The sequence below is a fragment of the Sebastes fasciatus genome, chromosome 21 (genome assembly GCF_043250625.1).
Source record: "Sebastes fasciatus isolate fSebFas1 chromosome 21, fSebFas1.pri, whole genome shotgun sequence".
NCBI lineage: Eukaryota > Metazoa > Chordata > Actinopteri > Perciformes > Sebastidae > Sebastes > Sebastes fasciatus.
In genome coordinates this window covers 14,443,371-14,504,990 of record NC_133815.1, presented here as the reverse complement: position 1 = coordinate 14,504,990, position 61,620 = coordinate 14,443,371, and the positions used below count along the sequence as shown (strand labels likewise).

The 61,620-nt window shown below is 38.3% G+C and overlaps 2 protein-coding genes across 2 annotated transcripts; both read right to left on the bottom strand.

Annotated features, from left to right (window-relative positions):
• Positions 1-2,103: 2,103 nt before the first annotated feature.
• spag6 (sperm associated antigen 6) lies at positions 2,104-10,573 on the bottom strand. Its single transcript, XM_074621869.1, has 11 exons — positions 10,412-10,573; positions 10,232-10,327; positions 9,653-9,819; positions 8,437-8,620; positions 8,051-8,256; positions 5,461-5,634; positions 5,231-5,383; positions 4,913-5,104; positions 3,422-3,538; positions 3,048-3,193; positions 2,104-2,256 (listed from the first exon to the last, which is right to left on the bottom strand). Exons 1-11 carry the CDS (start codon positions 10,434-10,436, stop codon positions 2,193-2,195), a joined length of 1,524 nt encoding a protein of 507 aa, XP_074477970.1. The 5' UTR covers positions 10,437-10,573; the 3' UTR covers positions 2,104-2,192.
• Positions 10,574-13,578: 3,005 nt separating this feature from the next.
• Positions 13,579-34,638, bottom strand: bmi1a (bmi1 polycomb ring finger oncogene 1a). The gene is made up of 18 exons (XM_074622726.1): positions 34,405-34,638; positions 33,139-33,250; positions 31,997-32,060; positions 31,852-31,886; positions 30,823-30,883; positions 30,687-30,743; positions 30,536-30,589; positions 29,816-29,872; positions 27,110-27,147; positions 21,759-21,895; positions 21,389-21,485; positions 20,725-20,780; positions 20,088-20,135; positions 19,775-19,883; positions 18,745-18,790; positions 18,350-18,448; positions 18,097-18,177; positions 13,579-14,901 (listed from the first exon to the last, which is right to left on the bottom strand). Exons 1-18 carry the CDS (start codon positions 34,544-34,546, stop codon positions 14,566-14,568), a joined length of 1,629 nt encoding a protein of 542 aa, XP_074478827.1. The 5' UTR covers positions 34,547-34,638; the 3' UTR covers positions 13,579-14,565.
• Between the last annotated feature and the right edge of the window lie 26,982 nt (positions 34,639-61,620).

Below are 61,620 nucleotides of genomic sequence, written 5' to 3'. Positions count from 1 at the left end.
GTCCCAGTTTGTGTAACTATGATGTCATTTTTGCAAAGAAAACTAGAGGCATTGATTTTTTGTGATTAGCCATTAACCTCGTGCATCTGTCCCATCCCCTGTTAATAATTATAATAGAATACATTTTAACATTTGAAGTAACAATGTAATTAAATTAAATAATGGACTAAAAAAGCTGAAAGATGAACGATAACGAAAAAAAATGCTTATTACTTTAAAAAAAAAAAAAATGTTTTACTTTTTGTTTTTTGGATTTATAAAAAAGCGCAAACGAGATCTGTTTTACTAAATTGGCAGTTATGTCCAGAGGAAGTCCCGCTTTGGAAATGTCCACGCAACAAGGGAAACCTTTACTTCTAGTTTTTAGTGGCATAGAAAGTAGCAAAACGTCGCAATCGCTAAAATCGTTGCATCATTTTACACACTTGAATTTAGCAACAACAACAAATACCTAAACTTACTTTAACCCGCCTCATGCATCATTTAGTCTAGTCTGGTTGCAGAGGTGACCATAATGGGAGCAGGATGGGAGGATTACCCATAAATATGATATATGAATCCGTTAATGGAAAAACGTTCAACGTCAAAATATTTTTTTTTTCTGCACGAAAAAATATGAATTGTCACAAATAAAAAAAAATTTACCGGAGTAGATGAAAATTAATCATTACATTTGGACATCACCGACCGCATTTGTAGCCTACATAGAAATATTTATTTTGAGTGTTTTATTTGCTTTTCTTATTTACAAAAGGTTTATTAGGCTACCGCAAAAAAAAAAATGTGCGCAGAAGATGTGCGCTTTTATTAGTTTTTGATTATTTAAATTTAGTTAAAACTAGGCTATACATGAGGAATGGAGCAGTCTTTTAATATTTCATTAGTGACCATCCTTTCTTATCGCCGCACGCAGCACCAAGGAGTCACATTTCCATCATTTTCATAACTATATAATAAATGCTGTCATTTCGTCGTATGTTGATTTTAAAGACGGGTTCACAGGTTTTCATTCAACATCAACAAATTAGAATAAAAAAATGATTGCATTAATAAAAGCAAAACGCAGTCTTGTTTTGCAACACGCCTTGCACAATAGTTAATGTCCAGGCTATCCTATATAGGGTTATAGGCTATACTAAGGAACAAATGTTGTGTTTTCGATCCTGTTTTTGTTGTTCATCCGCTGAATATGAAATATATACATTTGTATTATTAGCCTGAATAAACTCGATAGCTATAGGTTTATTCGTTTATAATCAACCTGCAGGTCTGGATTTATTCATTTATGTTGAAATCAAAACCGCCCTGCTTTTTCTATAACTGAATCATTTCATTTAGAAAGACATTTACATTTGCAGACCTGAAAAAATACATGAAGCGATAAGAGTCGTATAGATGGAGGCGGATGTAAAGTCTGGTTTTTAAAGAGAGAAGAGAAGAAGGAGGAGACAGGCAGCTGCAGCCAGGAGCCCGATCACATCTCTGCGGCGGTCAGAGGCGGAGGCTCATTTGCACCGTCAGTACAATGTGGAGAACAAGCAGAGAGACACAGAGACAAACCAGCAGACAATAAACAAAGAGCGGCTCGCCATGTGCGCTGCAGCTGCTGCACACACACACACACACACACACACACGGCTGAGCTGAGCTGCAGTGAGGAGTCACACGGCCGCCAGGGGGCAGTGTGACAACCTGCAACCACAGCACAGACAGATTCATAATCTTATTCGTGTGCAATAAAAAAATTACAACGCATATGAGCTAGACATGACTCTCTGCTCTTAAAAAAGGGTTCAAATCCAGGTGTCAGCAACCATCCAGCCTCCCGAAAGTGTCTTTGAGCAACACACTAATTCTCCACCACCTCCATTGTAGCTGCTCTGCTGAACCTGACCTTTGACCTCTCTATAGGGGGGCATAAAATAGTTTTAATGAAGCTCCATGAAATGTCCTTTATTTATTTCTATCTTTAGAGTACCTTACACAACATATAGTGACAATATTACGAGCATATACTCTCATATCCGTCCTACAAGCTGCAGTTATACTGCCAACATGCATTTAAAGCTTAACCCAGACGATATAAAAGAAGGAAAACTACTCTTTAAAACTGCTTGAATTTTACTGTAAAGGCATACACAGCGTACATGTTCATGTCAACATTTCAACAGGATGTGTAGTGTGAACGGAGGTCAGGACGGCTGGTAGTTCTCTAACCGCTCCAGCAAGACATCTGAGTAGCCAGGTGAGTAGTACCTGAAACAACACACACACACACACACACACACACACACACACACACACACACACTGTAAATACCCTACACTGTGTTTTATACTGAAGGATATTTTGTCTGTTTTACCATTATCATACAGCTAAATTCTGCTTTTTAAGTTAACTTATTCAATTGTATTTGTTTACTCTTATGTAACCTTAATTCTAAATATACAGTGTTTTTCTTCATTTAGTTGAAATTTATTTAGGCAATTTTTTTTTTGTTAAAGCATTTTGTTACTCTGAATAAATGCTAAAAAAAACAAAAACAGATTATGATGTTATGATTGTTACAGGACGGATGATGCTGAGTCTGTACACAGCTCTGAAGTTACCGCTGTGATGTGATCAGTCACTCCTAGGCTGCGGTCAAAATTACATCCTAATGTCTCTTCCTAACCACTTTTCCTTTGACCTCAATGGAAAACGTCATGAGGTCAAGGAAAGGGGAGAAAGAGAGTTCATAAGGACTTTAGCTGGGCATACACTGTGCGATTTTAGCCCGTTTCTGTTCCAATTTTTGAGCCGCACGACTCATTTTAGAGGACCGAAATTCGTAAAGGATAGTCCAGTGTATCCTATGCTAAAGGAAATAATAAAGGAAGCATTGAAGCACCTTTCCTTAGCATTTAGAGATTTCAACCAGCTCTTATCATTCCACCGCAGCCCCATATTGCTGTTTACAGCTCTCTCTCCACGCACAGGGTTTCGATGTCGACAAAGTATGTGTTTCAGCATGTGTGTGTGTGTTAGTACTGGGGAGAGACACACACCTGACAATCTCTTCAGGAAAACAGCTGTTGATGGTGTTGATGTGCTCCTGTAGAGGGGAGCCAGGCTCTGCCTCGATCTCCTGCACTTTCTTCAGCCCTCCGCTGGTCACAAACAGACGGCGAGCCTTACTGTCATGAGGCAGCACCTTTGAGGGGAGGGGAGGGAAGGCAGAGTGGATAATACAGCTATAAAATCTTAACCATCAAAACTTGAAAAATGCAGATTACTGATTCAGATTGCGATACTCATCATAGCCTGCGGTCGAATAGTCTTTTTTGCTTAGGAAGGTTCTCGAGGAAAAGTGGTTAGGAAAAGACATTAGGTTGTGATTTCTTTTTTTTTACTTTTCTACCGCAGCCATAGACTCACTCACCTTGCTGAACTGGAAGACAACATGTTTAAGGATGTTGCTTGGAGCATCGTAGAGGAGGGGCTCCAGACCTGGCAGGTAGGTGCACTTCTGCAGAATGCTCTTTAGGGCCTTCTTACTCTGAAAAGACAAGAGGAAGGAAAAATAATACATATCCAGTCATATTAACCTTTTTCCCTGGCTCTCATCTTTTTACCAAGTGACTCAAAATACTTCCTGGTTTGCCTGGTCCTTGTTTAGTAATCGGTAAGAATGCACTAAAGGCTCATTTCCATTACAGATACCAGTTATTTGTGCCCCACAGCTGAAAATTTTACGACCCTTTCCATACATTTTAAGACCTAATCGCCACTTTGAATTCTAACTTTAACTTAAATTCACTATACATTGATTGTAACAATTAAACAGTCTTAGTTTTTGCTTGGTTCTTCCGTCTTGCTATGGTTGTAGATCGCTGACTGTGGTTTCTTTAGCTATGTTAGTACTATATATAGAATCTCTTATTGTTTTGTGTTGCTTAATTGTTTGTTTTTGCAGTAGGAACCATTTCATCTCCAGCACTCCAAATACACTGAAACTACCCAACTGTGTCCACTTGTTACTTGATTGAGAGGCCCGACCCATCACCACTACCCTCTGGTGGCGTGGCATACTAATACCCACAAAATGTAAACTAGTCTTTCAAAAAGAAACCCAAAAACACCAATATTGGCTCCAACATTCCTACACATACACACACACACTTGACCTCTTTGTTATTAAACTATTATATTTTGATTCTTTAAGTAATTGTCTTTTATGTGTTAGTTATGGCACAATTAAAGGAATTGGAGGTCAAGAATCATGTGCTTGTAAAACCAGTATTTTATTATTTGACCAATAGACTTTGAACTGATAAAAGCTAATATATGGAAGTCACAAAAAACCCATAGTACAGTAAAAAGACATACATCAGCACGTCAAAAAAATGTCATAGTATAGTATGCCATAAAAAGGTAAATCACCATTTGCATTGGCAGGCAAATAAGAACAGCAGATGCAATAATATCTGAATCATTCGATCACAATGTTAAAATAAACCAAAAAAACAACTACATTTGAGCTCATTTTTCAACAGCACTGATGGACAGCAGACTTAAATAATTTTCTAAACCAAAAAAACATGCCAACAACAAGCATGTCCCAACTGTGTGCATCCCTTTTTAGGGCGTTTTCAACAAACAGAAGTGTAGAACCAGCATATTTTCACATCAAACTTGGTGAAATAGGAGTTTATTTCAACTAAACCAGGGTTGGTGATTGTTGGAAACACTAACGACTAGGTCTTGGTGAGTTTTATTTAGTTTCTGTCAAGTTTGAATTAAGTTTTACAGCTGAGAAGAACAGAACAGCTGAGCTCAACATAAACAAATACACGTGAATGATGACGCAAGTGTACTCAGGTACAGAGCAACATTACTAATGTGAAAAACACTGCAGAGCTGCAGCACTTACTTTGGCCTGCAGGTCCTCTGAGCTTCTGGCGTCCATGTAGAGTTCCAGCAGTTTGGTCAGGAGGTTAGCGTTGGCCACTGCCTTGGCATGCTCAGGGGTGTGATAACCTATCTGACCGATGGACCAGGCTGTGGCTGCCTTGATATGATGTTCATGCTCCTCAGACAGACACAGGCCCAGCTGGGGCACCCCCTGCAGGACAAAAAAGGACACACAGCACAAAAGGACAGTCAATATGACCTACATACTGGACCTGAATGGAATGTCTCTGGTTGTAGAGGTGGATTTAGCTGTCACATGGCGTGTCGAGGGGAACACCTTGGAGAGAATGACAGCCATGGCGAGGTTCTCGCTGTGAGCTGCCACATATCCCAGCATCATGATCCCCGGCAACCGCAGGTTTCCACGGCAATCGCCCAGATAGTCGATCACAGCTGCCATGCCACCACAATTCACAATCACCTGGGACAGCTGGAAACAAAGACACAGATTACATTGTGTCCCTCCGTGCATATTTGTGCCCACACAAGTGTGAAAGTGTGACGTACCTCCGGTGTGTGTTTCGCAACCTCCCTCATCAGAGTGGCGACGTTCTTCCTGACATACTCATCTGGATCTTTGAGGCAGGCCACTGCTGCAGGGAAGATCTCAGCCTCTATCACCATCTCTGCCAGGCAGATGGAGTGTTTACTGATCTGACTGAGGGCTGAGAACACCTGCCTCTGGATTGGAGACAAAAACATGAATTATTTCCAGAGTTCATTCACATTTTTTGCAAATTCAATTACAGCTTCATGTTGTACATTTCTAAAGCCAGCATCTATGTTGAAATGTTCTTTATTAAATATCTGGTTCTTTTGCTAGCTACACTTGGATGGCACATTTATTCAATTTTATTTTATTTACTATCAATGTAGTTGTTTCTAAAGTAGAACTACCTGCAGTTAATGTTAATATTGTTGTAGGTTTGAAAAAAAGTTTTTTTTTCAAGGATAGGTGCCTACTCTTAGCTCAAATTTCACCACTATTCCGATTTCTGTATGATTGTGTTGCTCTTTTGTTTACTCAAAAATGATGAGTTACTACAATGGTCATTTGTACTCAATGTAAAAAATACAAAAGAATATTTTAACATTTTAACTTGACATGACAAAGAATATTTTCATCTCTGTATTTTCAACAAAAAATCTTTTGAAAGGACATTTTCTAAATCATAATTCATTCACAATAAATCACAACTGATTACTTTTGATGAATTTAAAACATTAATGCAAGACGTAGAAGCAGAGTCAATCGGGAGCTGTCTGTGTTTTTGAATATTTTCACTTTAACGTTGGCTTCAAACACTTGATTTTAATGTGTTTTGTATGATATTATGCTATGTATTTATTTTGCATTTTGTTTATGTTGTGGCGTCTGAAACTTTAATGTATGTTTAAATGCTGCTGTCTTGGCCAGGTCTGTCTTGCAAAAGAGATTCTTAATCTCAATGAGTACTACCTGGTTAAATAAAGGTTAAATTAAAAAATAAAATAAACAATGTATCACATGAAATTCTGACAGGGCAAGATGTTTGTTAAAAAGGTGAATGAAGGGGCAAGAGAGGACAAATAGATGGAGAAAGAACAATTATATATGTAGACAGTATCTCTATATCTTGAGTACATTTTTTAAATAGAAATATTTTCAGAAGAGAAGAAAGACAAACATTTATATTATAGCTAACGTTACCTCTTCAGACGTGGGGTAGTTAAAGATATTGGTCTCATATGAAACTAAAAAGTCTAAGGAATCCATTGGTACCAAACATGTCATGTTAGCATGTCGGAAAGGAGGATAAATAACGCTCTGAAATTACACTACATTTGGGCGTGGAGACAACTGTCATGACGACTTTCAAAGGCGTCACCTGACCTCTGACCTCAAGATATGGTTCTTTGGGTACCCATCATGAGTCTCATCTTCAGACATGCCCACTTCATCCTAATCACATGCAGTTTTGGGCAAACACAATGCCTTTTTTTTGCATGCACTATACATGTGTTATTTTTGCCTATTCTAAAAAATGATGTGTTTGAATATGTCTGTCCCTAAACAGCCTTAGAATTACATAAATTGGGTGTCACTGTAAAGCTGAGACTCTTGTGGATCCAATGAGTCCAATTGTATTCATGTGTGATGATGTTAGTCCCCATAGTAGATATTTTGTTGTAGTGAGACCGTTTTTAGAAACTTCACCTCACTGTATAAAATGTAATAAATAATAAAATCACCTGTTGTGACCTCTAGGATAATCACAGCCTTGTGAAACTTTACAACCACAAACTAGAGACCTATAGGACATTCAGGGGATTGGGGTATTCCTAGTTATATTGACTATAGCGGGGTTTCTGAGCAGTTTCCAGAACAGAAATGCTCTCAATCTAATTGCCGAAAAATTCAATTCATCTAATTCTTCTTCAAAAGAAAGAAAAATATCAAAATATCAAAAGTTTTTCAATTCCAAATCACAGAATGACTTTTTATATGGTGTTCCCCAAGGTCTTGGTGTTTTGGTCTTGTAAAAATAGGTTAAATTTAGCACCAAATCTGTGTAACAAATGGTATCAACCCAAAAATTGCTGCAACAACTTATGAGACATAATAGAGCATGGGAATGGCCATCATACTGTATACATCTATCATAATGTTCTTAACCATTACACACTTAATTAATTAATTTTTTTCTGATTTATGACTAGAATAACTTGACGCACTGCTGAGCTGCATCTCAAATGAATTTTAGGTTCCCAGCTTTCAGATGATTTACACCGCTTCTATGTGTCATCTACTGTTGACCTGCTATCTCTCCTAAAGACCCTCTGTCCCCCCTAAAAAAGACAAAAATGGGTCTATGGTAAAGAGGAGTAGACTGAAGCTTCAATAATCAAAACAATAGAGGGCACACATGAATTTTGAGCATGCATGTCTCAGGTGTTGTTTATTTTTACCATACTTGGCAAGCATTGTTATAAGGAAAGAAAATCCCAATGAGGTATTATTTAAAGACTTGTTTTTTGTTCATTCATGCCATTATACATCATCAACCGAGTTAAACCAGCGGCTGTTTAGGTAAGACTGTTCTCTGAGCTGGCCTACCTTTAGTTTGGCGTCTGGGTTGAGGATCATCTGTGCCAGATGTGCGATGGCACCATTGTCCACCACAGTCTGGGCCAGCTCTGGTGTGTGCTTGGCGATGTCGCTGAGTGTGGAAGCTGAGATGCGTTTGAGGGCCAACTCAGGCTCCAGAAGACACAACACCAGCAGGGGGATGGCACCCGCATCCACAACAGACTGAGACAAAACTACACAGCAATGGAGAGAGGATCGAAACATGAAAACAAACACATATTTAAAGGATGTAGTGCAAAGAATGATATTTAAAACATCTTACCATGGGCTAAAATGTCTCTTCAAACCAAGAAAGTGAGAAAAAGGTAGAGAGAAATCATAGAAATCTAAGCATGTTAGTGTGTTTTCCTTACATGCATTGTGTCGTGCGATGTAGCCTAAAGCCCAGGCTGCAGCCTCCTTCACCCCGGGGTCAAACTCCTCCAGGCAGAGAACCAGGGCATCAACTCCCCCACTGGCCACCACAGCCTGGGCCAGCTCCGGGGAGTGTTTAGCAACTGCACGCAGCACGAACGCTGCTGACTTCTTATAAAACCTCTGCATGCAAACACACACAGAGATACACACATTCATTGTCATGGCCCAAATTGAGGATTAAACTAACATTAGACTTTAATTAGGACTAGCCAGTTATATTGTTCCATGATTTGATGACAAATCTCCATGTAAAGCCTGGAATGATATTTTATTTTTCTCCCTGTGTTTTAAAAATAAGATTTTTTAACTTATTAATAATTTAAACATCTCATGTATCCTAGAGTTTTCCCTGTACTGTTTAACCCTCATGTTTTATTGACACTGGCTTTAATTCCTCATTGTTTGGGATCACATAATACCCAATGCTGTATGTGTAAAAAATTAAAATAATTGCAAAGACCAGCTATTTGTTTTACCTTCAAATATTCTTTTCTTTTCCAGTGAACAGAAAAGTATTGAAGTTGTAACATAGGGTTTTTCATATTTCAAAGACAATATATTTAAATGACCATAAATCATTGTTTTCACACCAAAAAAAGGACATGTTTTTTAATATGTTTTATACACTATTTCCCTAGAAACTCTTCAAATAAAACATGTATTAATTTTTCCAATAATATAATCCATAGACATCTGCAAAGCCACCTCAAACATTGTGATTTTTTCTAAAGGTTTCAATGGAGATTTTTCACTAATAAAGTGAGAAATAATTCTGCAGAAAACACTGAATTCTTGTCACATTTGACATAAAATGTTTAAAAATGTATCAGATTTTAAACGTATGAGACTGCAATGTCTCATTAATAACAAGAAACTGCAGTCTGTCTTCTCTGAGAGGCCTGAGAGAGAAAGAGAGGGAAAACAAAGGCCTGGTTGCTCTCATGGTAAAGGGCTCTTAGGTTTTGAAGTAGCCCCCAGGCGAGCTGCCAAGTTAGTCCAAAACACACTCTCACATACAAGGGAGCATGACCCTGAAGTCCTGCAGGGTCTCTTTTTCCTCTCTCTCGCTCACACACTAGCCTCTAAACGGCAGTGACAGAGTATTGGACAACCTGTGTGTATGAAACTGGCACTTAAGGATGAGATACTGACATTCTGCGATTGGAGCGATTGGACCAGCTGGGACAGGATGTCTTCCCTCACCACGGCCTCAGCCAGGTCATCACTGTGGTCTGCCAGGCGGCCCAGAGCCATAGCTGCCGTCTGCTGGATGCCGGGGACCACGTCCAACATGAGGGGACGCAGCATGGACATCACACCTGCAGGAGTTGTTTGTTGTTTGAATAAGTCTTTATAGATATTTAAATCAATATCCTCCTCACAAACACTAGCCATACACTTCCATGCAACACACACACACACATGTCTTTTTTTTATATATTTACTGTATTGTTATTATATATATATCTTGTCCTAATTGTTTTGTTATCACTGTTATATAGTCATATTATTTCTTTATATTAATCTTGTCTCTAGGTGGAGGCTTCAGATAAACCCAGTGTTTTTTTTTGCCTCTTCCTGCACTGTATATTATTCATTTATTTTTTTGTTATGTTGTATAGTCTTAAATTGTGCAAAACAAATAAACAAACAAATAAACAGGAGAGGAGAAACCCTGCAAATAGCAAACTATAAAGCTACAACATAGTCTCAGTGGTTATAATCTCTTACCAGCATTTTGAAGGAAGTCTATGTTTTGTGGTCTGGCTGCCAGATCAGAAACAGCTTGCACAAACTGCATCCTTGATTTCTGATACTGCTCAAAAACTGCAAAACACAAGCAGACAGATAGTTTGACTTTTATAGCTACACCTTTCCTTTTTATGAATTAAAAACAGCTCAGGTTCTCACCTTGAATTATCTGTCGTTGACTCATTGTTACCCTGATTGGAAAATGCCTCCTCCTAAAGACTTATTATAGGATTATCTACACAGAAAACACGTTGAATTGATCACAATAATCCGTGTTTCTCCTGCAGGTCTGCAGGTTTGGGGCTATGGTGATGTTGTTAGGTGTTGCTGTGGCAACGCACAGGAAGCAGAATGACTCCTGCCAGAGATCGTCTATTGCCAAGATGAATCACCCCCTGGCAGGAATCCGTTCGCACCTCGCAGAAATATGTTCAGTGTGAGAGCTCTGTGCTGCTTTCCTCGTCTCTGCTGCAGCTAAAAGAGAGAACCGAGGACGTGTCGCACGACACTTTGCACAACATCATTATTCACCACCAGAGGAGAGAAACATGCAGGATTGGCTGATAAAAACGCTAACTATACAGTTGAACGTGTTGCGCTGATTTTAGACAGACTTTCATCATGAAAGACTTTTCTTCTTTTTTTTTTTTTCAACTTTTGCATGCCTTGCCTGCTTTGAGAGTGTGTCCTCAGATGACCTGCCTGGGTGAGTTGTTCTTGTTGCACTTTGTAGGCTAAACCTGGTTTAAAAGAAGTGATAGGCCAAAATAACCCATATCATTATTATTAGGCTATTAGCCTATAAATAAAATAGATGAAATGTGATCAGTCCAAACATTATTCTATCTTTCTCGGAATAGGCATGTTAGATAGATAGATAGATAGATAGATAGATAGATAGATAGATAGATAGATAGATAGATAGATAGTAACTTTATTGATCCCGAGGGAAATTCAAGTTTCCAGCATCACAGTTCCATAGTGCAAAACATGTTAGTAAACAGGCAGTAAAAAAGTTAGTAGTGCAAAAGTACAAAGTACAAAAAAATATACCAGATATAAAAATACAAGGAGTTGAAGAAAACTGTTAAAAGTGAATATAGTGCAGGGAAACAGCTGTGATACAGGACTATTAAAAAAGTGAATATAGTGCAGAAGAGACTGTTAAAAATTAGTATAGTGCAGGGTAACTCTAGTAGCTTAGTCTAAAGTGCACTGTGTGCATTATTATGTGTCCTGTTAGTGTTGTAACAGCAAACAAAGAATAAAATAATGGCAATGATAACAATATGTATAGAAATGGCCATTTAAAAAAACGTATAAATAGAAATGGGTCCAATCGGGCACACAGACTCAACACTGCATAATATCAGTCATGTTACTGTGAAATATAGCCTATTTTAGATGCACCGACTCAGATGGCAGAGTGCCGATTTATTTTTTATTATTTTATTATTTTATTATTTATAAAGATTTATAAGATAATTAGACATCTTAATGATGTCTAATTATCTTTTGATAGGTTTAGATATATTTTCTTTTCTTCAGTGCTGATTTTTGTATGTATTTCATTGTTTTAACTGGATTGTTTTCCACTGTTTGGTTAGGGTTTTTTCTGCACATGTTGTATACTTCGTGTTGTTGTTTAACTTTCGTTGTATTTTTAAAATTATGTTAGTTTAGATCTTTCTTTCTTTTTTGTTATTGGTTTTTTTTTTTTTTCTCTCCTGGGGTTGGTGGGAGGTCCTTTGTGTATAAGCCTGTGGCTTCTTGACCTCTCCTGACACTTTTTTTTTTTTTTTTTTCATTGACTGGATTTTGTGCAGTTTTATATATGCAAATAAATAAATAAAAAATATTGCCTGGTGTAACTAGGTATAGGCCTATTTTTAATTAATGTTTTTTTTTTTTTTTTTTGCAAATTTTATTTTTTATTTTATTTAACCTTTATTTAACCAGGCAAGTCAATTCAGATGAAATTCTTATTTACAATGGCGACCTGGCAAAAGGCAAAGCCTCTTGAGGGAAGGGTGTAAAAAGAAGTATCAAAAGTTATAAAAGGACAGCACTGGCATACATGACAAGCATTACATAAAAGAAAATGCAGACAGTTTTGTTTTTAATTATTATGTTTTTTTAACACTAGATGTAAATGCGTATTATTGTCGTTCCGTTTGAGCTCAGTATGTTTTTACCGGAGGGATAATTATCACATTAAATTAAATTAGCCTTATAATCACTCAGTTAAGCCTCAAAGAACTGATTATTCTATTAAATTCGACCTGACTCCATGTTTATGTTTATGAAGCTGTTCTGTGAAACACTGGTTATAGAATATATATAGGCTAAAATATAAACACATTGGCCATATCTGTCCTATATCAGCGTGATATGGTCCCTTCTTCCATCTGTCCATCTGTTTGATAGGCCTATTCTTAAACCTGCCTTATTTACTTATCTAGGTTAGCTACATTTTTATTTATTTAGTCTATATTTAAGTTTTATTGGAAAGCTAGATTTCTAACACATATTTTTGAGTCGTTTTAATATCAACTCACAACTGTATATATACATATATATATATATACATATATATATATATATATGTATATATATATATATATATATATGTATATATGTATATATACAGTATATATATATATATATATATAGTTTATATATATATATATATATATATAGTTTATATATATTCGATATACGAGTTTTATTATTTTATTTCAAAATATTCTTTCAAAATTGAATTAATTATATATATTTATAATTAATTAAATTTTGAAAAAATATTTTGAAATAAAATACTAAAACTCGTTGGTTAGGTAGCGTCCCATATATAGGCCTAATCATAATATGCCTAAAATAGGATAGAGAGCATTATAGGCAGCGTTACTTGACAACGAAAAATCACACTGAAATTTAATACTGGACTATTAAAAATAATAAATTGCTGTCACATAAATTAGAATGTTCTTAATCTTCTTAATTAATTAATTTTCCAATTAAAACCGCTGCATGTCAGTGCAGTAAATGCAATTAATTCATGTGATAAATCATCAATACAAAGCAAAAAATCAAAAAGGCTTCGATCTTCATTGAATGTAATGGACCTCCAGATCTCCTGACTGCTCAGAGCCTCCTTATAACCGAGTTATCTACATCTGATTCACACAGACATCTGGCGCTTTGCACCGTCTGTCTGCCCATTTGCATTATTATTCCTTTATTTGGTTGTTAATGCAAAAAACACCAGACCTGGCTGATTGGTCCTCCATCACAAAAAGGGGAAATCGAACTGACTTCTTCTATAAGTGTAAAATGTTTTATTTAGATGTTTTATACTGTGCAACAGTAACAATACAATAAGTTGTCCATACAATCGAGCGATACAAATACGGAAAACACGAGGAGAGACATCAAAAACATCATTGAGCATGAAATGGAGCTGAAACAAGGAGCCCAAGTCATTCCCTCAACAACAAAAGGGGAATAAGAGAATAACATCATCGCTGATTAAATATGCATTTTGTTTATATTTACACGTGGATTCTCGCTTATAACGTGTTAAAGACGTGGAGGACAATAAGCAATCCGATTCCACTGCAGCTACAAGTTTTTTTTCCAGTAAAAGGCAATTTAAAGTTGTTGTTTTTTCTCCTCCATATAGGCATGTTTTCCATGAAGCCAACAGCATACAAAGTTATGTTCCTTTAAGTGGAACAAAGATCTCAAACACTTCCAAAAAACTAGACTTGTGGGGGCAAACACACAGAATCCTCTTTCATAAAATAAAAAAAAAAAAGTGTTATCATGAGCATGCATGTTTTTTAAACTGACAAAATATCCCATAACACACATGATAATAATCATGATTTTTATACACGTTTTTTAATCTGAAAAAAAGTAAAAGAAAATATAAAATCTTCTTCGGTCACTTCTGTAAAATAAAGATGTAGCTTTTAAAAAAAAAAAAAAAAAAATGTGGATAAATGCTTGTCCATCTCCTTTTTCCAACTTTCTTTTTTTTTTTTAAAGTCAACATCAAAAAATCTGCTTTCATATTATAAAAAAAACATTCCCACCCAACTTTCCTCTGTTCCTTTTATTATTATTATTGAAATGTCTCTGATTCCACTATAAACTTACATATGATGCCATAATATTCAGAACAACAGATGATGGAGAGAAGAAGAAGAAGAGTTGTCTACACAATGGAGCTACGTTGGCATGGAAACAGGAGGCCTATATTAGCTGAGCGGTTGTCTGGCGTTGGCTGGTTTCCGGTCCGGAGCTCAGCGTCATCCGGAGGAGGTCGACGAGCCGTTCAGAGACACCTTCCTCGGCTTGCTGCTGCTGCCGCACTGAGTGAAGGACCGGCTGGGGTTCGGAGGAGCCACAGCCGGAGTTCCGTTAACGGGATGCTGCTGCGGAGACTGAGCTGCAGGTGTACCGGGGCTCGGTAGAGACGAGGACGTGGACGGAGCCCCGGTGGGACTCCCTGCTTTGTCGCTGGCTGAGTCGCTCTCTGGACCGGATGCTCTGCTCACGCTGTTCTGGCCTTCCTGCTGTGCGTGGCTCACCTTCATCTTCTTACAGTTGGGTCGGACTCGGTACTTCAGAGGCAACGGGCCGTTCTGGAGAGGAAAGGGTTAGAATAAAGGTAGAATAAGATAAGATAAGATATTCCTTTATTAGTGCCGCAGTGGGGAAATCTGTATATGTATGTATTTTTTATTATAGGCAAGGGAGAAGTCATATTTTGGACGTTTAAAAGAGCTTGGTTACATGCAGTTTTCATTTGGAATAATTACCAAGTTTATATTTGGTCATGGATGCATGGATGCAATTAGCTTGGACAAATGCATTTGGAGTTAATTTTGTTGTATAGGTCCATTATGGCTGGTTCAAAATATCTTTAAACATAGTGTGAAGAATAATATGTATAGGCTAAGATAAGATATTCCTTTATTAGTCCCGCAGTGGGGACATTTGCAGTGTACAGCAGCAAAGGGGATAGTGCAAAAAACAAGATGCATCAGCTAACACAGTAAAAAAAAAAAAAGAGCTAAATGAAGTGTAACAAAATATGAAACATTTAAATAGAAGGAAGTATAAGTATATATATATATATATATATATATATATAAACAAGATATAATAAAATATTAGAACTGTTGAATTAATTGCATAAAATAAATAAAAAATAAAACAAGTTTAACATAGCCTATTCTTCACACTAAAGATGTTTTGAACTAGCCATAATGGACCTATACAACAAAATTAACTCCAAATGCATTTGTTCAACCTAATTCAAGGTTTGCATAAAGATATAATAAAAATACTGTTGAATTAAATCCAAATGCATGAAATAAATAAAAAAATAAAACAAGTTCAACATACATACTATTCTCCACACTACACTGTAAACAATTGCTGTTAATTTACAGCAGGATTTCAACAGTATTAACCTGTTATTGCTAAAAACAGTGCTTTACTGTTAATACAAAAGAAAACCTGTTAAATTACGCTCATAGGCCGTTTTTTAACTGAACTATAATGCATTCTTAAAAAACAGCACTTTACTGCTGATCAACTGTCTTAAGTATCATCAGTAACAGTTTCATGAAGTATTGTTTTAATTCTGGGACCTGATCTGCACATGTGAGGCTTGTACATTGTACATGATTGTAAAATCAGTGAATTAGCTCTGTTCTTCACTCACATGTTGTTCTGGTTTGCATTCTGTGCTTGTAGCCAGCTATAGACAGACATGTTGGGAAAAGTGTCAACAAGTCCATTATAGCCTTTTTCCTAACAAGTGCCTTTAATTGTATTTAGTGTGACTATTCCTATGTCTGTAACCTGCTAAGTCTATTCATCTAGGCAAAAAATAATGTTTATTAAAATGTATGTAAAAAATACAACCTAAATAGTGCATTGAAACAAATCAGTAAGATAATGTAAAAGAAAGGTGAAAAACAGCTATATAATGTATCTTTAAACAGTAAATGAACTGTAAAATACTGTGAAATTAATAAAAAAAAAACAGTTCAAACTGTATTTTTCATTAACAGTACAAAGCTGTAAATTTCAGCAACAGTATAATAATGTTAATTTTACAGTAACATTAAGGCAACCCTACTGCCAGTTCTTTACTGTTATTTTACTGGGAAATTCTTCACAGTGTATGTTTAAAGATGTGTTGAACCAGCCATAATGGACCTATACAACAAAATTAACTCCAAATGCATTTGTCCAACCTAATTCAAGGGTTGAATAAATATAGAATAAAATACTACAACTGTTGAATTAAATCCAAATGCATAAAATAAATAAAAAATAAAACAATAACCTGATATTTTCAGGTGGAATTTCATTCATTCATTAATTTCATTCTCACTGTGCAATATCATTTTCCACTTGTGCAATTTTGTTAATAGTCTGTTTATTGTCAATACTGCTCCTATTTTATACTTCCTTCTATTTAAATGCTTCATATTTGGTTTACACTTTGTTTAGCTCTTTTTTTACTGTGTTAGCTGATGCATCTTGTTGGTTTTTTTGCACTATCCCCTTTGCTGCTGTACACTGCAAATTTCCCCACTGCGGGACTAATAAAGGAATATCTTATCTTATCTTATCCTATACATACTATTCTTCATAAGCCATAATGGACCTATACAACAAAATGAACTCCAAATGCATTTGTCCAACCTAATTCAAAATCTAGTCACATTATGGAGATCACCTGCATCCATGACCAAATATAAACTTGGTAATTATTCAAAATGAAAATAGCATGTAACCAAGCTCTTTTAATCGTCCAAAATATGACTTCTCCCTTGCCTATAATCAAATTAATTTTTAGGTGAGATGTATTTTTCCATTCCTCAGAGAATAACTGACTCTCCCCCTCTTTCATACACTCTCAATACCACACCCCTACTGTATCCCTCTCTCCCTCTCTCTCTCTTTTTATATCATGTTTATAGCTTATATTGTATATTGGTAGAATTAAACAAATTTTATTCTTATTTTATTCTAACATTTTGATCTATTCTTTTGTTATTATACTGCACCAACAAAACCAAAGCAAATTCCTAGTGTATACCTCTTACACATGGCAATAAACACGATTCTGATTCTGATTCTGAATAACCTCTATGCGGGCCTACAAGCCAAATAAAAACAAAATTGAAAATTTGAAATATATATACAATTGTCTGACCAAGAACCTTCCCCATCCAACAACCTCCTGTCAGTGTATTTTATGTTTAACAAATAAAAATATTTTTAAAATGTATATAAAATTGTCTGAGCAAGAACCTTCCCCATCCAACAGCCTCCTGTCATTCTGTATTTTATGTTTAACAAATGAAAATATTTTTAAATGGTCCACATCATAGTGTCTGCACCACCAACAGAGTCGTGGAAACCCATATATAACAAACATACAATTATTTTCTGTGTAGTGCCTTATAGCCTATTTGATGCAACTAAAATCAAAATGTGTGATCTGAATTTATTTGTTAGTAAAATAAAATCTAAATACACTCATTTGAAGATCATTGGTTGTCTTTGCTAAAAAAAATTAAAAATTGCTAAAAACTGCATTTTTAAAAACAATAAATCACAAAGTGTTTAAATGAAGGCTCCAGCTGATAAGACGGACATGATAATAGCTAAATGTATTCGATAATATAGAAGACTTAAAATGATCAATACAACATCATACATAAATGGACAAAATAAGAACATTTGATTTATGACTAGACATGTGGATAAACCAACTGAAATCAAGTGTATTTTGTCCGAAAAAGATTTCTTACCCTTCTCCAAGTGTAGATATATGCTATATCCATTAACGTGTAGTAATCTTTCAGCGGTTCGTCTTCATACATGACTTCAACCTAGAGAGAGAAAAACCATATTTTAACTTGAATAGAGCAGTAAATATATCTGCATTTAAATACAATTTTTGAAATAAAAATCATAATATCACAATTCCCTTGTACCGACAGTTATATTCAAGTTAGTCAAAAATTATATAAATAAATAAATGATCAGTAAATCAATTAAGACCTGGTAGGCATTTGGGATGTCCATTTTGCTTCGCAGAAACTTCCTCAGATGCATGACTGTCATGGCTGCTGGACACTGCAGGTACCTCTTGTTAGCCACCTGCAGATTATGTAAATATTCCAAAATTATACACACGACAAGCCATTTGTATATAAATATACTGATACAGAGCAGGAAAATGATTTGCTATAAGAAAACAATGTAGCCCTTTCGCAAGAGGAAACCATGTTTGGTTAACATGTGTCAGATTTCACAACAGGAAAAGTGAACAATTAAATGTAGCTGCTTCCTTAAAAAGGAGTCTGCAGGACGTTTCATTCTTATTCTGCTCTAAAGGATGTTAACAAGAAAAATAATGCTGGCAGAGAACACAACGTGGCTGAAAATCTACTCACAATATTTTGATCTTTAGACGGCTTGTCTTCCACTGCACCTCCCAGTCTGCACAGAATAAAATAAAGAGGAAATATTAATACTTTACAGCTCTGTGATACTTGTGTTTTTCCAGGTGCCAACAGCATACCTACATGCAATAACACAATTTGATTATTAGGAATAAATAACATGATATTTTAAAATAGTTAAAAAAACAACATATATTTTGTGGACAGCCAATGATCTACCACTTGAATGAAGAGAACAATTTTTTTTTTTTTTCTTGAAACCATATTTGACACATACTGGTACAGTACTTGGCTTATTACTCATGTCAACAGCCCTTAAAATGTTAAAAAAAAGTGTTAAAATTGCAAAACATAAAATGAAATATAATAATAAATAAATATTTTGAAATAATTTCATTAAGGCTGAAACAGTGAGGGGCAATCCGTTACACATCTATCAGTCGCTTCCTTAAAAAAAGGAGCCTACATAAGTGACATCCAGAAATGATAACTGGAGGCCAATTTTTTAAACCTTACCCAAATATTACAATCCTAACTCATCTCTGCTTTAATAAACCCCCTACAAACATCTCAGTTTCAACCTAAATTTTTCTCATTTCTTTATGTTTGTATGGAAATACAAGAAAACAGGCACACTTTCCAGTGGGGTTTTGCACTTCATCACAGCTTAAGCTGAAGAAAATAGGTGTTCAGGACCTAGCTTAGCAGTATATGACTCATTTGGCAGTGTTCCACCCTGGATATCTATTATTCTGGACAGTAGGAAAACTAAGTTTGGAAGACAAAACGACAGTATGCTTTCTGATGCGAGTTATTGATGGGTCCAGAAAACACTTGGGTTGGATCTGATCAATTATGATCTATCTGAGACAATATGTCATTCAAATAACAAGATCTGATCAAATACATGACAATATGTATGCTTAAATGTTTCCTTAAGCATATTATGGCATTATAAATCATGACATTTCTATCGGAATGATTAACACTTATTGGCACAAAACCAAACAACAATGCCTACCTGCTGTGATCAAAGAACTCAATAGAGAGGCTGATGATCTCATCATCTGTAATAATTCTCTTGTCCTCGTCCGCTACCTCTCCACGATCCTCATTTGATCCATTCGAGGCTGTAGAAAAACATATATGAATACCCAGAAAATGAAGTAAAAAAACAACGAATCAAAAATATATCATTTGGAACACTGAACTGCAATGAAACGCCTATAGAGCGAAAATTAAGTCTTCATCCATAGCTTCAAGAAATGTGGTTCTCTCTTGGGTGACTAAAATGAAATGAAATAATACATTTATATACATGCTTTCTAACTCACCATCTACGGGGTGATCCGCATAAAAATCTCTCCTCCTCTTCATTTCATCTGAGGACATTCAGGAAGACAAGCAATTACAAGTCTGTTCACTTTCTCAGTTTTCACAGAAATATAAAATCTCGATCAGGAATCAGAAGATGTAACAATTACCAACATTTGGTAACATTACAGGGTTATTTCATTACAGCAAAAATAGTGCCTCAAAACCTGCCATACATTCAACATTCATGTTATCATATCAAATGGACATATCAAATACATGAGCCTTTGCAATAAAACAAATGTAGTTTTGCCTGACCTATTCTGAGAGGTTTGATCAACAGCATATACAGAATAACACCAAACAAAACCAGCACGAAAAACAACCCGATGTGATGATGACAGCAGTAGATATGATCTCAGCTCAGCCACCGCAGCATACGCATTTATAACAGATTATGAACATATTGAAAAACATTGAAAACATAAATATGTGTAAGTCTTTTTTTTTTGTAGAAGTGGTAATACAGATGTTACAGCTGGCTGGCTGACTATAAATGAAACAACTGATCAAAATAAAGCTAGAACAAGTGTGCAGATGCAGAGTCAGAATGAAAGTGAACACATGTTAGACAGGGTTCAACTTTCGCGCTCTTACTTTTGAAGAGGCCGGGAACCAGCTTGTACACAATGTCCTGTAGAGTTTTGTCAGACCTAGAGAGAGAGAGAGAGAGAGAGGAAGAGAAACTTCAGTCAAGTCATTGAGATACTGGAATCCTCAAGACTTGCATGGTTGAATCGTTCCTTTTCAATTAAAGCTCTTGAAGAAGAGGAAAAATAAAAAGCTTATCACTGCAAAGTGTGTTTTCTTCGCTTAACATATACATTCATAATTACTCATTTCTTGCTTTGCAGCACATATGCAGCTTGCATGCAACACACACATATTCAATAGACATTCATAACTGGTATTCAAGGCTGTGGAAAATCTCACATATAGTATATGTAAGTGTTCCTTGTGTCTTTTAAAACCAAGCACTGGCTCCAGCCTTTTATGGGGAATACAAATGGGGAAAACACAAAGGGCAAGAAAGAGGAAACAAAGCATGTTCAAACTAGTGTTGTAGCTGCCTAACATAACCAATAACCTACATAAAAACTAAATCTGCAGAGGCAGAAAAGCCAGTTTGTTTACTCTGCGAATCTTAGGTATCTTAAGGACAGATTCCTTTGCCCTAAATAACAAATAAAATCTATGATCAAAAGCAATAAAAGAGACAAACAAATAAGATGCAGAATTCTCAATAAGCACATTTTCTCACCTAATGTTGAGCAGAGGCTTGGTTTTATGCACTTGTACATCACAGATGGGACAGTATTTGCTGGTTTCCAGGTAGCGCACAATGCACATCTTGCAAACTGCAAACCATAGAAAAACAAAAGAAAGAAATCAGATGTAATCTCAAAGGATATCCTGGATGTACACCAATCTGGTTTAAGGAGAAATCTCTCTGCAACATTAACACTGAACAGTTTACATCAAATCACAGATAGGGAAACATGCAGGAAAGATTTCTCTATAGGCTATAACTTAATGCAACATATTCCCATAGTTATTAATGTGCACAACTCCATGGTAACATTTCCCCCCCTATACAACAAATGCCATTTTTTTTGTGTCAGTTTTCTCACATGAATGAAGACATTCGATGATGGTCGTTGCGTCTATGAAATATCCTCCACACAGGACGCACATGAGGTGAGGGTTGAGCTCAGTAATCTTTATCCTGGTCGTCCGATGCATGTTGAGAATGAAAGGAACAACAATCCTGCGTGGAGAGAAAGAAAAAGAGAAGAGCAAGTCAAAACAATGGCATGCATGGCCGGAGAGGAGGCATCAGAGGTGATGCAGGTTCCTCCTTTTTTACAACAGCGAAAGCAGACCATTTGGAGAAATAAAAAAAGGGCTGCTGTTTGTTTGACTGTGTTAAAGAAACATCATCTTTTATGCTAATCAAATAAGAAGGAGCGCGGTGGCAGATTGATAGCTGCAGCCACACAGAGTCACCTGACAAGAGAGACGCAGTGAATAATCATAAATCAATCACTTGGAGATCGATGGAGGCGCTGCGCTCTTTCTCCTCCTCCTCGAGCTTCATGTTAAATCAACATGGTTCAACACATGGCAAGATCAGAGGACGAAGTGAACAGCGCAGATCCAACCACACACACACACGGGCTTTTTTAATCAAAGGAGTTTCTCAGCTTTAAAAAAAAAGAGAGAAGATAATAGAATCTAGAACAGAATTCTAGAAGAGAATATTCTGGGTTCCATGCGTCGTGATTTGGATAATCTGATATTAAATGCGGCATTTGTAGCTTTAAAATCAGAGGGCAAGAGTCGAGACAGAAATCTAAAGATATAGGCTACAACACTTATAAAAACAAATAAGACCAATGAAGCATCAATAGGCTGCCCTTCAAAATAAAATGCGCATCTGCGTCTCATAATGTATCTCTCATAATAAAAAATGGATAGATTTATTTGGTGGCCGCTCCACTTTTAAGAGTATGCGAAGACTTGCCAACAGCATCTCTTCTGATCCTTTACATGTTTTAAATGGTGGAATATCAACTTCTGCCCTCCAAGAGGCGATTCAGAGTCCCTACTGTACATTTAACCTGCATCAGGCTAAAGAAGGCTTTTGTCCATCAGTCCATCTTGTTGCTAAATAACAACAATTAATGTGCTGCTAAAAGACATGTAAATCCAGAGGACAGATGGTAGTTTTGTAATGGGTACAATTGTGATTTTGTTTTTTGTCTGATGGGTCTTACTGGTCTGTCTGTCTAACAGTATGTCTATTGTATGTGTACTTTGTCTACTTTGTCTTTGTACTCAGGTCATCTGGATCAGGTCTGCTTAGTGTCCCCCAGAGTCAGAACTAAACATGCAGAAGAAGCAGCGTTCAGTTTTTATGCACCAAATATCTGGAACAAGCTCCCAGAAACCTGCAGGACCAACTCCAACTCTGAGTTCTTTTTAAAACAAAGCTTAAAACTTTCCTGTTTGTTGTTTTTTATTGAACCAGATAATGATCTTGTACTGCACTAGAGCTTTTACTCTTGTGTGTTATACTCTATTTTAGCTTCTATCCTATAGCTTTTATTTTTTAGCTTGTTTGTATTTTCTAATCTTTAATGTTTTTATAACTGTTTTTAATTATGTCTTAATATTCTTTTGCACTTTGTTGCAATGTTCTTGAATGTTTATGTAAAGCACTTTGAATTGCCCTGTTGCTGAAATGTGCTATACAAATAAAGCTGCCTTGCCTTTCCTTACTTTTTGAATAATTGTGATGTGTTCTGTTTTTTGTCTGATGGGTCTTACTTGTGTCTATGGTAACAGTATGTTTATTGTATGTGTACTTTGTCTCAAACTGAGCTGGATGCAAAATGAATTTCAGTGCAAACTGACAGTAAAGTTGTTTTGTATAACTAGACCCGAAATTGAGGAAATTCTGGTGGAAAATAATATTCAGTATGTGTGGTGAGAGTGTGTGGATGATATGGAGACACCCATTCACTGCGTCAGGTGTGCCACACGCGCTATGGGGGGAAACCTGAGCGTTTCTATGGCAACTCCTTTTGCTTTTTAGCCCACATGGCTGGTCGCCAGTAAACCACCAGAACAAGACAGGATCTCCAACCAAAACAAACAGCACGGCGAGCTATTCTCGTGTAGAAGTCTAAGGAGGAACCGGAGGGACTATCCTGGTCCCTCCAGCGCACACACACAGACAGACAGACAGACAGACAGCGGCTGGCTGGACTGCCAGGCTGCCGACAGCACGGCTGCCATTTTGTGGAGGAAAAAAAAAAAAAAAAAAGCCCGTATCGGTTGAACGGGGCTGAGGGGCTTTCCTTCGAAAAGAGGGGCAAATAAAACCACACTATCCAGCGCATTTACGCAAAATCCCCAAATCTTTACGCACCACAGGAAAGGTGTAGTATATGCGCCCAAAACGGAGCAGAATCTCGGTTCTATTCTGCGTGTTTTTCATGCGCGATAACCAGCGCCGCGCAGCAGCTCCACCACCAACCAACCAACCAACCAACATGGACAAGACGACTGCTGAAGTTGAAGCGCAAAACACTGGATTATACTTGTTATATTCTGCGCCATTTGAGCAACTAAAGTCACACACTTCATTTATTTAACATTGCTTATATACTTTGTGCCAATTGGCATTTATACAAACCCCACAAACATCATAATACGTCCTCCAAATGACAAACGTATCCACATATTCCATTTTATCCAGGATTTATAAGCCATTATAGGCATCTTCTAGAAAGGTTGTAAAACAATAATCTATCGGCGCGTATTAATACAAAAAGCTAGAATGACTTTCAGGGCATCCCTTTGATGAAATGAAAAAACACCAGTGATTATTAAAAGTCTAAATGTAACACACACACACACAAGACATGGACATGAGGAGGTGACCCCTCTTTCAGCACTGGATGACAGCCAGCTCCTGGACATTGCTTATACTTTGTGCCATTTGGCATTTATACAAACCCACAAACATCATAAGCTCAAACGGGTGAATATCCTCCTGAGCCCATTGACATGTGTCCACATGCATATCCTCTTACTCTTTTGACCTACTCTATCAACCCCTGGTGTATTGTGAAGAGGACATCCTAGGCTTTCCAGTGATATGTCATGTGTGTTGTTTTTTTTAATCAATTTGAATGTATTCTTGGTTTAATATCACTCACATTCTTTTTTTTGTTGTCTTTTCACACTGAAATAGTCCTGTAGTCCACTATACAGTGGACAATAAAAATAAAGTTTAACAAGCCTACATTTCTTTTAACCCTAAATAGGAAGGAAATCACAGAAAAAAAGTAATTGGAAGACACTTTTTAACTCGGTTCCCAGGAGGATATACGTCCTCCAATGACAGAGTATCCACATATTCCCTTTTATCCAGGATTTATAAGCCATTATAGGCATCTTCTAGAAAGGTTGTAAAACAATAATCTATCGGCGCGTATTAATAAAAAAAAGAAGCTATAATGACTTTCAGGGCATCCCTTTGATGAAATGAAAAAACACCAGTGATTATTAAAAGTCTAAATGTAACACACACACACACACAAGACATAGACATGAGGAGGTGATCCCTCTTTCAGCACTGGATGACAGCCAGCTCTGAACCACACACTGTTACTTTATGGAGGAGCCACAGCAGCAAGGCAAGTTTGGACAGCGACTCCACACATGGATAATGATGGCTATAATGTCTACATACATGCAGAGAGAGAGCCTGTTGCACCATTAATCGATTGACTTGGTGTTTGGACAACTGGTCTCCTGTCTGTCCTGTGGGAGCTGCATGCTCACTTTATAAGAGTCAATCACTCCACAAATCCAAAAGAAGTTTGCTCATACTGGGAACGAATGGTGTTTAACGTGCAACCAGCAAAACGCTGCTGTAAAGACTAAATCAAGAAACAATGATTGAAGGCTATACAGAAGATGCAGCCTATATACATCACATTGGCTGTGTTCTTTAGTTTGGTGTTGATAACACATCAATTAATTCAGACCCGCTGTAATTCTCTCAATAAAGCAACAACAAATGAGGAGATTTCCTCTCAGCTTCTTTGCAATGACCCAAAACAGAGAGCAGTTCCTCTTGTAATAAAGGTTCCCCCCTTTACACGTAAATCAGCAGCAGCTGGAAATAACCCAATTAAAAAATCGGCAATGGGAAAAACCCAAAGACCTCAGACAATCCAGAAAATCTTGAAATAAATAACCTGGAGATTCCTAATCCACCACATGACTGAAAAGTCAACACAAACAAGAAGAACGTTTGGTGTCTTAAATGTGGCTCATCACACACTAAACCATCCAGGCTACATTAGAACATCTACTCACAGACATGTGAGGCTGTCAACTTGCAAACCCGAGTGTGGGTTGGGGGGAAATACATTAATTTTAACCCATTAAGCACACACAGAGGGTGCCCAACAGCATGCATGAGTAAAATGATAATTTTTTATCCCCCCCCAAGAGGCAAAAAAAGCCCTGGCTCATGTCTGCTTGTCCTGTAAAACACCAGACCCAGAGCCACACACAGTGCGCCAGCATTTAGCCTGCATGGAGGTGAAAATATGGAAAATCCATAATGGGCTTATACATGTCAACAAACAAAACAGTCTATGTGAAATTAAGTGACTGCTACAGAGAGACTCCACCAGCCTTTATGTATCCTGGCCGACGAGTCGCTCCACACATTTTTTTTAAATTTCTCAAAAACCCAACCACCCTTCTTAAATATGATAACCACACACCAAGACATAAAGAGACACTGTTTAACCATGATCCAGTGTTTTTACCAAAGCAGCCGTCATGAAACATTTACGCACAGTTGAAATGGTTCGCCCTCCTTGTCACGTTTCATGGGATATACAATCCAAGTTAAGTTAATAAAACGAGAATTTAGTCACATACAACCAAAAGCAACACAGCATCGTGTCCACAACACTCCAAACATCCAAACTCTATAATATAAACCCTCTATATGGAAGTATGAACCTAGAAAGAGCGTTTGGAGCACTTGCTGTTGTGCACATCTCATCCAACCTCAGCCTGTTTCACCCGACATCTCCCACTTTACATAAATCCAAACGACGCAATGCAAACCCTAGCCAATATCAACTTATACGCACACGTTGCTCAATAGTACATCATGCGACACCGGGTGCGCGTGGATCTTAATTCGCGTCCGTGCACGAGCTAGGAACATGTTTTGCAGAAAGGAATAAAAAAAAAAAAAGTGGTTGCACACACACACACACACACACACACATACTGGAGCTCCACGTCGGTGATCGCTACCGTTTGAAAAGCTCCACATCCACCAGCTTGGCTCGGTAACGTAAGGGAAAAAACGCACAAAAGCACCACGCAGAAGCGCTCCTTTTGCGTCCGTTAGTTGGAGACGATATCGATGAAGACGTACCTGGAGGCTCGGCTGTGAATCCGTGGAGCTTGAGGCGACTAGACAATGAAAGTTGGTGAGTGCAGCTCAGCAGAAAATGAATAGGAGCCGAGCCGCCATCTTGAAGCAGGCTGCAGACGCTGTCAGTGGCGGAGAGGAGGCGCACGGCGGACCGGAGCGCATTTCAGATGGTGAGAATAAAAAAAAAAACTCCTCGTTTTTCCGCTGCGAGCTGTGAGCGTATCCGATATCCACGGAGCTCCAGTGCTCCCGGTTCGACTCCCACTTCGGCACCGACAACTTTGCCTCCAAAATATCCTCCGCTTCAACCCCCTCCAGTAGAAAATGCAGCAGCAGCAGTCAGTGTGTGTGTGTGTGTGTGTGTGTTGCTCTGTGGAAACTGACACCGTCCCCAAAATGGCTTGTAGTTCGACCGCCCCGCTTTGGTCACGTGGTCTCGTTGCTTAAGGGTGCCTAGGAATTACTGTCGGTGTATGCTGTTTTCATCCTGATCTACTACGCATGATGCATAGACTCAAATAACACACATATATAGACATTTTTACAGCCTATTTAAGCAACACATCTTAAAAACTAAGAAGCAGTTTGTGCCTCACTTTGAGCTGAAAGGACACCATGGCACCATGGTTTGCTGTTTTTCTCCTGATCTACTGCGCATGATGTAGAGACTAGAATAAACACACATCTATACATTCTAACAGCCTTTTAAGCGACAAAATCTCAGAAACCAAGTAGCAGTTTTGTGTCACACTTGGAGCTGAAAGGACACCATGCAGTTGCTTAAGGGTGCCTAGGAATTACTGTCGGTGTATGCCGTTTTCTCCTGATCTACTACGCATGATGTATGGACTAGAATAACACACATATATAGACATTTTAACAGCCTTTTCACCAACAAAATCTCACAAACTGAGTATCAGTTTTGTGCCTCACTTGGAGCTGAAAGGACACCATGCAGCTGCTTGAATATCACTGTCGGTGTATGCTGTTTTTTCTCCTCATCTACTACGCATGATGTATAGACTTAAATAACACATCTAACAGCCTTTAAAGCAACACATCTCAGAAACTTAGTAGCAGTTTGTGCGTCACTTGGAGCTGAAAGGACACCAGGCAGCTGCTTAAGGGTGCCTAGGAATTACTGTCGGTGTGTGCTGTTTTCCTCCTGATCCACTACGCATAGACTAAAATAACACACATATATACATTTAACAGCCTTTTAAGCAACAAATCTCAGAAACTAGGTATTAGTTTTGTGCCTCACTTGAGCTGAAAGGACACTGCTTAAGGGCGCATAAAAATGACTGTCGGTGTATGCTGTTTTCTCCTCATCTACTTCGCATAGACTAAAATAACACACATATATACATTCTAACAGCCTTTTAAGCAACAAATCTCAGAGATTAAGTATTAGTTTGTGCCTCACTATGTAAGCTGAAAGGACACCATGGATGGCAGCTGCTTGAAAATTACCCTCGGTGTATTCTGGTCTCTCTATAATGTAGGCTATGACGCATATGATTTTAAATAACCCATAATATACATTCATAACAGTTTGATGCACTTTTCACCTCGAAAAGAAACACAACACATAGCCCAATCCTCTCATGTACTTTGGCTCAAATGAGACTATTACGCGCGTGTATAGAAAGTAGGCTACTGATGGTGATGGTGTGCCCTCTCGTCTCTCTCTGATGTTATAAATAACTGCAGCACAAGCACGCACTCTCTCACACACACAGTTCCGTGTCGTTTTGACCGTCCAAATCCACTGACACAAGAAGAACAACGCAGTCTATTGGAGAGCACCATGCCAGGCAGCTTTATAACCTTTATAATAATCTCTGTTCATCTTTGCTTAAAAAAAAGAAGACCCATGAGTCCATGTGACAAATGGCTCTGGTGTCAAACCTTTGTCACAGGCTTTTCCTGACATCTGCAAAAAAAAAGAAAAAAAAAAAGAGAGAAAAGGAAGAAAAAAATGCGCCACAACATCCACTTGATGAATTGGAGCCTTTATCCTCCAGCCAGCGCCGCAGAAAATGAAGGCATCTCGGATGTTTATGGAATCTGAGCCGCTGTGGCGCTTCAGCTGAGGAGCTTTGAACTTTTCAGCTGTGTGAGGTGGATGCAGAAAGCTTATGAAGGGTCTAAAAGGGGGACCGAAATTCCTGCAGAGAAATGTAGCTAATAAAAAAGTATAACTTTTTATAAATAAACTAAATCCCGTCCAGAAAAAGCTGCTCTTGTTGCAACAAATGCTGCAGGAAACAATAACACACGGCTGTCATGAAACTATGGCAAAAATCCTATTCAGGGTTGACAAAACATGCCTATACCTCATTGGCTCAAAATTAAATGTTTCACATCTCTCCGACACAAATCCTAAAATATGACAATGACATCAACTGAATGTTATTAAAAATATTTCCCCGACCAAAATGGTAATTTCTAAAAGACAATGTGTGCAGCTATATCAGTGTGAAAACATGGATTTATTCAAAGCAAAAGGTGGATTTGATTTTTTTTTTGTTTTAATTGAAACACACAACTTGGAATGATAATGGTCTCACGTGCACATCATGTCAATCTTATAGGTACAAAAGAAGCTCTAAAGAGAGATGAGCAAAATGCCGCTGGAAACTGCTGAAGTTCAGTGCTTTTGTGGTGCCGAAAAGGCGAGGAGGAAACTGGACACCGGCATCACATCTGACTGGCTTTCTCCACACTCTTGGCAGCGTCTTTGAGCTTTCCCACCAAATCCTGAAAACAAGCAACCATCGATCATTTTCAATAGGAAACACGTCCGGTGGTAAAAAATATCCATTTAAAAAAAAAGAATATTATACTCATTAGAATAAATCAAATAAGAATTAAACAGAATTAGTAAGCGTTCAGAATTTTGATTACTGAATTCTGGAATATTATAATATTTGGTAAAACTGAATTCACCAAATATTTTGCAACGTTAATCCAACATTGTTCATCTAAATTGTATTATTTATTTAAAAACAGGTCAGTCCTCACATCACATAAACAGAAAGCATCAAACAGCCGAGTGTACTGTAAGTTATTATGCCAGTATAGCATTTCTTTTTTCACACTTGATCAACTTAATGCATCATCATCAATACGAAGTTCAGTTGGTTCCATTTATTATATTTAAGGTTTGGCTGCAGCAATGAAAAGCTCTATCATTTATTAAGTCGCAGTTATAATGATACAATTTAGTACATATTTTCTTTGGATGTTGCCCTCTCTGAAGAGGAAAAATGCTCAGTGAGTCGACTTCTTTCACTTTCGTTTCTGAGGCTGAATATGGTGCGAAAAAGCTCATGATGCAACTAAGATGGTCTAACTCTGGAGTAAAAATGACAGACAAGTAGATCAAAAAGCAGCATTCAAGGAATAAAATCCTTCCTCTACCTGTAGCTGCTCCACTGTGCAGGTGAAGTTGATATCTTCCGAGGATCCTTCATTCTAACAAAAAGGCACAATCGTTGTTTTACGCACTGCAGAAGCGCACCAAACACATCCAAGAAAATCCAGGAAAGTGGAGGCATGCTTAGAGTCTTACCTCCGTGTTCAATGAAATCAAGTAGAAAGGCTCGTTGACCTTATCGACCTGTGCGTTCTGCATGTCGGGGAAACAACATTTTTAGTTTGGTGCAACAAAAAGACAAAAATGTGCTCAAAAAACTTGTTTAATGTACCTTTACGTGGTATTGTAGACGCCATGACGCGTCTGTAATCTGTGGTGGACACCTTCCTATGCTAGAGAGGGACAGAACAGATTGTGTTGCATCTGTAATCTCGATTAAGTAGAAATTATACAGAAAACAGGATCAGGATGGTGGAGAAAAAGCAGAAATGTGTTCTCAAAATGTATCCCCATTTGAGCATTTTTAGCCGGATCCTCTAAAGATTTTCAGTATTTAACAAATAGCCCTTTTGTGGTTATTTAACCACATGTCCCACAGTTTTGTGTGCCTACTTTTTTTTATGAAGATTAAAATACTTTCCGTGTTTTTATATGAATTGACCATTTGTTTGCAACTGTTTCGAATCAGTTTGCAGACAATGAGGTTCTTTCACAAAGAGCGTTTGTTTATGGCGCGTCATAAAGCAGCATTTACATTGCAATTAATCACACTCCATGTCTCTTTCGACTCTCTCTGCTTCTTACTGGGCTGAAGCAACAACTTTTCTTGCCCTTCCCTCATTTTCAGTAAATAATCCAATCCAATTATCTAAGATTATGTCAAAACTATTTTTTTTCTCTCACATCTCATGTCAATCATCAATACTGTCGAGTCGAATACCAATTGGAAAAAAAACTTAAATTTGTGATCATCAATGAGCAAAAACTTTCAGTTATAATTCTGCAATATTTAATTTACAACTCATGCTTTGAATTTTGTATGTATATACGTTTATTGGTGTATTGAGGCTTCACTGTGTGAACTCACAAAATGTGAATTCTTTTCAGAAAAATCTCCATGTTTGATTGTTGAAAGTTGGTCGAAACTGACAGCTCTGGAAAGAAGACCTCACACTTCAACACAGCTCAATACAAACTCTACTGTAGCTTCTAGAAATATCTCCGTGTGTCAACTCAAAAAATCTCATGTTCCAGTTTTATCTTGGAGACATGATCAGTTTGGGATAAAACAACTCTAAAATAACATCATCACCTCCACTAATCTCTTCACCACTGACAGCTCTAAGAATTTCAAGTTTACCTTGCTAACAGGCGCTCCAGATCTTTTTTATGTTTCTGTAAAACAAAACATGGAGATCAATGAGTTATGGGCACAGTCACAAGAATATATGACAAAACATTTTTTTTGTAAAATTTTATAAATGCAATATTGTTTGAAGTGTCACCTGATGTGTGCTATAGAAGATTTCTATTCTCTCTGCACTGAATGTGAGCTCTTCAAGGCAGGAGCTGCAAGAACAAAACAACACTTTAATTAGATTTCACAAAACTACATATTTTTTGGACAACTTTACACCGGCATTTTAATTGTAACCTTTGTATTTTTCCCTTCCCAAAATAAGAGATTACAGGGGAACAAATACATCAGTGCTACTCTGGCACCATGTAGAATGAATGAATGCGGATGCCTCCATTGTCCAAGTTAACGTTTGTAATCACAGTTAAATTGCAGTTTTTTAGAAATACAAGGCAACCTAAAAGCTGGAGTTTTTATGAGAAAAAATGAAACACTTTCCTAGAAGCCTAAGAGATCTTTAGCTTTATATATCCTGAACACCCAACTGATGATGATGATGAACTGATGATCAGATTATCACCTTCCCTTCTCTGACTAAAAATCTAAACATTAAGGCAATGTAGGTGGACAATTGTGAGAAACTGTATTTCAATCATAATCTACCACTGATCCACTCAGACCAACATGTCAAATGTAACTATATTATTTTAATTGATTTGCATCCATTTGCTGTTCCATAAAACTTGCAGACAAATTTCAAAAGTTGCTTAATAATGCTAAAAAATTGGCCCTTTGTTTTATCTTTGGGAACATTTCTGCTGGTTTGCAAGCAGGACATGTTACACATCTGGGACATCTGGGCCACACATTCAGAACACAACAGCAGCATGGCTAATTAACTCATTTCAGTATAACAACACTGTGACCTCCTGCAAATCACACTGATGCAGTATTTTAAATGTACAATATTTGTTTGCTGTTTTATACAGTTTCCTCTAGGAAATAAGCCTATCTCACATATTTTGTTAATTCAATTTATTACTGCAGTCTAATAGCCTATAGGCTCATGGTCTATTGGGAGATGTAATCAGAAGGTAACAATAGTGTCCTTACATATGGTTAACAATATGAATATAGGCTACAATATAAAACCATATAGAGCAATACATTTCATGTCACACTATGTGATATTAGCACAATTTTCAGAGCCATATACAGAACTAATGAGCCTATTTTTTAGCAAGTGTGTTGGGTTAAAAACAGTATACAGGAAAACTTTTAGTCTCCTACCTGATCGTTGACTTGTCTGCGTTTTGTTTGACCGCCTCTAGTATGAAGGTGGTCGCTGCGGTGTGACTCTGCTTCAGCAGGATCTGGTCGATCTGCTTCAGCTCGGGCTGATCTGGAAGCACAAAAGCACCTACATGTGAGGATGCCCTATACTCTGCAGGTAGAAACACGCAGCCTTTTCTGCTCTGTGGACGCAACAGACGCGTCTGATTGGTATAAATGATGTAGGGGATCCATATACTCTCCAGATTGACGTGCCAGAATGGAAATCAATGACAATTTGCATGTGAATGGGCCCCTCAGCTGCATCAGCCAGGGGTCCTTTGTTTGTTTGCATGGTGGACATTTCACTTTCTATATGATTCTGCCATTATAAAGAGTCGGAATGCTGCAGAAGTTGGACAACACATGCAAAAAAAACACCAGTCGAAGTTGTAACTATTGCATGAGGTAGCCAAGTCATGCCTTCATATTGCATTATTTATATTTAGATCTAAATTAGTAGGCTATAACAAAGATCTATGGTTAAAGAGAACAATCGGATGTATCTCCTTTATCGTTTTTTTGGACTAATGGTGATTGAAATAGTCTAACACAGTCTTTTCTAATGTGCTGAGTAGACATTTCACTTTCTCTATGATTCTGCCATTATAAAGAGTCGGAATGCTGCAGAAGTTGGACAACATATGCAAAACAACAACCAGTCGAAGCTGTAACTATTGCATGATGTAGCCAAGTATTTCGTCATTTTGCATTATTTATATTTAGACATAAATCTAAATTAGTACATAGCCTACTGGTGGTTCCAAAGATCTGGTGGTTAAAGTGCACAATCGGATGGTATCTCCATTATCGTTTGTTTTGGACTAATGGTGATTGAAATAGTCTAACACAGTCTTTTCTAATGTGCTGAGTAGACTTGATGCCAGTTTAAAATGACAAAAGGCATCCCCGAGTGGCCGTGTGATTGTGTGACTGCTGCTGAATGTAAAGCAGCTCCAGCAGCAGCAGCAGCAGCAGAAAGAGGACTAATATAAACCCGCTTTAGTGCAGCTGATGGGCGGCTTGTCTGCTGCTGCACCGCTCCGCCTCATTACAGATCTGAATATAAACACACAGGGGAAAGAAAGAAAGAGCAACATGCACGTAGAAAAAACAGCAAAACACATCGAGGCATGCACACACACGGGGGGAGAGAGAGAAACCGGAAGCAGCGGCTGAGGGAGACAAAAGCGTCGGCGGTGGAGAGGAGGAGAGTCGGCTCACCGAGGACGCCCGGGTCCGCTGCAGAGGAGAGCAGGCTGCGGAAGGACGCGTCCAGCAGCACCTGGTAGCTGCTCTGGTCGAAGCAGGAGGACGGGTCGGCTAGAGACTGCAGTCCTCTCTGCACAGACTCAGACAACTCCATTTTGCAAAAAGGGTTGACCCACGACACCAAACCACGTGATGGATCAGCTGATGTAGCGTGTGGTGGAGCAGCAGAGAGCAGAGAGCTGTGCTGAGGCTGATTACACCACCAGAGAGCTGCAGGGCTGGTTAATGTGGAGAAAGCCCTGTTATGGGAGCACGATTTTGGGGGGATTGCTATTAGGATATGTGGTGGTCTTCATATTGCGATTCTCCCCCTTGTTGCTCTGTATGTGCACCAAAGAGGCTATAAAGACAAACTTGCCACTACATGGTGAAGCCACACATTTATTTATTTTTTACCTCTAAAAGTAGAGGGTGAGTTGTGGTAAAGTGGGACACTGCCTAATTTGGGACACCAAAAGCTCCAGTGGGTGTAGGTTTTTCCTCAAACAAATACAAGTCAATAAAACTATTGGTATTTCATGTCTTTTTTAATATGCCTAAATGCTTCAAAACTATTATAGTCTTTATTCATTATTTATTTATTATTATTTATATTTGTATTGCATTTAATTATGCTTTCTTTGCATAACAGATATGGTAATATAGGTCTTGGTCTACAGTATATGTCATTCCAATATGCCTAAATGCTTCAAAACTATTATAGTCTATTGTTTGTTTGATGTTGCTCAATTTTTTTCAAGGTTTTGTAACAGCAGTAACATTGTAAGTGGTAAAATTACTGAACATGGGATTGCACATTTAGCCTTGAGTGTTTCCTACGTTGATTAAGGTAATTTTAGGCCTTTTAACAGACTTTTCAGTGTCCAACATTTCCGACATGACTGTCCCACAATAGAAAATCAAGATTTGTCTGAGAAATCTTGGCATTAGAGTACTGATATGTCTACCAGTTTTTTTTATGAGTGTGATATCTGCATTTTCTTTTTTTTTTGGTTTGATTAGGACTCATCCTGGGGATTTCGGAGTGGTACTGGGTTTGGATTTAATGTATTGGCTTCATATCACAATATATTCCAGAAATCTGAAATTCAAAAAATGTCCCACATTAGGCTAATTCACCCTATATTCTGATACAGTTCTATACAGTATTAAGGAATCTTACAAAAATCTCTGAATTGTTGAAAGATGCATGATTTGCTCTAATATTATAGCCTATAGATCTGTTAACCTGCGACCTCTTGAAGTCAACATGAAAACAGTCAGAGGTCAAGTCAAAAGTGTGCTAGAATCTCTAAATCAATGGATAACCTTTAACTTTTAAACTGTAAGACTTTTGCAGAAGCCAACAGTGTTTTAGTTGTGGGCAAATAAAGTTTAATTCAAACTTGTGACTTGGATTTTGAGTGCAATGGAAATATTTTAGTCCCCCTCTCTGCAGTTATAGCTGCTTATTTAAGTAAACTGACACAAAAATACTCCTTCACAGATGAACTGAAAACCATGAGATCTAATGGATTCCTGTAGTCCTCATGTGTTTTAAAGTCTGTTGAATAGATGAATAGATTTTTACCATGCAATTATTCACACACAGATCTGGCAGTAGCTAATTTCATAGGCTGATAATATTTGCTCTATAGTGCATTGTCATTACCTGTATATACACTGATACACTGTTAGGGGCATTCTTTCTTTAGGCTATGAAGAACTGAAACCAGGAAATGATCTATATCTCTCAATGGTTTCTGCTGTTGAGTAAACTGAAACAAAAATACTCATTCACAGAGGAAAACCTAATGAATTTCTGTAATTCTCATCTGTTTTAATGTCTGTTACCCTACATGAATAGATTTTACCCATACAAGCATTCACACAGATCTGAAGTAGCTCAATATCTGCAATACATTGATAAGCTCTTAGGGCCACTGTTTCATTATGAAGAGCTGAAACCAGGAATCTCTCAATGGTTTCTCCTCTTAGGCTAAATCACATCGCACAGGATATTTAATTAATTTGATTTATTTAACCTTTATTTATACAGGTAACCTCATTGAGACACAGGGTCTCATTCTCAAGAGGGGCCTGATACCGACTCAACAGCAAACACGAACTTACAGACATACAGGACATTCATACAGAGACAAGATAGAACACAAATCATAAAAGTGATATGAGCAAAATGAGATGAAGTGAAACTGATAAAACAAGGGATTATTCATTGAGAAAGTGAGACTTTTGTATACACACTGTAGTTTCTAAAGTGGAGAAGGCACCAACCTTTTTTTAGAGTTTCATTTCAAGAAAATTGTCTATGCAGTTGCTACTAATATTCTACCACGTTGAAACCTGTTATTTACCTTGATTTTTACAGTTGAGATGTGGATTGTGTGAAAGGATGCAAAACATGTACTTTATATTTTATATTTTTACAACCAATGTACATCTGACTTGTGTAAAGTGATGACAGTACCGGCCTTTTTACAGTTTCATTTCAAGAACATTGTCTATGCAGTTTTGCCACTAATATACTACCACATTGAGACCTGTTACAGTTTAATTAAGTCATCATGTTACATGATTTTCCTTTGATTATCCTGAAGAGTTGATCCAGCATAAACCTAATGTGACCGATTGGTTTTCCCTGTTAAAGATCAAGATACACAGACGGGGATAAATTATTTTTTAAGTCAGTTGAAATGTGGATTGTGTGAAAGGATGCAAAACATATATTTTATGTTTCATATTTTTTACAACCAACGTACATTTGACTTGTCTAAAGTGAAGACAGTACCAGCATTTTTACAGTTTAATTTCAAGAACATTGTCTATGCAGTTTTTCTACTAATGTACTTCCACATTGAAACCTGTTATATCAGTTACTCTTTTCACTAGGTGACCTGAAGAGTCGAAACCAGCATTGTGCCGTATTGGTTTTCCCTGTTAAAGATCAAGATACACAAATGGGAGGTAAATGATTTTTAAGACACTTTAGGTGTGGATTGTGGGAAAGTACACACAACATTGAATTGTTTTTACAACCACATCTGACTTGTGTAAAGTGAAGGCAGCACACACCCTTTTAATTTCCAAAGCATTATCTGTGCTGCATTATCATGGGTTATTATACCACAGTGCCTAACCCTATAACCTGTTTAAAACACTTTAACACTTAAGTCATCATGCTGTTGCATGTTGATATGATTCTCTATTTTAATCATCTGCATATGCGGTTGTTTTTCGTGTGGGGGAACTTCCCTCCTAGAGTGTTGTAGGGCAGTCACCAGGAAGAGTAGGTCAAAACATGTGTTATTAGTGTGTAATGCAGCATATACAGAGAAAGGAAATACCCTTTTGTATAAAAACACAACTGCATTATTAACTGTTTGCTGCATAAATAGGCAGTCACCAGCAAGAGTAGGTCAAAACATGTGTCATCAGTGTGTAATGCAGCATATACAGAGAAAGGAAATGCCCTTTTGCATAAAAACACAACTGCATATTAACTGCATAGGCTATAGATGTGCTCCTAAATTTCCCCCCAAACTGTCAGAAAAACACAAGGTCATGGTATCATGACTATTTTAATCCTTTTTTCCTTTCCTATTGGTCTTAACGCTCTTATTATTTTAATATCCTGTTGGTTTTAAGTTGGTCTTAGTGTTTTATTGTGTTGTTTTTATGTTTTTATGTATAATTGCACAGCACTTTGATCAACTTTTGTTTTGTTTTTAAATGTGCTTTATACATAAATTTGGATTGGATTGGATTGGATCATCTGACCAACATGGGGACATTCAATGGCAAAAGAAGAGCATCTTTTAGAGAAGCAGAGGAGAAGAAAGAGGAGATGTTTCAGCATTACTTGCTTCTTTTATTTATCATTGAGGCTACTTGGCTTCTGCTGCTGATTTGGCACATTTTTATGACCACCAGCAGCAGTTAATGGGTTAAAACTCTTGGAGGAAAAAATTATGTTTTCAAATGCTTTTTATAAATCACACTACTAATTTTGGGCTGCATCATTTCACCTATAAGTGAGAGATCTAGAGATTTAGAAACGAGAACTGGAGGATCTACACGCTGCAGCAGCTATCGGAGTGACCTCTGACTCCAAAGCTTAGTCCAAAGTCCATTTTGGCTCCAGGTCCGGATTGTGAAATAGATTAGCCTTCACTCTCTCTCTCTCTGCTGTTTTGTCTTTCTCGCCATGTGCATCCCACTGTCTCCTTCTCTGTCTCTTATTGCATCGACAGATTTTTTTTTTTATGCGTAAAACCTGCGTTTTTCTGCGCAAAACCCCATTCACACATACTGTATGAACATGTGTGGACATATGCTGCCTTGCAATCCGTTAGCCTATAATGTATTTACATATGCATCTTCTTAATAATTCCTTCAAAATAAAAGTCAGTAATAAAACCCTCAAATCGAATAACTGTCTGGATGTGAATTAACACTTTATATATATATATATATATATATACAGTTCTATTTCTGCAGCTTTTCATCTTCACCCTTCATCTGTTGACACATAACTTGTACAGCTGATCACAAGTCGTTTCCTTTTCACTAATATGTTGCTTCTGCGAATATTTTTAAGATTAAAGCGCACCAGTTCAACGGAAACACATTTTTTTTCCCTGTTGTCAGAATGAAAACCAGGCTGATCCTGCATCATGTTGGTGGAGCCACAGTTCCAATTGTTTTTAAACCTCTATAAGTATATTCTGATACAGCTGTATAGCCTTCAAAGAAATCTTACAAAAATATCTGAATTGTTGAAAGATGCAGTGATCTGTTAACCTGTGACCTCTTTAAAAAAATATGAAAAACTGTCAGAGGTGTCACATGCAAGTCAAAAGTGCGCTAGAATCTCTCATTTAATGGATATTACCTTTAACTTGTCAACTTTAAGACCTTTGCAGGAGCCACCAGAGTTTGAGTTGTTGCCAAATACAGTTTAGAGCTGCAAGCCTACTGATCTACAGGTAAATAAAAAATGATGGATAGCCTCTAGCCTATAATGTTTGGATGAAGTTTTGTGGCAAACAACTATAAAGAAAGGCTGATCTGCATCTCTATTAAACTCTATTTTCTTTAATTTTATTCCGCTTTTCTGTCTTGTTTTTAATCCTTGATTGACTGAAGGTCAATAGTCGAATAATCACTTATTATTTCCCGCCACTGGCTGTCTTTACATCCTAACAATGACACTGGAAACATCCCCTTTAAGAAGATTCTGCGGTAACATGACCTTGGAAAACGTGTGCATTGTCAACAACAAGGGAACACATATTTAAAAAACAGTTTTTAAGACAGACATGTATGGGCATATCTCCTTGTTTCACCTTGCTGGTTTTAATAATAGGACTGCATGTTCCTATATATTTGCAACGTGGGTTATTATAACCCTGGACGATTGACAGATTGTCACATTTAGGTTACCGTTTTTTATGCTTGCTTTTATTTTCCAAAATGATAACAGTCTATATCTGAAAAGTAAATTTGGCTTGTTTTCCTAATTTCTTCACAGCTCTATGACAGTAAAATCAACGGATTTTTTTTACAAAAGCATCAGATCATTTCAGTGTGTGGAAAGATTCATGTGACATAAAGGATCCAAAGGGCTTACCAGTACCTGCAGAGCATGTTTTCATTCTCTATACACCAACTAGTCTATACTTAAAAGACTGTATTAACCACGATTGTAGATCTGCATTGTTGCAATATATTGCACTGTTCGCCCTGTAACATTTCTCCATGTAGACAGAGGCGGTGACTGGCCTCTTTCCGGGGTGACCCACCTTAACCTTATTATACTCATGTCTGACTCATACCATGAATGTTGCACTGCATCTACAGTGTACAGTGGAAATACAATGAGTTATGAGCATCGTTGCAGAGAGCTACAAGCTATTCGGGACTCCTGAAGATCCTAAAAACCATTATGTTATCTCATAAATTAGAACAACCCTCAGTGTGATCTCGTGAATAAGGCATTGGTGACATTTAATTATTCTCTTGTTAACATGTCTTTTTAGAATTTCAACACAACAGCCCCTTTATAGCCCATCTGGCTGCTATTATCTACAGTGTGCAACGATGATAGAAAAATGGTTAGTTGGTGAGTTCATTCACTGTCGAATAAGCTGCACGTTTTCTGATGTGGAAATTGTGAATCACTTAATTTGTCTGCCTGATTCAAGACCCCTCAGAAAAGAAGAAAAAATGTCCTTAATTCTGCCTTTAGAACAAGAAGAGGGTACACAGACTAGGTTTATTTTAAGACTTTCTCCTACAAATTATCATTTGCAAATAACGTGGTTGCCTAACCATATACCAGATTTGACTTGCTATGAGTGGATGTTGTGGGAGATAAAAAAAAACTAAAAAAAAACTGTAGCCTAACATTTTACATTACATTTTATTCAATAGGAATGTGTGAGCCAAATACCTTGGCAGATATCACATAAATTCAATAAGAACAGGAGAAATGTCTGGCTTATAAATAAACCTCCCATCTTCATCTTTAAAATAAATGCCAAACTGACTGTCTTTGTGGATGTTTGTCTGCGCGTTAAGATGATTAAACTAAAGGTTTAAAACCAGGATATGTTTTTATACACATTGCACCCAAAGGTATAGCTCTTCATCGGTTGTCGGTGGAGCAAAAGAGATTTTGAGAGGCATGTTTTGGTGAATCTAAAATCCCCAAAAATAACGTGGAAAATCAGTTTCTTTGCTCTGTCAAAAAAATACTTGAAATATGCAAATAATATGTATTGCTTGAATTTACATGTTGAATAAAAAAACGTGAGGGAAATAAATGCAACAATATTAACTACCCTCTGCACTTGCCCTGCCATGTTGCATTCTATTATTTATAAGCTCCAAACATCCAAATTTTGCTTTAATTAAAACTTAATTAACCATGAAGCAGCATGAAACCACAACTCCCAAACCACCAGCTCCAGGGTCAGGACGATGTAAAAAAGGAGGCCCCTATAGGAGGAGGGGAAAAAATACTAAATTTACTGTGATTCATCTGGTTATTATTTTAAAGCTTTAAACTAATCCCAAACAGTAACCTTAGAGGAGAACTTCATTTGAGCTCCCAGGAGGGAAGAAAACTTTTGCTTTTGCACTTTGTCAAACATCAAGTCTGTTTAACTGTTTAAGCACGTTTTTAAACACCCTTTCAGCCTCATTTGCTAAAATAGATTAGAAACCCTGGAAGTAATCTACCCCCTCCTCTGATCTGGCTCTATACGGTTTATTTGTTAAACAAACAAACAGCGCTGAGGCTGTTTAAAGGGAATTTTTAAGGCAGCTGGTAGGAGGTGAAAATTGCTTGCAGAAGAAAAACAACAGATCCTAAAGCAGAGCCTGTGTGTGCATGACATATGTGTGTGTGATAGAGAAAACGAGTTTTTTTTTGCAGAGTAATTCTGCCCCCTGTTGGAAAAAAACCCTCCCCATCCCCTCCTCCACCTTCCTCCCTCCTGCTGCTTTTATAACGTTTAAATTATTTATTATTTTAACTCACACTCTGATCATGCTATAGGTTATTTCCTGATATATTATGTTGCTTTTGCTTTAAAAAATAAATTAAAAAAATATATTTTGTGTGGGAACTGTCTGCACAAAACACCAATTATGAAATGCACCACAATAAATGAATAAATAAGGAATATATGAACCCAGTTTTGTATCAGCAGATGAATTAAAGGCGCAACATTATGATTGATTAATCCCACTTAAAGGCGCAGAGAGAGAAGCGAGGAGGATGCCCTGCAGGAAAAAAAGCAGGGGCCATATAGAATCTGTAATTAACGTCTCCCTGTTAAGTACCTCATTAACTAGGTTATATATAGGGCTAATTAAATTATTGTCCTGCAGAGCCTATATTCCCCTCTTTATTGAATCATTCTGATGCGTAATCCGTCAGATATGGTGGTGAAAAAGGGAGTAAGAAAGACGCTCTGATGATAATATGATAATCTGAGGAGGAGGACAGATCCCCCCCCCCTCACAGTCCCCATGCAGAGGTCAGGATGGGGTCAGTGTCTTGCTCAAGGACACTTCAGCAGGGCGCGTGTGTGTGGGTGTGCGTCGGTGCCATGCAGTATAGTGCCAAATGGATGGAGAGGAGAGCGGCCTTGTGCGTGAATATGCTTGTAAAAATGTGGTGAAGTTGCACAGTTTTTTTAGTTTTTTTTAAATACCCACTGATGGAAATTCATGGAGGTCGGGGCTAACAAAGAGCACGCGCGGCACGGTCACGCGCGCCTCCGCGGCCGCTGGGTGGCAGTGGTGTGGTTTCTCTCTCTCTCTCTCTCTCTCTCTCTCTCTCTCTCTCTCTCTCTCTCTCTCTCTCTCTCTCTCTCTCTGTCTCTCTCCTCTCTCTCCCTCTCTCTCTCTCTCTGTGTCTCTCTCTCTCTGTCTCTCTCTTTCTGTCTCTCTCTCTCTCTCTGTCTCTTTCTCTCTCTCTCTCCTCTCTCTCCTCTCTCTCTTTCTCGCTCTCTCTCTCTTCTCTCCTCTCGCTCTCCTCTCTCTCTTTCTCTCTCTCTCTCTCTCCTCTCCTCTCTCCTCTCTCTCCCTCTCTCTCTTTCTCGCTCTCTCTCTCTTCTCTCCTCTAGCTCTCCTCTCTCTCTTTCTCTCTCTCTCTCTCTCCTCTCCTCTCTCCTCTCTCTCCCTCTCTCTCTGTATCCCTCTCTCTCTCTCTCTCTGTCTCTCTCTCTCTCTCCTCTCCTCTCTCTCCCTCTCTCTCTCCCTCTCTCTCCCTCTCTCTCTCTCTGTCTCTCTCACTCTCTCTCTCTCTCTCTCTGTCTCTCTGTCCTGTGTGGAGCTCATAGAGGGAATCATCGGAGGGGAACAAAGAAAGGGAGGGAGAGAGAGGGGGAGGCTGTGCGCGTGTGTGTGTATGTGTGTGTGAAGAAGAGGAGGAGGAGGAGGAGGAGGAGAGGGGGTCTCCCTTGTGACAGGACATATATGGAAATTTTGAATGGCTCACATTCACCTCTATATACCAAAACCAGAGCGCGCATGCCCGCGCTCCAATTCACCAGCAAGCACCATTATGATGACCGCGGGAGCGCGCATCCATGCAGGCAGCGCGTCACCGCTTAAAGGCAGAAGAAGCCCTGATGACATGTGACAGATGTAACAACGATAGAGGCTCCTTAGTGATTTTTTGTGATGTGTAGAAGAAGTGTACATCCATAGCCTGAAATAAGCTTGGTTATACCCCTCTAGAGTGTGTGTGTGTGTGTGTGTGTGTGTGTGTGTGTGTGTGTGTGTGTGCGTGCTCATACTCTGACAATAAAAGCTTTTGGGGTTCAACGTGATTGTAGCCTAATTACAGTCCTTTAAGCCTGTCTGTCACAGTTACAATATATGTGTGGCGGAGGGATATTAAATGCAAATATCACCCTGACGTAAAATTCAATAAAAAGCTCATAGTCTTTAACCTGCTGTTCACCTTTTCATATCGCTGCAACTCATGCATATTAGATATTAATTAAATATATTTAAATATATATATATAGAAAGAAAAAAATATACAACCTAATATTGTAATATGACAATAACCTCTAATAAAGAATAAAACATACACCTGATGGGCTAAAATATAATTGGCCAACTAAATAGTCACATTAATAATTATTTAGTGCCTCAGATAAATACAACATATATCCTAATAAATTATTTTATAATTGTTATAATTTTAATTATTATCAGCAATTTGATTTTCAGCCGCTTTTTTATTTTTCTTAAATAAAATATATAGGCTGTGCCATTGTGTCTGCAATTTATTCCTACATTGTTGGCTAGAATACAAAGCTATCATATATTTTAGATTTAATTTTATAAATTATTAATAATATATTATTGTTTTTATACGTATAGCCGTAGTGTTGGTGTTTTTTTCCCGAGCCCCGCAGTTTAGCAGCTGTTCCTCCTCCAGCCTGCCGGTGAAAAGCAGCTTCCTGCCGGCTGCTCGCTGCTCCTGCAGCCGCTGTCAGAGGCTCGATTTCCGGCCACGTTCTGCTCGGCTCCTCGGCACGGCGGCTTCGCACCGAGCACGACAAACTGAGAGAGGAGTTTAGCGACTTTATCGATCTCAAAAAGCATTTAGAGTTTTAAAAAACGAATTTAACACGAGTGTTGTTGCTTTATTCTCACGGAGGACCGGCCATATTTAGGCTGACAAACGACGGCAGCCAGTTAGGGTCTTTTATAGTTTAACACATTTGTTCTCTGCGTTGCTCCACTTACAGCCAACTTAAAGCAAGCGTTGTTTTCCTGTTTCTACACTGTTAAGAATTTCCCAGTAAAATAACAGTAAAGAACTGGCAGCAGGGTTGCCTTTATGTTACTGTAAAATTAACATTATTATACTGTCGCTGAAATTTACAGCTTTGTACTGTTAATGAAAAATACTGTTTTATAAAAAAAAAAAATGTCACAGTATTTTACAGTTAATTTACTGTTTAAAGATACATTATATAGCTGTTTCTTTCACCTTTCTTTTACATTATCTTACTGATTTGTTTTAATCCACTATTTAAGTTGTATTTTTTAACATACATTTTAATAAACATTATTTTTTGCCTAGATGAATAGACTTAGCAGGTTACAGACATAGGAATAGTCACACTAAATACAATTAAAGGCACTTTTTAGGAAAAAGGCAATAATAGACTTGTTGACACTTTTCCCCAAAATGTCTGTCTCTAGCTGGCTACAAGCACAGAATGCAAACCAGAACAACATGTGAGTGAAGAACAGAGCTAATTCACTGATTTTACAATCATGTACAATGTACAAGCCTCACATGTGCAGATCAGGTCCCAATATTAAAAAAAAATACTGCATGAAACTGTTACTGATGATACTTAAGACAGTTGATCAGCAGTAAAGTGCTGTTTTTTTAAGAATGCATTATAGTTCAGTTAAAAAACGGCCTATGAGCGTAATTTAACAGGTTTTCTTTTGTATTAACAGTAAAGCACTGTTTTACCAATAACAGGTTAATAGTGTTGAAATCCTGCTGTAAATTAACAGCAATTGTTTACATTGTATGTTCTACAAATGTACATCTGGACTCACATCTGTTTTGCAAAATTGTGAAAACCTCTGAAGTTATCACTCATAATATCATAATAATAATGCACACAGTGCACTTTCATAGACTAAGCCACTGGAATTACCCTGCACTATATATTCATTTTTAACATTCTCTTCTGCACTATATTCACTTTTTTTTAATAGTCGTGTATCACAGCTAATTGTTAAAACTGCACTATATACAGTTTTAACAATTTTCTTCATCTCCTTATATTTTTATATCTGGTATATTTTTTTGTACTTTGCAAAAAATAGCAATACCACAGTGTAGAAATACTCTGTTACAAGTAAAAGTCCTGCATTCAAAAAGATTACTAAAGCAAAAGCACATAAGTATTAACATCAAAATATACTTAAAGTACCAAAAGTAAAAGTACTCATTATGCAGAATGACCTATTTTAGAATAATATATATTATAGGATTATAATTACTGATGCATTAATGTGTACATCAATTTAATGTTACAGCTGGTAAAGGTGGTGTTCATTTTAACCATGCACTATATTCAGTTTTAACAGTTTTCTTCATCTCCTTGTATTTTTATATCTGGTATATTTTTTTTGTACTTTGTACTTTGCACTACTAACTTTTTTACTGCCTTTTTACTAACATGTTTTGCACTATGGAACTGTGATGCTGGAAACTTGAATTTCCCTCGGGATCAATAAAGTTACTATCTATCTATCTATCTATCTATCTATCTATCTATCTATCTATCTATCTATCTATCTATCTATCTATCTATCTATCTATCTATCTATCTTTCTGCTCAACACTGAAGCTGCTGGTTTGAAAGTTTCTTTATGATGAGCCCATCAGTTTGCCACAACTGTGTGTTGTTGTTGTTGAATTCAAAACCGAGCCTATATACTGAAGGCTCATTTTAGCCAGTCCACATGTTAAAGCCTCAATCAGAGGCAGAGGTCTGGATCAAAGTGAGTTAAGTGAGTAATTGAACTTTGTGGTTACAAAGGTTACAGTCTCAGTTGACATGTTGCCAGAAAAATCTGCAGCCACCCCCTTCTCTACTCTTCAGCTCTCACAGGTTGACTGTTTGTTTCTGTGGGTGTGTGTCCAAGGGAAGTTTGCAGCCAGTGCAGAGAGGAGGAACAGTTCTGCAGTAGTTCACATCATATCATACATCCAGCAATAACATTCATGAATATTTCTCCTTTCGCCTGCCTTGTACATCTCCCACAAGGTCATGGTAGGCCATCTGTGTTGGGTTCAGTCTTTGAAGCAAATATAATTGTTTTCTGTCAGCACGTTTGGGAAATACAGAAATTTTTAGACTCAAGGCCAGTTTGATAGCTGAAGTCTAAAGGACAGCTGAGCATAAAAGGATTGTTGAGATTATGAGTGTGACATTGTCGTGAAAATAAATCTGTAAAGATGTTTTATGATGCTTTGAAACAGCGCTAAGGTTTTCTTTTTTTTGGCATTCTGTGAAAGCTCACATAGCCTATTTATTTCTGAAGGCTATTTGCACATTCAAGAACCTCCCAATCAGTTCTTCAAAAACCTCAAATATAATAAGCTTTATCCTGCGAACGACATTTGCCTTCACAAACCTGAGCTGTAAATACTTGTTGAAAATTAAAAAAAAAAAAAAAAAGAAATGGAGGAAAATCAACATTTTTGTCTCCCTTTAGAAGAAATACTTTTATATACATAACACATTTTGCTACAACTGCAACATTTGAACCCTGTTACACATGCGGACACATACTACATACTCAGTCATACTTCTCACTTGGTGCAACAGAGCCCCGTACTACTGCATATTCTGCTACTGATACTATCAAGGTGTTAGAATATTAGAAATTATGGAAGTAAGCTTGATACAAATGTTACTGTTCACTAAGGAAATTATATAATTTGGCACACAGTAAATAAATCAAAATAAAGAAATAAACATAGCTAAATAAATAATAACGGACAGAGGGACAGGCAGGCGTCCACTGCAGCCCAAATTAAAACACTTTCCAATCAGGCAGGGTGAAGGACGGCCCTGAGGCGTCTCAGTTTCCTTGTACGTGGGGTCTTAACCGAGGATCAACTTTCATGAAAGCACTCCCAAAGAAGGATGTTTCTTTGTTCTATCAAGACCAGTCTACACAGAATCTCTCCCTCTATTTGACAAAGGAAAGAGATGAGGAAATGTAATTATGAATGATTACTTCTGGAAAAAGCCCAAAGAAGACCTTTTATACACCGTCACATAAAGGCAAATACATACAGCGGCTCTCGCACATGTGTGCAAGAAAGGACAGTTAATTATAAACACCCTTTAAATACAGTAATCTATTTATTACAGTGTACATTGTCAAGGTGGCCACACACAAAAATAGAAAAATATTTACTGTTTTTCCTCCTTCCACTTCCCCCCCACCCCCAAATGCAGAGTTAATTGAGAGACGGTAACGCAGAGTGCAAGCACAGGTTCATTGTTTGGTGATGCAAAATGTAGCTGATGTGTGCAGAAATGTGCCCGCCGAGAGGCCGCCGCCGTCAGGTTTGTGTGGAATGAATACAATGTTGGACACAAAAGGAGCACAGCAGAAAGAAAAGTGTCAATCTCCACCTGACTCAGAGCCCATTATAGGGTGAGAGAGGAGATGTGTGTGTGTGTGTGTGTGTTTGTGTATGTGTGAGCAGGAAAGGGAAAGGGAAAGAGAAAGAGAAAGACACCCAAAGGTGTATAAAGCACACTGTCTATGATCAGCAGCTATTATCAACAGCCCGAGCTGGGTGCCAATCAGACTGAATTATTCTGCAATGAATCGACTAGCAGGGCAGTTGACCAATGACAAACACTAACTCTGCTCAGTCTGATTTCATTTCCTACCCTTTCTATCACTCCTTTCATTGATTGGCTCCTGTGCTTTCAACTAGAACCTCTCTTTTATCAATCCCACCCTCCTTTATTTCTATTGCTTGCTGTGTTTCCTTGCTGTTCTCCCTTTGTCCACGACACCCAGCTCTTCCTTTTTTTTGTGTGCTTGTGGCTGAGCAGTGATGAAATCTGGGGTCCCTGTGGCAACAGGCGCTCTCAGTGCATGTATGTGTGAGCGTGCATGTGTGTGTGTGTGTGTGTGTGTGTGTGTGTGTGTGTGTGTGTGTGTCAGGGCAGGGCAGTGCAAGCAGCAGTCTGATCCATACTAATGTTCATTGATAGAAAAATCAATGGTGCATTGATCCAAGACTTGGCTCTGAGAGAAGAGGGGGGGATGCAAGTGTGAAGACTGGTGGAAGAGCAGCAGAAAGAGGAAGAGATGAGGAAAGAACAGTAGAGGAAGGAAAGGATTAGGCAGATGAGTAAAGAGAAAACAGAAAGAAAGAAGTTCAAACCACTGCAGGCCTCTGTGTGTCTGCACATGACAAAGATGAGCCCCGGTGGCTGCTGTTGGGGGTGGGTAACTATATGTGTGAACAACCTGTCGTGGCCTAACTATTCTCTTTTCTCTCTCTGTCTCGCAGAACTGCTCTTGAGAGTGGATGAACAAGCCTCAAATGGAACCTGAGACGCAAAGAAAAAAGAGGAGAGGAGAGGAGAGGAAGGAGGGGAGGGAGAAAATCAATTTTCCCAGACAGAGGCAGGCTGGTCTAATGGAGGTCTAAAAGAAGAGGAGGAGGAGAGGACATATTTTCCTCTGATTACCTCCCGTAACCTCCCTGGCAAACCTTGAAAGCTAGGATCGCTGCAGCGGCCTCGCTCGTCCGACCTTTTCACAGGAGGTATGGAGGCTATGCTTTCACTCTGCAGCAATCAGGCTTTGAGGTGGACAAGACAGTGCAGTTAAAAAGCATGCAAAATCACTGATTGCAAGAAAATCAAACACAGTGACATGATAGACTTTTAACTTAAAGAGGACCTATCATGCTTTTGTGCTTTTCTCCTTTTCTTTAGTGTGTTTTATAGTTTTTTTGTGCTGGTAAAATGTCTACAATGTTACAAAGCCCAAAGTCCACGCCAAAGGGAGCTACACCACATTCACACCAGGCAGTGGTGAAGTGCTGCTCGCCGCAATAATTACGTCTTTCTGCGGCCGGGAGGTGTTTTCATGTGTTTCAGGTGGAAAGAAATTATTTGTAACAATAGGTCAACATGTCACAGGAGTCACCGGATCTGTTAACAGATTGGCTGCATGTTCTCTCTGGCTGCACTTTGCCGCTAAAAGTTAAACTTTTCCCAACTTTTGTTTGGCTGCACTTCGCTGCAGATTCAAACGGCCGCAGCTCGCTAAGCTCTGGAGTGGCTGCCCCATCTTTTCATAAATATAAATGTGTAAACAAAAGCACAAAAGTGCGGCCATGGCAGCTTGCCGCAGGCCGCACTTCTCCGCGACTCTGGTGTGAATTGGCGTCACTCTTCCCCACAGAAACACTAATTCTGAACTGCCTGAAACGCTGTGCTTGAAGTCCCGCCTTTTCTTCCGTAATGTGGTGATGTCACCAAGTAACACATTTGCATAATACCTGCTTAGTGGCTAATTTGGCACGCCCTCAAACAAAGCTAGTTAGATCGGAGCTAGAGCAGAGTCTGTAGAGTTTGTTTTGTTTGACCAATCACAACAGAGTGGGCCTGCTGACCAATCAGAGCAGACTGGGCTTTTCGGGAGGGTGGGGCAGGAGCTCAAACAGAGCGTTTCAGACAGAGGGTGAAAAGAGGTGCTGCAGCACAGCCGGTATGAGAAAAGTAAAGCGTTTTTTGAACATTAAAGCATGTAAACATGTCCTAGTAGAAACCCAAAATACAAATATACGCCTTAAAATTAGCATAATAGGTCCTCTTTAAAGGAAATCATGTCTCCATTAGCAACATTTTTCTCTACTCCTTTTTTTGGAAGTAAATCTAAGCTTAATTTTCAATCTCTATCCTGTTCTTTGTGGAAGTTATGTAACCTGCTGTTACATCTCTGAGAGAGAAAATGTGCTGATTAAATGGATAAAGGTTTCCATTTGGCTAAGAAGAATCGTTTATAAAGTATAAAGGATGGAAATTTGTCATTAGTGTCTCTGTCAAATGAAGGGAGATACGTGGAGTGCCCCTTTGCTTGTGAATCTCTGTCTGATGTCATATGACCAGGTCGCTATGTTCAATTTCCTGTAGCAGGCTAGATTATTATAAATTGGTGAGTGAAGTGGACATTCAGTGCTATGCAGAAAATGCAGGCAGTGATTTGTTCCGGTTCTAGCTGAGTGAATTTTGTTTATGGCTCCCCTCATAAAGTAAAATGCATGTGCCATGGTAGAAGATTTACGTGAGAATGATCAAACTGATGCAAAGGGAGCAATAAATCTAAGAATTTGTATTAAAACTTCTACAAAACGGATGAAGCAAAACTGTCCCAGTTAGTGCATGTAAGACAGCTTCAAATGTGAGGTAAACCGGCTGTCTCTCCCAACAAAAATGTTGCCACAAGCCATCTGAAGTAGGAGTCTAAAGGCTGTGACCTACAGTAGAACCAGAAAAGAGAAAAAAAGGCCAAAACAGGGACAGATGTGGCTCCGAAACCACAAAACCCCTCCAACAGCCACTGTACACATACGCTTCTGTAGCTTAGTGATGTGCTCATTAAACTTGTGAATGTTCAACCAGCTATTAAACAACGTCTCAATGAACTTTTCCCTTTCTTTGGAGCTCTTGCTGTACAAATACAGTGTTTCTTTCCCAGGAGGCAGTGAAAAAAAGCTCAGAAGGGTTTGAAAAGCTATTAACTGTAGCTGAAGGAGAGCTCGCAACACTCTGTCTGTCTGTCTGTTACTGTTTTTCTGTCGCTCCCTCCCTGTCTCGGTGGCTCTTTGTGTTTTTCCTGTCTCTTTCGGCCTGTCTCTCTCGGCCTGTGAGGTGAAAGTGGCTTCCATGGTAACGGCACACTCTGTTTATGCCACGACGTCTCACTTCATCACAAGCTGTTGATGGCTTTGATTTGCATGCGTGCCTCTGTGTGTGAGTGTGTGTGTGTGTGTGTTTGTTCTCCCCCAAATACTCCCGAAAACACACATCATACAGGTGTTTGTGAGACTAACAGGACAGGTTAAAACTATAAGATGGATCACATTCCTCTGTAAAATACAGACGAGTCAAAACCTAGTTTGGTTCTGTGATGCTTTTAAGAAACATTTCTCTTTATTAATAGCACAGATCACGATATGACCTGTGAAAAGCAGTTGGTTTGTGTTTCTTAATCAACACTTAAATGAAAAATATAAGCACCAACTCTCTTGAGATGCTACCAAACCCCCTCAACATATGCATTTATCTTGTGCAAACTGCCATATGGGGGTTTAACTTACAGAAACCTCCAACAAAACCATAAAAAGGGAAATTGGCACTTTAGCTGTTAAGATTTTAAAAAATGTAAATTTAATCATACTCATTTCCTCATCCTGCTAGCTGATCCCGTACACTTAACCACTTAAATTAGCAGCAGAAACAATGATTATGACTTCTTTTCACCAAAACCAGTCGCCAATTAGTGGACTAGGGGTGGGAGGGGGAGAGGAGGGAAGGGGATAAGGGAGGGGGGTGAGAGCAGAGGAGGGAGGGAAGGAGGGAGGGAGGGCCTGCATGGCTCGCCGGACCCCCTGCAGGGCAGAGAGGGGGGAAAAATGGATTCCATACCAGGAAATCCATTAGGGCAGGGAGCGGCGTGGAGCTGGCAGCACAGAGCGGCCGCCGTGTTTTTAAAAAATTCCTCATTAGGTGTAATTTCTAAATTACAATCAGCATGGGCAGAATGAGAAGGCGAGGATCTGACCAGCTCATCAGGATAATCAGGGTAATAGCATGATTCAGAGAGTGTGTGTGCTGCTGGAGCAGAAAGAGAGGCAGATGAAAAGAAGGATGGAGAGTGAATTTTAATTCTGCTGCTGGACACTGACTTTGGGATGTTTTTCTGCTTTGTTTCTTCTTTTTTTTTTTTTTTAAAGTGATCTCAATAATTGCTGTAGGGGGGGTTGGGTGGCGAAAGCAACAAGTTAATGGAAAAGCTTCTTCTCTTGCTGTCTCGTCTTTGCCCTCCACCTCTGAATGAGACATGGAAAAATTGGTGAAAGTGAAGCGAAAAGGAGGAAGAAGAGGGACAGAAAAAGAGGGTGGAGAGTAAAAAGAAGAGAGGGAGTCGAGGGGCCTCTGCGAGGGAGAGAGGAGGGGAAACGGCAGGAGGGGAGGAGGGAGGGAGGAGAAGAGGTTAATTTGCACATATTAGAGAGGGCAGGATTTTTCATTAAAAAGAGATTGAAGTTGATATATGCCTGTGCGCTCCTGACACACTGTACACTCTGATTGTGTTAAGTCCTTGACAGAACAAAGGATTTCCCCCCTCTCTCTCTCTCTCTCTCTCTCCCTCTCTCCATCTATCTATCTCTCAAACAGCCATTGCAGCCGGCTGCAGCTCTGGCAGCATGTTGCAGCTTTATATGGAGCTGTTTCATGGTGAATAGAAGCACAGACAGAGTGTCATATCACCTCTGGAGCCCCCCCTCGATGCATATGCATACACTTACTTTCTTATATGTTAATTTGCGTCCGTGCAGGGGAGGAAATGGCTTTCATGCGTGTGTACGATTTACCCCTATATGTGTGTGTGAACATTCGGTTCTCCTTCCTCACTGCAAACAGGAAGCACAAGAAGCCAACGCCTCTTTTGATATTCATTCCTATTCCCTGCGACTGAAGGAAGCATTTAATAAAGAGCTATTCACCAAACCGTGTGACCATACAGTTCGTTTAGTTGGTGGTTGGACTCTGACCAAGCTCCCAGTCCATTGTTCAAGGCCAACATTCACTCAGGTAAGATGATCTGGTGCCTGAGGCCAACTCATACATGCTGCAGAAACAACAGAAGCAATAATAACAGTTCCTTCTTTTTTTATGATCTGTTGTTCAGGACACACGCAACTTCTATAAATCTCTCTCGCGTTCTTTCTTCTTTTCCTTTCTTTTTATCTTGTTTCCCTCCGGCCACATCTGTCATTCCACGCTGGAGGGTTATACCTGATCTTTGACCTTAGTTAGCGCAGCCCTGGAGACCTGTTTTACACAAACACACGCATACAAGACTGCACACACAGAATAGGAGGTATCGATTGGCGATAGATAGATAGAGCAGGGCTGGCCTGATAAGGAGGCCATATTTGATGTTTGCTCTGGCAGTGGAGAGAGAGATTAAATCAAAATGAGCAGCCTGCTCCGTCCTTGGCTTCGTCCCTACTTGAGGCTTCGCAGGAGTTTAGGGGTCGAGCTTAAAGGATGACGGGTGAGGGATTGTGGACAAGGGGGCGGCCCGGTCTGCTTAAATCCACTGTGGTGCGAGCCATTGATTAACACAGCCTGTAATGTTATTCAAGGGCGTGTTTCTGTACAATCCAAGGTTTTCAACATTTCAAGCTTTTTTAGATGCACAACAACAACTGCTTCTATTCCAAAAGACGGATCTTTGTTTTCCCTCCCTTGTCCTCCTCCGTTCAATGTCTGATTGACAGGCGTCAATACATGTCCGTAGGCTCACAATGGATAAGAGCTCAGGTCTTGTTCCCTTCAACACACACACAGGCTCATTCAACCACTGCTGCTCTGCATATCCTTCTGTTTAAGAATTTATTTTTTTTATCCCCTCTTCATTTGCAAATACCCCTGGAAAAATAGTAACAGGTACTTTTGGGCACATGCAACCTATTTAGCATTTAAAAGCAGTATAAACACTTAAAATATAAATACTTTACAACACATAGTTGTAAGCAAATATAAGGGCATTTTTATAAAGCATGCCTGTGTCAGTGGGCACAAATGACAATTACAGGATAATGATAGATGCTAAAATGTAACACAAGTAGAGAGGAAATAAAGTCAGCAAACAGACTCCGTAATGTCAGCTCTACACAGCAGCATCTATTTGCATTCATTTATTTGTTAGCTAACATAGTGGTCATACCAGGGCCCGAACTGTGTTGAATTGAGTGAGAGTTTGTTTTGTTGGATTAAAAATGTTATTTGCAAGAGGAAGAGAGTGTTGTTTCTTCTTTTGAAAGTTCTAATCTTGCTTTAAGTGTTTATATACGTAAGGGCTGCAATTAACGATTAATTTCATTGTCGATTATTTTCTCGATTAATCGATTCTGGAGGTAGTTTATTAACATCTAATGGTGACCTTTAGTTTTATTAAAATGTATTTTTGTTACTGGGCTTATGTGCTCAATTATTTGTTTTTTTAACCTTTTACATGGTCACAATTTTGGTCTCATTATTACAGTGATGCCACAGTTGTTAAGGAATGTTTCTTGAGTGAGTAATCGGTAGATTAGGGCTGCAACTATCGATTATTTTCATTATCAATTAATCTGTTGATTATTTTCTCAATTAATCGATTCGTTGTTTGGTCTATAAAATGTCAGAAAATTGTGAAAAATGTCAATCAGTGTTTCTCAAAAAACCCAAGACGACGTCCTCAAATGTCTTGTTTTGTCCACAACTCAAAGATGTTCAGTTTACTGTCATAGAGGAGTAAAGACAGCAGAAAATATTCACATTTAAGAAGCTCATTAAAAATGACTCCAACTGATTAATCGATTATCGAAATAGTTGACAATTAATTTAATCGTTGACAACTAATCTACAATATAGTGTGTTTATTTCATTTAATTTTTTGTTCGTAGCTACATGTAAATGATACATATCCATATCCATTTTTATCTCCATTTTCAGTAGAAACATTTGATGTCAGAATACAATGTGGAAACTGGTTCACACATGAAAGCACTTGTGTCGGAGGAGCACATGTGCTCTAAATTCACATGTGGGTTTTCACATGTGACAGCATTTTCCCCCCGAAGACATGCAGGCTCTTTCTCCTGATTCCTGGTAAATCAGCACACGTATTCTTTTGACCTCAATTTTGTACATAATTGTTCACTTGTTGTGATAAATCCTTATCATCACTGCAATGTTAAAGGTTGTGTCCTATTGATTATCACCTAAATCAAAATGGACCAAACCCCGTTCTGGCAGCGCAGTGACCTGAGAGTCCCCCTTTTACATATACGACCAGAGCCAACCCAGGATCCAAATCCCCCGGTCGAAAAAGCAGCATGTGTACGTATGAAAGGCTGTATATGTTGGCCAGTGTGTGCGCCGGTCTCAAGGGTCGGGAGATTATGTCGACAAAAGGTGCACCTGGTGCTTTAGATTGAGTTTCTCTCCTCCCCTTCCTCCCTTTATCCCTCTTCCATCCCCCTCTCCCCTTCTCCTCTGACCATTTCCAACATTACCCTGGGACTTTTAAAAGATTAGACCACAGCTTTTATAATTGGGCCACTAATGCGTGTCAACAGACTAATGGAGAATACTACTCTTTAATATCAGAAGCACCTCTTCCACTACACCTTCTAGTTATTTTATACTCTTATATAATCGCGTATAGTGTGTCGGGGCAGATTATTGAGCCCTATGTAACTCAGATCTGGTGGGTTTCTCTGCAGCTATAGTGATGAACAGATATGCATGTGGTCAGTTACATAGTGTTAAGGTCTAGTCTTTTGTATCACAATGCAATAGTTATATCAGTATCAAGAGGTCACTCCAAAGAGTTAGATCCTTTACTTTAAGTAAAAACTACCAATATGGCTATGTAAAAGTACTCAAAAGCACTAAATGATATCAGCAAAATTAAGTAAAAAATCAGGCAAGACCTGTTGCTGGTGTGAGTACATCTCAGTACGAAACACACAGGCATCGTAGCTTCAGCGAGAGAGACATCGCTTATGCAACTTTTGGGTGTGTTGTCTTTCTAATTAGGTATTTTCAGTCTCATACTTCAACAGTTTTACAACAAACTGCGACTTTCTTGACTTGCAAAATTATGTTTTAAATTGACAAACATCATATGTGTGATTCATGGCGCAATTCAAACAGGTTTAAAAAAATATTTGTCTCTCGTCGCTGACTACAGTTCATATTTTTTCTGAAATAAGGTCCCACGGTGGTCCACCGGAAGGGGCGGGACTTCGTCTCTCTATTGTAGCATCCATTTGCCGAATGGTCTAACTCTCCAACTGATGGATCACAAATTTATTTGCTCCAAAAACGAAAACAATGCGACCACATTGCGAACACTCCATAAGAGCTATGGAGAAAACAAAGGAACACTAAATATTAACATTTTTTAACTTGACACAAATGACAAGCTCTGATAGCGCGCTACAGAGAAGCATATTCAACTTCCAATGAAATTGTTAGTCCCATTTTAAACCTTTAAATCGCACATAAAATGCAGCTGTCACGCAGAATTCACACTAGGCAGGTACAGCCAACATGGCATCTTTGCTAACTTACACACACACACTTTTTAACTAAGCAAATGCTATGAAACTACTTTATAAAGTCACTTCTTATCAATTGTAGTAAGAAACGAAACATTAACCAACCTTTTGCCCTTTTCAGCCAGGTGCTAAACAGGCAGGTACTAAACAATAAAACCGTAGGAAACACAGTCTTGGGAAGACAGAACGACAGACATATTTACCTTAATAATGTATCTAACAGGTGCTGTTACCGGTGTTACCCTATCAAAATAAAATCCCCTTTATAATGTTATAGATTCAAATTAGCACAATCAAACACCTATAAAATGAACAAACGTGAAAACAACATACTATGCAAATATACTGTACCATGCCGAGGTCATTTACACATATTTTGGATTTTTGGCTAATCTTTTTTCAGTGAAATATTGGGTCCCTTTGACCAATAGAGAAGTTGAAGTGTCTGTGTTGTTTGTCTCATATCTGAAATGTAAAGTACACACTGATTTTTTTGTAAAGCGCCACAAGCCAAAAAGTTTGGAAACCACTACTTTAATCTTTAACAATGCATTTAATTTTAAATAAAATTAATTAATTAATTAAATACAATTATTTTATTTTATTTCAAAATTGTAAAGTACTTGAGTAAATGCACAGTTGCCTTTTAGATTATACACTACTTATTCTGCCACCTCATGGGAGAATTTATGGTATCCCACATTTGTGTTTAGCTTACAATAGCATTAAAATCCAATCCTTCAATAAGAAAAATCATGTTTTTTTTGTCAATTAAAGGATCATATTAGCTTTTTTGTCTTATACTTTAGGAGACCCAAAATGCCACATATGTTTTTAAATTGAATTTTTTGTGATTAAATTAATTAAACATCTTGTATTAAGGCTCCTTGTGTCCACAGATGTTTCTCAGGGTGAAATGCATTTACAGTTCAACAGGAGTGCTCTTTTGTGTTCTCTCTCTCTCTCTCTTTCTCTGAAGGGAAACAACAGAAGAGATATAATTTAGCAGAGGAGAGACATGCGGCGGCTCCTTTGTGTGTGTGTGTTTTCAAGGTGGTCATATACACACATGTTCAAACAGCACACACACACACACACACACACACACACACACACACACTCACACACTTGATTGTTATATGAACCCTTGACAACTTCACTGCCTTCTTTTACTGGACTAATATCTCATGATAGGTCTTTCTCACAGCAGCCATTTTGACTTGTCACAGTAGGAAAAGCACAGGTGTTACTAATAACACTAACTATGGCTCTATTCAAGTGTCCCAGTGAGTGAGAGAGGTTGAAAATTCCATACTAACATGCTATTTAGTATGCTAAAACAGTATTTGAGGTATTTTAGTATGTCCAAAACCTTAGTATGGAACCAATTGCATGCAAATATTACAATATGCAACGCTGGACACTACGGCGGAATAAATATCCCACAATACAATGCAGTAGTGACCACAACATTCACAACAGACGTTGACAGACACCGCTATATTTTAAATTAATTCAGACTTTGATTTTCATAAAAAACTTTGTTTTGGTCACATGAGGTTGGCACGGGTTACCATGGCTACATGTCTGCAACCGGCAAGGAGGCTCTCAGGAAGTGACGACGTAAATTACTGCTCAGTGCGTCCAAAAAGATACACACTAGTGTTTATTCACACAAAAGTATGTGGAACGCCTACATCGAGCATGTATAGCGGATAATAATATGCGATTTCGGACGAAGCCGGAGTGAGCAAGCGTGCACAATATACCAGGAACCTGAAATCAAAGCAGCTAAATGGAATTCAGCCATCATTGATTTCATCATGTACACCTGTGCTACAAGTCAAAATGTCTGCTGTGTAAAAAGGCTTGTTGATGTAACAAGTTCAGCATCACTCATGCAATCAATTATTTGCACACACAAATCTCTCTCTGCAGTTTTTACACCTCTCTTCTCGGCCCTTTACTCCCACAGTATTAGTGAGCAAAGAATCAGCTGTGTGTGTGTGTGTGTGTGTGTGTGTGTGTGTGTGTGTGTGTGTGTGCTCTTGTGGGCATCATATGTGACCCCCCTATTTCCAAAACACACACACACACACACACACACACACACACACACACACAGACTAGCCTTCGCCTCCAGCCCAGGGGTCTCCAGTCTGCATAATAAATGAAGCCTGCTGATAGGTGGATGAACAGGGGAGGGGGAGGGCTCTCTCTCTCTCTCTCTCTCTCTCTCTCTCTCTCTCTCTCTCTCATACACACACACACACACACATCAGCCTGTACCATTATGCAGCCTGCTATACCATTTAACAGCTGTTGCCCGTTGGAGAAATCCCAAGTCTCTTTACATGCTTGTTGTTCGCTCATTTATCGTGATTGCAGCAGCAGTTGGACTCCTCCTCAGTCTCCAATGTTCTGATTTCCAACGCTGGAAATTAGCTCCAATCCTCCATCGGGATGTTTTTCCCTTATACAATCCACTGCATGCAGTGTCCTTGAGCAAGGCACTTAGCTCTCAACTGCTCAGGGCAGCCCACAGGTGTTTGTGTGTGTGTGTGTGTGTGTGTGTGTGTGTGTGCGTGTGTGAAACCCTCCCTCTTCCTGCTGCTTTTTATTAAATGATGTTTATTAGCTAATCATGAAAATACACACATACAAGTGGAGCGGAGGGATGGATATCAGAGGATTTGAGGTTGATATGCATGAAGCTTTTTGAGCTGATGAATACTAAAATCAAATTTGTCACCTGACAAAGTACAAAAATGAGTAATTCATGATACACCTCTATCCACCCTATCACTTTTAATGTACTTATTATACATGGACACACACACACACACACACACATGAAATTCTCTCAACCTGCCATCACTAACTAACCAAGGGGCGGAATTATTTAATAATATAGACCTCTCACATTGCCAACCATTGGGAAGTAATTATCAGTAATGATCTGCCGGTGACTGATCTATTTTTACCTGATGATCAGACCAGATCTCATCTCAGATCTATATCCCGTCACATTCATTATAACCGCCACAAGATTACATTCATCTCTGCCAGCACCACCTGTCCTTGTAATGGTGTTTCATTCTTCACCCGGAGCCCATTCACAGTGATGGTAAATACAGGAAACGTAGGGGAAATACAATAGATGGGTTTGTCCTTTTATGTTCAGAGTGGATTTAAACATTTTAAGGGAAAATACATAAAATACATACAATTCTGGGGTTATTATATTTTTAATTTAGCTCTAACAGGTCATGCTTCCCTGTTGGTGTCTTGCAAATAAATATAGAAATAAATACTTTTGTCCAATTTGCATACCACACACTAGCACAGGTTAAATAGACTTATCTTGCTTTTAAAACAACATGGCATATAGAAGCCAAAAATAAAATAAAATGCCAATTGCAAAGAAAAAATGGGGGTTTCTAGATGAGTTTAATTGAATTTATACATAATTTAGTGCATTTCTGTGTGGGGTCATGCAGCTTCCCTGCAGTTAGCTGCTGTGGTCGATGGTCTTCAAAACAACACACATGGAGGTCACCATAACAGATTGGAGGCTACCTAAATTTTTTACAAAGAGGCAAACAACACTACTCCAATATTAATATTAGAGTAGTGGAAAATTAATTGATTAAAGTAAAACCAAAAACCTCACTACAAGTCAATTTAGGAATAATATAATAGATAAATATAATAAATATAATATAATAAAAAATTATAGTAGGTAAATATTAGAGATAGTATACTGTAGGAGGTCACAAAAACATAATCATAAATTGACATATTCAAAAATGACACATCATAACATCACTAGACCCTCACTGTATAGGCTATATGTAGCCTACATTACATACTAGATGAAAATACTACAATAATCTGTTTCAGTAGTGAACAATAACTCTCCAATAACTAGATTTTTTCTTCAAGATGCTCTTTTCTGTTGTGTCATTATATTATAGCAAAAACAAAATCCAACATTTTATTTGTATTTGTTTTTTATATATATTTCCTTGTGTTTTTATTTAAGTAGTCTTATTGTTTAAGATCTATGCATTTTATTTGTAACAAAAAGTTGTTGTACCTAAATTGTGACTGTATTCATTTAGATAGATAGATAGATAGATAGATAGATAGATGTACTTTATTGATCCCAAATTGGGAAATGATTGTGTTACAGCAGCAGGTTATCCAAGCAATGCACAGGAACAGTACATAAAATGTACATGTCAACACTAAAGAAATATATCCAAAGAATGCAAAACACCACTAGATCCTCACTGTATAGGCTATATGTAGCCTACATTACATACTAGATGAAAATACTACAATATTCTGTTTCAGTAGTGAACAATAACAATATTTTTTTATAACATTTCTGGAGAGTGTGTGAAAATTTGTCTCCAACATTTTGACAAGATGTTGTGAAACTCTTCCATGAGTCAACAGCGGAGCCTCAGATAAATAAGCCCAGGGATGTAACGCTAAACGCGGCGTTGCTGCTGTGAACTCTCCGCTGAACAGAGAACCGGTAGAGACGCACTCTGCTGCTGCTGCTGCAGAGCTGCATTTCCCCTTTCGAAAGGGGAATAGCAGACAACACGTAAATCACTTATTTAAATCCCCTCCCATCACCGCTGAGTTTACACACTCTTGGCGCACAGTGGAGTTTATCCTCCTCGCTTGTCTGCAGGTTTTCGGAG

What these genes read in the sequence shown, in the direction of transcription:
- spag6 (XM_074621869.1), bottom strand. Translation starts at nt 10,436, where the DNA reads ATGAGTCAACGACAGATAATTCAAG. An exon ending in TCAACGACAGATAATTCAAG is followed by an intron (nt 10,328 to 10,411) that starts GTGAGAACCTGA and finishes TGTGTTTTGCAG; the next exon opens with TTTTTGAGCAGTATCAGAAA. An exon ending in AGACTTCCTTCAAAATGCTG is followed by an intron (nt 9,820 to 10,231) that starts GTAAGAGATTAT and finishes CAACTCCTGCAG; the next exon opens with GTGTGATGTCCATGCTGCGT.
- bmi1a (XM_074622726.1), bottom strand. Translation starts at nt 34,546, where the DNA reads ATGGAGTTGTCTGAGTCTGTGCAGAGAGGACTGCAGTCTCTAGCCGAC. An exon ending in AGCGGACCCGGGCGTCCTCG is followed by an intron (nt 33,251 to 34,404) that starts GTGAGCCGACTC and finishes TTGTGCTTCCAG; the next exon opens with ATCAGCCCGAGCTGAAGCAG. An exon ending in CATCGAATGTCTTCATTCAT is followed by an intron (nt 21,486 to 21,758) that starts GTGAGAAAACTG and finishes TATGGTTTGCAG; the next exon opens with TTTGCAAGATGTGCATTGTG.